This window comes from Salmo salar, chromosome ssa06, assembly GCF_905237065.1.
Source record: "Salmo salar chromosome ssa06, Ssal_v3.1, whole genome shotgun sequence".
NCBI lineage: Eukaryota > Metazoa > Chordata > Actinopteri > Salmoniformes > Salmonidae > Salmo > Salmo salar.
Window position 1 is genome coordinate 45,642,143 of NC_059447.1, and position 72,089 is coordinate 45,714,231.

The 72,089-nt window shown below is 41.9% G+C and overlaps 1 protein-coding gene and 1 non-coding gene across 3 annotated transcripts; both read right to left on the reverse strand.

Annotated features, from left to right (window-relative positions):
• Positions 1–3,173: 3,173 nt before the first annotated feature.
• On the reverse strand, positions 3,174–58,945 carry LOC106607460 (sodium channel protein type 4 subunit alpha B). Of its 2 annotated transcripts, none has more exons than XM_014204434.2 (27): positions 58,773–58,945; positions 42,626–42,766; positions 42,271–42,408; positions 41,871–41,989; positions 34,262–34,351; positions 33,862–33,990; positions 32,147–32,238; positions 31,468–31,764; positions 28,333–28,396; positions 28,008–28,149; positions 27,580–27,792; positions 27,062–27,283; positions 26,248–26,368; positions 25,550–25,788; positions 25,185–25,358; positions 21,308–21,664; positions 20,017–20,493; positions 13,328–13,454; positions 12,072–12,226; positions 11,801–11,974; positions 11,504–11,626; positions 9,971–10,252; positions 8,125–8,178; positions 7,884–8,021; positions 7,624–7,728; positions 6,998–7,268; positions 3,174–6,862 (listed from the first exon to the last, which is right to left on the reverse strand). In XM_014204434.2, the coding sequence occupies exons 2-27, from the start codon at positions 42,755–42,757 to the stop codon at positions 5,589–5,591; spliced, it is 5,709 nt and encodes a 1,902-aa protein (XP_014059909.1). In that variant the 5' UTR covers positions 42,758–42,766; positions 58,773–58,945; the 3' UTR covers positions 3,174–5,588. The 2 variants fall into 2 exon arrangements, with proteins under 2 accessions (XP_014059909.1, XP_014059908.1); XM_014204433.2 differs by having other exon boundaries at positions 42,626–42,847.
• LOC123743592 (U7 small nuclear RNA) lies at positions 18,609–18,663 on the reverse strand. Its single transcript, XR_006770448.1, has one exon. It is a non-coding gene; the product is annotated as a U7 small nuclear RNA (small nuclear RNA).
• Positions 58,946–72,089: the final 13,144 nt, after the last annotated feature.

Genomic DNA, 72,089 nt, shown 5'->3' on the forward strand with positions numbered 1-72,089 from the left:
CTGGGCACCAGCTGGTCCCAGAGGGGGCATACCCTCGTACCCTCTCCTCTGATCCTCTCACCCCTCCTCACTAACACCCCCCCCCCCTTCTCTCTCTCTCCCTCCCGACTATAACTCACATTAGAACGCTTGATCCCTTTCTCTTTCCCTCTCCACACCCTAACCTTCCTCCCACTGGTCTGCCCCCCTTCCTCACCTCCCTCCCTCGTTCCCTCCCCCTCAGTCTTACATCAAAACACCTGTCTCCTCTCATGTTGCGACTCCCGGGAAGCTGCTGGGACTCTGGTTTGGAGAAGATTCCACGTGTTGACAGGACAAGCCCTGCCAGTGCTTCACTAGTTTCACTACATTGGGCGAAATCCACGCCACCCCCCCAATCACATACACACAAGCATGTATGCACACTTACACACTTACACACACACGCATACACTTACACGTCAGCGTAACGCTATAAAAACGTAAAGTACATCAGTGGGGCCGTGTTCCCACCCATCCAGGAGATCTACTAAAACAGTGCCATAGGAAGTCCCGCAGCATCATCAAGGACCCCACACACCCCAACCACAAGCTGTTCACTCCCTCATCCTCGGGGAGACGGTATCAGAGCATGAGGTCTGATACCAACAGGCTTAGAGAAAGTTTCTATCCACAAGCCATCAGACTGTTGAACACTTGAACTGACCATCTGTACTCACTCTCCACACCCTTAGCACACATGCAATCACACACGCACACACATCATAATTGCTGTTACCAACCTCTTCTATTGCACAGACTCAGATTTAATACTGCACAATTTAAACATTTCCCCCCCCAATACCTTCTTTCTCTCATACATGTGTAAATATTGTACTTTAAATTGTGCCTTCCTGCATTATACTTACGCTAAAATATTTATTATAGTCTACTGAGCCATTTACTTTATGTTCGTATTCTTGTCTTTTGTTCTTTCTTATTCTTGTTACATTGTCGAGAAGGAACCTGACCGTAAGCGTTTCGTTGGATGGTGTATACCATGTTTATTCTGCACAAACCACTAATAAAACTTGAAACTAAACCTTGTCCTAAGTGAGTTTAAGGAAAAGTCTCACAGCTCAGTGACTGTGAAGTTAAAACATATAGACTACTCAAACAAAAGTTACACTGAATTGGCTTTCTCTAACCCTTTATAGAGCACTTATACATTACATATTTTGCAATAGATTCTTTAAATTAAATGATAACATGATAATGGCACCTTTTTTTGTATTTTGAAACACATTTATGACACTATCAGATAGTTAGACTAGTAAGTTATATAAGCTGGCAGTTGTGATGTGATAGAATTTGAGTGAGCCTCTATTTTGCTCATTATGGTCACCACACCCAAGCCCCTTCCCTCCAGTCATCACAAGCATGTAGATAACATCTGTAGCTAATCTCCTTGACCTCCTGGTCTGTCATAGGGCCAAGCTTGGCATGTGTAACAGGGATTGGTCAGTCAGTGTGAGGAGTGAATGGGTGTAACATTATAGTCGTGGTCCCACTCCTGGTCTTGCAAACTAAAGAGAGACATGCAGAACACACAGACCCTCGCTGTCTTAAGGTCGTTACGCACCGATGACCCCTGACTTGTGCTGTATGCTTGGAACTTGGTGAGGAATAGTCCGGCAGACACTTCCAGCCAGATGCCCCATTGCCCCCGCCAGTCTCCTAAAGGAAGGGCCTGGTTAGAGAGAGAGAGACCAAAAGAGAGAGTGTGTGTGTGTTTGTGTGTGTGTGCGCTCATGCGTGTGTCTGGGGAAGAGGGGAGGGGTTGTGCTTGGTTATTGGAGGGCAACTGCTCCAAACCCAACGGGTTCTGATTACAGTACTGCTGCTGCTGCAGTTATATGCCTGCTGGGTGAGACGTCCTGAAGGCACAGCTTTAATGTTTTTCATGTGAAGTGAACACAACCAAAGATCAGCACTTGGAACACAGCGTTCTGTTTTGTTTTTGAAACGTAATGCTGCATTGATAGTGTTGGCAGGAAACAAACTAAATGTTCTACCACTGTTTAATTATAAATCATGTTTCTCTTGAGTTGAGTTATACATTCATCATATGCATAAGGTATTTTTACAACATTTAGTGCATCTGTCACGTCCTGACCAGTGAAAAGGGTCATTTTGCCATAGTAGGGGGGTTGTTTTGTGTGTTTTGGGGTTGTTTTGTTTCTAGGGGAATTTGTTCTAGTTTTCTGTTTCTATGTTTCATTTTCCATGTGTGGCCGAGTATGGTTTCCAATCAGAGGCAGGTGTCTTTCGTTGTCTCTGATTGGAAGCCATACTTAGGCAGCCTGTTTTCCTTTGGGTTTTGTGGGTGGTTGTTTTCTGTTTAGTATGTTAGGATACCTGACAGAAATGTTTGGCTGTCTTTTGTTTTTTCTTTGTGAAGTGCTTTTTCATTAAAAAATAAAAGATGAGCACTCAACACGCTGCGCCTTGGTCTGTTCACTACGACGCATGTGACAGCATCTTGTATACTGTAAGTCTTTTACATGACAGATAAAGCTATGGTATGGCTGTGAGAACAATCTAATCAATGTCTTTGAGGCACGATAATAAGGTAAAAGAGTATTTATGGACTGTGAACTAAGTCCTAACACTATAGGTTTAAATAGATATCTGACTGCTGGTTAAGCACCACCCACAGGAAATAGAAAAATGAACAAAAGCTTGGCCTTCCCTGTAGCTCAGTTGGTAGAGCATGGTGTTTGCAACACCAGGGTTGTGGGTTTGATTCCCATGGGGGGCCAGCACAGGGAAAAAAAAAAGAAAAAAACATGTATGAAATGAAGTGTATGCATTCACTACTGTAAGTCGCTCTGGATAAGAGCGTCTACTAAATGACTAAAATGTAAATGTAAAATGTACATCTCAGAATTCACAAATGCTTAAGGGATTACATATATTCTTGTACTCCAGAGGAAAAATGTCACATCTGGGAATTGCTATTGATCATAACTGGGAACAAAGATGTCGTGACTGGTAAAAGTGAGATAACTGAAAGCTACTCATGTCTGGCAGTCAAGTTGTGATATGTATAGTTCTCCAGCAGATGGCATATACAGTATGCTTGTGAACAAAGACATCATAAAGATCCCTCCAAAATATTTTAGAAATACAATACAACTGGCAGAGCACCCAAACACATTTTTCTTTTTTATTTAAAATGTATTAGAATTGTTAGAAAGTAAAGCTTTAAAGCATAATATGTACCGCTGTATATTTGCATTTATAGTTTATCATTACATTAATTAAATGCTCTTTATATCGATAATACAATCTACAAAAACCTCCACAATTGAGCATTGAACATACAATATTTACAGGCCACGCTGACAGCACGCATTCAGCCTCAGAAAAAAATACAATATAACATCCTTCTCTATTTCTTTCACACAGTATTAGTTTTGTAAACAATGGTGCATGATATCTATATAATTTACATTTCACAATTCCAAGGTCCTCTGCTTGAATGTTCACACTGTGCATAGAACATGATTTAGAGGCAAACCCCTCTCCCTTTGGATGAACTGCTGTTGTAGGTAGCACTTACATATAGGCACACTTGGCTTAACAAACATGGAAGAGCTTGTACAAAAGTAAGCAGTTGCTAACTTAGTATTTGTCCTTAATTCAAACTCAAGACCCCTTGTAATGAAATACTAATTGGTTAGAATTATTGAATCACTGAAATAAATAGAAAATGTATATATCTTATCTAAATTGTCCTCCACACATTGTTTTCAAAACGCAAACGGACACACATTTGATGGTGCAGTTAGGAATTGTAGTAGTAACTCAAGCTGGTTCCATGCATGTGTAGTTAATCCATGCGTTTCTCATACAAGTTTCCAAAGAAATCGCAGTGTGGTCGATTGTGCTAATCGGAGTGTATTAGTATCAATAGTCAAATGTGCCTCTCCAAACAGAGATTGTGTAAGATACTGTACACACATTTAGGTGAGATTGATATTAAAGTATCATTAAAAAGTAGTTAACATTACACTTTTTAATGAATAAACTGCATTCCTAACAAGGCTTCATTATCCAGTACAAATTATGTTTCAAGGTGCTATCCTACTGCATTCCCATGATTAAGACATTTCTGTGTTAAGACTTGTATGGTAATTTTAGCTGAAGCTGTTATCCGAAGCGACTCAGTTAACACATATAGTATGTGCCCCTTGTGAAAATCAAAACAACAACTCTGGTGTTACAAGCCCCATGTTCCAATAAACGGACCAGTACATTTTCAGCATGTGCACCTATTGTGAAGATATGTAATTATGAATTTCTATCATCATACTGCTTAATACCATAAATAATTGCAGATTAAAAACCGAACACTGTTAGTAGTACTTGTGTTACTACAGTAGGTTACTTGTGTTACTACAATGAAAAAAAATAAAGTCAATTTCCTTAAAAATAAAATCAAAGGAAATATACAGAAAATTAAGAAATTCGACAATAAAAGAAAAACGACCTTATAAAAATTGGACAAATTAAGTGTTATTCAGCAGAATTAGTTGATTATTGCAAATGCAAATAATTTCTCCATCTGTTTTCTAAACCTGTTCCTTCATTAAAGTGTTTTCTCATTTCATATGTTAAAGGCACAGGTCATATTTATTATTAAATGTATTTTGGGTAAAAAAAATATATAAAATACTTTGTATATACTGTACATATACTGTACATGAGTATTTGCTTTAATACCTTAAAATGAACACACAAAAGTGTTGGCCAAATACGTCAAACCAAACAAATAATAACTTTTCAAAATACAATTGTATTCATTGAAAAATCTATTTAACATTTTTATTTGACATTCTTGTACCAGTTTTTGGAAAATGATAAGGCAGTAATAAAAGTTTAGATTAAAATGACAGATGTACCAAAAGTCATAATTCCATATGAAAAAACTATAATACTTTTTGAGAATCCTGTTTTTGGAGTCATATTTAAACTTTGAAGATACAGCTGAGAATATTGTTGGCCTTTTTTGTTGCAATTGAATACTGCAAGTGCAGATTTGATTTGAAGAATACATCTTGAATAAAAAAGGCATAAAAATACAAAAAGGAACATATTTATTAAATTACTTTCAGGGGACTGAAAGGTATATTTTTGTGAGATGGAGTTTTATTGAATTATTATTATCTTACACATTTCTACCTATCTCTTAGGTTATTTAATTCTTATTTAATTACAAGGGGTCTGTTACCACAACTGGGCTTACATCCATAAATGGGCCCAAAACTTTCAGCTCAGGCTTTGGTGATTGTCTTGCCAACAATAGCTATGATTTCTCAGTCAATACATTCCAGGTTAACATCATCAACATCAATTAAATTGACTGCTATATTCGTTATATCATCATCTCTTTGATTCAGTGGGCTGGGCTCAATGTGTCCCTCAGAGTCTTAGTTAGCGAGAACCCTGTCTCTGATCCAAGCCAAACATACCAAAGTTGGACTTTGGAGATGAACAAGCAGTCTCATCGTCAAAGACAGAAGACCATGATGATGCAGTGTTTATCCATTGGTTGCACTAGTTATTCAAACATTGGACTCTTTCAGCTGTGAGTTACGGATTGAGACAGGGATGACAAATGGGGCAGAGTGCAAGATGATCTCGTTCTGAAGCTCCACAGGTAGCGGCTCTTCAGTAGTCTCCACAGGAGGTTGTGTCTCTGTCAGTTCTTTGCTCTCCCGTTTTTCATGAGAATCCATATCTACAACGGTTTCATCCACTCCGAGTGATTGTTGGCTTCCATACAGTTTGTTCATCCTGATGGCAATCATTCCCTCCGTCTCTGGCGGCGCTTCGTCCTCCTTGGTTAACGCTTTCTTTTCGCGGTACTTGTAGGAGGCGAGTTTCATCGAACGTCTCAGCAGATGCTTACGATAGGCTCTCTGAATAACAACAGCTGCTACCTCCTCCTGCTTTCGCCTCAGGGTGGTGGTGATTGGCTCGTATGACACTTTAGAGGGGTTGTTGGCCATGAACTTCTCCTCCATGCTTTCTTTCATGGCATCCATCTCCGCTGACTCTCCCAGCACCTCTGTGGTCAGCGCCAGCAAGATGTCTAGACAGTGGATCTTATCCCCAGGGACAATGGGAAGGTCCATGGTGATCAGCTTGATTGCGTTGGGTTTGGGGATCCTGAGCGGGTCTTTAAGCGTATCACAGAACTCCGACAAAATGTCGTAGGCGATGAATTGTGACGCGTCAGGGTCGAACTTCTCCCAGGTCTCGTAGAACATCTCGAAGTCTTCCTCACACAGCGGGTCGCCACTCTCCTCTGTGGCCACATTGAAGTTCTCGAGGATAATGGCAATGTACATGTTGACCACAACAAGGAAACACATGATGATGTAGCTGCAGAAAAAACAAATTCCCAAACCAGGGCTGCCGCAGTTGCCTCTTACATCTGTGCCGGGATTTTCCACGTCCGGGTCACAGTCCGGAGGTCTACTATTCAGAATGGGTGAGAGGAGACCATCCCAACCGGCTGAGGTTGTGATCATGAACAGACAAATTATACTGTTGCCAAAAGTTTCAAAATTGAACATATCGTCTATTCCGGCCTCCTTCTTGACATACGCAAAGTTGGACATTCCGAAAATGGAGAAGATAAACATGATAAGGAAGAGCAGAAGCCCAATGTTAAAGAGAGCAGGAAGTGACATCATCAGGGCAAACAACAGTGTCCGGATGCCTTTAGCTCCTCGGATGAGTCTCAGAACTCGACCAATCCTGGCCAGTCTTATGACACGGAAAAGGGTAGGTGAGACAAAATACTTCTCTATGAGGTCCGCCAGCAGTAAACCTGGAATGGAAAGAAAATAACAACATTTTAGTTTTCATTGTAATTACTATGTTCTTCAATCATGTTTCATTTCAGAAAAAATAAAGAATTCTGTAGCTACATGACTAATGAATACAATAATTTCTTGATATTCACCAACGATGGAGAGAATGACGACGACAAAATCAAAAATATTCCATCCGACGGAAAAGAAATATTGTCGCAGTCCGATCAACTTGAGGATACACTCTGTGGTGAAGACGATGATAAACACCAGGTTGATGAGGAAGAGTATATCCTCCTTCTCCTTGCTCTGGCCGTCCGTCTCCACCATCATCGTTACCATGTTGAGGCAGATCAGCACCATGATGAAGATGTCGAAGAATTGTTGGGTGATCAGGTCGAAAATAAGGCCTGCGAATTTGTTCTTCAACCGCCAATCAATAGAGACCAAGAGAAGGAGAGGATAAAACAGACTGAATTAGAGGTATGTTAGATCAATGACATGCACATGAAAATAACAGTATGTCTCTATACTTTGGAAGGAAAGATATTGTCATGGGGGAGGAACAGAAGCGGACAAGAGCAGATAGTGATAAAGTCTGGGCAATACCTTCTCATTGAGTGGTACTGTATTTAGCTGAATGTTTTCCTCTTAAACATCGGTGATGATACACTTGTATTTGAACTAAGACTACTGTCAATGAAATGATGTGTAGGGGCGGGAATATACACTATTTTGTTCTTAAGGCAATTAGCCAGTAACCCAAGCAGGTGCTTACCTGGGGTCTAGGAATGGGTTTCTGTGGCTTCTTGGAACCAAGCTTTTTCATGGCATTGTAGTATTTCTTCTGTTCCTCTGTCATGAAAATGTCTTTCCCTCCAAAGTATAGAGACATACAGTTATTTTCATGTGCATGTCATTGACCTAAAATATTAGTAATTTATATGTGTATCGTATTGTGGTGATAATATGTTTTAGAAATGTATTTCATGCTGTGTTTGGTATTTAGTGATATTAGGCTGTAGGACGGCCACTTATCTTCTTTTTTTGTTGGTTGAAGTTGTCGATAATGACACCAATGAAGAGATTCAGGGTGAAGAAGGACCCAAAGATGATGAATATGACAAAGTAGATGTACATGTAAACATTATCCTCATATATGGGCTGGTCTTCCACCTTGTTGGAACAGAGAGTATAAAATCACAAGAAATTAGTTGGTTTTCATACTCATTTCAAAGTGTATAATTATTATTACAGTATTAAGAAGGAAGTGTCTTACAAAACGTGAATCCACAGCGCCATACATTATATCCATCCATCCTTTAAACGTTGCCTGGACATGAGAAAAAAATATATGCTGTAAGAAACAGCAGTGGTGTAAAGTACCTTAGTAAAAATACTTGAAAGTACTACTTAAGTAATTTTTGGGGGTATCTGTACTTTACTTAACTATTTATATTTCTGGCAACTTTTACTTTTACTTCACTACATTCCTAAAGAAAAGTATGTACTTTTTACTCCATACATTTTCCATGACACCCAAAAGTACTCGTTACATTTTGAATACTTAGCAGGACAGGACAAAGGCTCAATTCGCGCACTTTTCAAGAGAACATCCCGGGTCATCCCTACCGCCTCTGATCAGGCGGACTCACTAAACACAAATGCATCTTTTATAAATTATGTCTAAGTGTTAGAGTGTGCCCCTTGCTAGCCGTACATTTTAAAAACAAGAAAATGGTGCCGTCTGCTTTGCTTAATATAAGGAATTTGAAATTATTTATACTTTTACTTTTGATAGTTAAGTATATTTAGAAACAAATACTTTTAGACTTTTTCTCAAGTAGTATTTTACTGGGTGACATCAGCTTTTACTTGAGTAACTTTCTATTAACCTCTCTAGGGTAGGGGGCAGTATTTGCCAAAAACCTGAGAAGATTCCTTACAGGAAGTGCCCTCTCTGGCCATTTCTTGGCCTTCTACACTCTCTTTATTGAAAACTGAGGATCTCTGCTGTAACGTGACACTTCCTACGGCTCCCATAGGCTCTCAGAAGGCGGCAGAACATTGAATGATGACTTTGCAGGCCATGGCTGAAAAACAGTAGCACATTTGGTAAGTGGTCGATCAGAGAACAATGAGACTGGTGCGCGTGTGCACAAGAAGAGTCCATTTTAGATTTTTAGTCTATGAACGAAAACAGGGTTTCCAGGTCGGAATATTATCGCTTTTTTACGAGAAAAATCGCATAAAAATTGATTTTAACAGCGTTTGACATGCTTCGAAGTACGGTAATGGAATATTTGATTTTTTTTGTCACGATACGCGCCGACGCGTCACCCTTCGTTACCCTTCGGATAGTGTCTTGAACGCACGAACAAAACAGAGGATATAAGAACATAACTATGGATTATTTTGAACCAAACCAACATTTGTTATGTTATGTTTTTTGTGAACGTTTATCGTGAGTAATTTAGTAAATTCACCGGAAGTTTGCGGTGGGTATGCTAGTTCTGAACGTCACATGCTAATGTAAAAAGCTGGTTTTTGATATAAATATGAACTTGATTGAACAAAACATGCATGTATTGTATAACATAATGTCCTAGGAGTGTCATCTGATGAAGATCATCAAAGGTTAGTGCTGCATTTAGCTGTGGTTTGGGTTTATGTGACATTATATGCTAACTTGAAAAATGGGTGTCTGATTATTTCTGGCTGGGTACTCTGCTGACATAATCTAATGTTTTGCTTTCGTTGTAAAGCCTTTTTGAAATCGGACAGTGTGGTTAGACTAACGAGAGTCTTGTCTTTAAAATGGTGTAAAATAGTCATATGTTTGAGAAATTGAAGTAATAGCATTTCTAAGGTATTTGAATATCGCGCCACGGGATTCCACTGGCTGTTGAGTAGGTGGGACGATTTCGTCCTACATACCCCAGAGAGGTTTAAGGCATCTATACTTTTACTCAAGTATGAAAAATTGGGTACTTTTTCCACCACTGAGAAACAGTAGGCTATGTACATGTAACACAAGCCAACACCCGTATTACCACTTTAAACAACTTCAACTATAGAATAGTAGTAGGCTATATGATTAGTAAGCAATCTGTTTTGAAACTCACTATTTGCAGGAGGGAGAGGTAGCCCATGGCCACGTTGTCATAGTTGACCTTTGCATTCATCCAGCGCACGTCGTCATTACCCTCCATTAGTTGAAAGCATTCGGTCTTGTTATTCACAACGTCAGCAGAGAACCTCTCCTCAGACGTGGTGTTGAAGCAGTAGTAGTACTTCCCAGCAAACAGGTTGACTCCCATGATGCTGAAGATGAGCCAGAAGATGAGGCACACTAGAAGCACGTTGAAGATGGAAGGAATGGCCCCCACCAGAGCATTCACCACCACCTGTGGAAAGGGTTAGGGTTAATTTTAGAAAACCTACAAATCAAATCCCTAGTAAAGGAAGAGCTTGTACAGTATGTAAAAAAGGGATTCATGTTGAACTACTGAGACTCATTGGAGTGAAATACTCATTGGATTGTTGATCAATTCTCGAAAATGTATCAGCAAATGCATTTCATTTCTAGGGCCACAGATTTACATGTTTGGGACTCATCAAATACACCAGCTCTTTTAAATACAAATACAAACCCAAGGGCTCTTTTAAATGTAACCAGTGCAACCATTGCAGAAATATTGCACAGAAAAAGTATTTTGTTGATACAGCTTCCAAAATGGAGTGTTACGTCAAGCATTTCATTAACTGCAAAACCACTCATGTCATCTATAGATTGGAATGTCCACAGTGCAAGGTGTTCTACATTGGACGGACCAAGAGACGCCTTCAAGACCGCCTAGCGGAACACAAGTACGCCGTATGGGTAGGCAATGACGACTACCCCATGGCAAGGCACTACACGTCCTTACACCATGGCAACCCTGCCTCCCGACAAGCTATGGGTATTGATCATATCCCGGCCTCTATTAGAAATGGGTCAGTTAAACCAAAGGGAAGGTTTTTGGATTTACAAACTACAGGCCACTAAATACCCGGGTTTAAATGAAGATATGGATTTCTTACCCTTCCTGTAGGGTTGTGATGGGTCCATTTGCTGTCATCTAATGGACATTTTGCTCAATTGCCCTCAGCTATGTTTAGACTCTTGTTGTTCATGTTTTGCTGTGTTCTAGTGTACTATGGAATATATTGCTTTCTTATTCTTGATTCTTTATTCTTATTCTTATTTCTTATTCTCCCAGCCATATTTAAGGTTAGAACTACCTTTCTAAGTGTTCTGATACTTCTAGCTTGGAGTTGTATTTTTATGATAACATAGCTACAGTATTTCACTTTAAAGTGTGTATAGTATTGCTTCCTAGGTATGTCCAATCAATTTTGTAACCACTCCCTCTTCAAATTAGGGCTAATTGGAAAAATTGTTCAAAAGAGAACATTGTATTATTTCTTTGTACTCCCTGACGAAGGCCATGCAGCCGAAACGCGTCGGATTTTTAAAAACATTGTTTCTATCGAACATGCCATACTAATAAAGGCATTTTAATCAATTATATGAAGAGTGCCTTGGTCCTCCTTTCTTTTTGAACACCAGCTCTCTTGTTTCGGTTTTCTCGACTTATGAAAGACTACTCACTCACCCTCATTCCCTCAAATCTGGACAGGGCGCGGAGGGGCCGCAAAGCCCTTAAAGTTCGAAGAGATTTGATTGGTCCAAGTTCAGCATAGCCCAGGATGTTAGCCGTTAAGCTAATCAAAGACACCTTGGAGATTTGGGATGTGACAATAACATGTGAAGATTAGCTTTCTCAAATGAACTGAAATATTGCTCATTTATATTGATTAAATATGACTTATAAATGTTGATCAAATAAAATATAGCTTATTATGATGAGGATGCACTACACAGATGGGCTGGGGTTACTACTTTGACTTACATCCACAATGAGGAAGTCCAGCCAGCACCATGCGTTTGTGAAGTAGGCCTGGAATCCGTAAGCCACCCACTTCAGGAGCATCTCAATAATGAACACGTAGGTGAAGACTTGATCAGCATATTCCAGGATGATTTTTATGGTCCTGCGCTGTTCAATGTATATGTCTTCAAAAGCCTGTGAAGGATTGAACAAAAGATTATGGACAGCTGTTTCAAAATACCGTATGTTAGTTATTTGCATTGCACTGAAAGAAGGCATCACTCTATCTCACCAAAGCTCCACTACTCATTAGGATCATGAAGATGATAAAGGTCTCAAAGTAGTTGTGCTCCACAATGAGGAAGCATGTCTTCCTGAAGTTCCACCAAGTCTTTCCTTTGCCCGTGGTGATGTCAAAATCAAGGCAAGGGCATCGTCCAATGCATTCTACCAGAGATTTGAGGAAGGAGAACATATTAGTAAGATTAGGCAAAACAAACCTCGCACCCCATCTACCAGTACTATCCACATTTGTCAAGTCAGGGATTTCAGAATTACAATCAATGCATGGGGAAGAAAAAATAATTAATTAATGGAGATGAGTGGGGTGCTAATGAATTCATATTCACTTAAAGTGTATTCTACCATTTGAACCATACAGGGAACCTCAATTTAAATAGGCAGTATAGCCATTGTTATATCAACCAGGGAAATGCAACATGACTCAAACAAATCTACACTAAGTAAGCGAGCCCTGCTCTCTTTCCCTCTCTCCTCCTGAACAACTAAGTAAATCATTGGAGGCTGATGTAGGTTAACTACAGTATACTGAACAAAAATAGAAACGCAACATGCAACAATTTCTAAGATTTTACTGAGTTACAGTTCATAAAAGATTAACGGCACGGCAATGAGCCTCAGGATCTCATCACGGTATCTCTGTGCATTAAATTGCCATCGATAACATGCAATTGTGTTCATTGTCCATAGTTTATGCCTGCCCATACCATAACCCCACCACCACCATGGGGCACTCTGTTCACAACGTTGACATCAGAAAACCACTCGCCCACATGATGCCATACATGTGGTCTGAGGTTGTGAGGCCAGTTGGACAATTTCTCTAAAATGACATTGGAGGCAGTTTATGGTAGAGAAATTAACATTCAATTCTCTGGTAACAGCTCTGGTGGACAGTCCTGCAGCCAGTATGCCAATTGCACGCTCCCTCAAAACTTGAGACATCTGTGGCAAAACTGCACACTTTAGAGTGTCCTTTTATTGTCCCCAGCACAAGGAGCACCTGTGTAATGATCATGCTGTTTAATCAGCTTCTTTATATGCCACACCTGTCAGGTGGATGGATTATCCAAATCTGTGCACAACATTTTAGAGAAATACGTTTTTTGTGCATATGGAACATTTCTGGGATCTTTTATTTCAGCTTATGGAACATGGGAACAACACTATATGTTGCATTTATATTTTTGTTCAGTGTATATTGACTCCCATGGTAGCATCAAGCCTGTAAGTGGGAGATCCTCTTACTCTCGGTCCAGCAGTTCTCAGGGCTGGTGGGGTCTGCCTCTTCTTCCTCCTCTTCCTCCACTTCAGGGGGATTGTCCACTGTGCTGCATATTGAAGAGGCATTGTCTGGTGCAATAGGTTTCTTTAACTGTAGTGGGAGAGACATCTGTATTAGATAATATGGGATATCCCATTTGTAGCTAATCTTATAGCAAAAAATAAATAAAAAACATCAAATGTGAACTATCCCTTTAAATAAATTGTATCTTGAAATCAGAGGTTAATCATGCCCACTGGGTTGGATTGAGAGACATGAAATGTAATTCTATATCCTCAACTTACTATGACCTCTATTTACTCACTGTTTTGAGCAGATTGTATAAAGATCTGGATGCATTTGCTGGGACACAGCACAAAATGATTTGGTTTAGTAAGAGGAGGAATGATTTAAGTTACCTATGTGTCTATAACTCTTTGCCCAGTCACAGATTCATATGGTATCTCTCTTTCACATACAGTGCCGCTTGTCACATTAGACTAATGAGTAAACACACTGTGGGAAAAAAGTAGGACATAGCAACTGTTGCCCGACAGTCTCTTTTAAAGTTTGTAAACATGTCAGCTCCAAAGAATTATTCAACCCCTGCACTGAAGAACATAAACTGTAATTCAATAATGTTATATGTTAACTGCGAGTTAATCTGAACAAAGACTGGCTTTTTTTATTTATACCGTGCGTCAATATGCACTGTCTGATAATTTGACAAGATGTAGTGTCTTATTTCATGTTTTGTTTGTGTGATCAAACTATTTATTTACCCTTTTATAATGTATTTACACCATATTCTGAGAAATGGGTCTCAGCTGGGGTAGCTAAAGCAGAGGTCAGAGTTGAAATGCCATGGGTTTAGCCGTAAGCGGAGCTGTCATGTGAAACATGTAATTTGATCCATTTTAGAGGCACGCCAAAGGTATGCATTACTCAATCGTTCAGGCTTTAGCTCCTGAATGAAACAAATGTTATATGATTTGGCCTGCTGAGGAACTGACAAAGGCATGCCCTGTATTTACCAGACACTAAAACAAATATACGAGGTATATTATTATACGAGGTATATATATATATATATATATATATATATATATATATATATATATATATATATATATATACCTTGTATAATAATATACAGTACCAGTCAAAAGTTTGGACACACCTACTCATTCAAGGGTTTTTCTTTATTTTTACTATTTTCTACATTGTAGAATTATAGTGAAGAAATCAAAACTATGAAATAACACATATGGAATCAAATACATTTTACATTTGAGATTTTTCAAATTAGCCACCCTTTGCCTTGATGACAGCTTTGTACACTCTTGGCATTCTCTCAACCAACTTCATGAGGAATGCTTTTCCAACAGTCTTGAAGGAGTTCCCACATATGCTGAGCACTTGTTGGCTGCTTTTCCTTATCTCTGCGGTCCAACTCATCCCAAACCATCTCAATTGGATTGCGGTCGGGTGATTGAGGAGGCCAGGTCATCTGAAGCAGCACTCCATCACTCTCCTTCTTGGTCAAATAGCCCTTACACAGCCTGAGGGTGTGTTTTGGGTCATTGTCCTGTTGAAAAACAAATGGTAGTCCCACTAAGCGTAAACCAGATGGGATGGCTTATCACTGCACCAAGCTGTGGTAGACATGCTGGTTAAGTGTGCCTTGAATTCTAAATAAATCACAGACAGTGTCACCAGCAAAGCACCCCCACACCATCACACCTCCTCCTCCATGCTTTATGGTGGGAACCACACATGCGGAGATCATCCGTTCACCTACTCTGCGTCTCACAAAGATGCAGAAATCTCAGATTTGGACTCATCAGACCAAAGGACAGATTTTCCCCGGGCTACTGTGCATTGCTCGTGTTTCTTGACCCCAGGAAGTCTCTTCTACTTATTGGTGTCCTTTAGGTTTCTTTGCAGCAATTAGACCATGAAGGCCTGATTCACGCAGTCTCCTCTGAACAGTTGATGTTGAGATGTGTCTGTTACTTGAACTCTGCGAAGCATTTATTTGGGCTGCAATCTTAGGTACAGTAAACTCTAATGAACTTATCCTCTGCAGCAGAGGTAACTCTTGGTCTTCCATTCCTGTGGTGGTCCTCATGAGAGCCAGTTTCATAATAGCGCTTGATGGTTTTTGCGACTGCACTTGAAGAAACTTTCAAAGTTCTTGAAATGTTCCTTACTGGCTGACCCTCATGTCTTAAAGTAATGATGGACTGTCATTTCTCTTTGCTTAAATAATATCACCTCCACCTTACATCATATCACCTCCACCTTACCGGCCACCCTCGACCCACTTCAGTTTGCATACTGCCCAAACAGGTCCACAGACTATGCAATCGCCATCACACTGCCCTATCCTATCTGGACAAGAGGAATACCTATGTAAGAATGCTGTTCACTGACTATAGCTCAGCATTCAACACCATAGTACCCTCCAAGCTCATTATCAAGCTGGAGGCCCTGGGCCTCAACCCCACCCTGTGCAATTGGTTCCTGGACTTCCTGACGGGCCGCCCCCAGTTAGGAAACAACATCTCCACCTCGCTGACCCTCAACACTGGGGCCCCACAAGGGTGCGTGCTCAGCCCCCTCCTGTACTCCCTGTTCACTCACGACTGCGTGGCCTTGCACGCCTCCAACTCAATCATCAAGTTTGCAGACGACACAACAGTAGTGGGCTTGATTACCAACAACAAGACAGCCTACAGGGAGGAGGTGAGGGCACTCGGAGTGTTGTGTCCTCAAAACAACCTCTCACTCAACGTCAACAAAACAAAGGAGAATGATCGTGGACTTCAGGAAACACCAGAGAGAGCACACCCCTAACTACAACGAAGGGACAGCAGTGGAGAAAGTGGAAAGTTCTAAGTTCCTCGGCGTTAACATCAACGACAAACTGAAATGGTCCACCCATACAGACAGTGTGGTGAAGAAAGCGCAACAGCGCCTCTTCAATTTCAGGAGGCTAAAGAAATTTGGCTTGTCACCCAAAACCCTGACTAACTTTTACAGATCCACAATCGAGAGCATCCTGTTGGGCTGTATCACAGCCTGGTACGGCAACTGCTCCGCCCTCAACCGCAAGGCTCTCCAGAGGGCGGTGCGGTCTGCACAACGCATCACCGGGGGCAAACGTCTTGCCCTCCATGACACCTACAGCACCCGATGTCAGAAGAAGGCAAAAAAAGATCATCAAAGACAACAACCACCCGAGCCCCTGCCTGTTCACACCGCTACCATCCAGAAGGCGAGGTCAGTAGAGGTGCATCAAAGCTGGGACCGAGAGACTGAAGAACAGCTTCTATCTCAAGGCCAGCAGACTGCTAAACAGCAATCACTAACTCAGAGAGGATGCTGCCTACATGGAGACCCAATCACTGGACACCTGTTGGGGCTAGGGGGCAGTATTTTCACGGCCGGATGAAAAACGTACCCAATTTGAAAAGGTTACTACTCTGTAAAATGCTGTTTTTGGATATAAATATGAACTTGATAGAACAAAAAATGCATGTATTGTCTAACATAATGTCCTAGGAGTGTCATCTGATGAAGATCATCAAAGGTTAGTGCTGCATTTAGCTGTGGTTTTGGTTTTTGTGACATACATGCTTGCTTTGAAAATGGCTGTGTGTAATGTTTTGTCTATGTACTGTCCTAACATAATCTAACTTTATGCTTCCGCCGTAAAGCCTCTTTGAAATCAGACAACGTGGTTGGATTAAGGAGATGTTTATCTTTAAAATGGTGTAAAATAGTTGATTGTTTGAGAAATTGAAATTATTCGATTTTTGCTGTTTTGAATTTCGCGCCATGTATCTTGTCAAGCAATCCCGTCACAGGGATCAGAATGGGAAGGGGTGGCCCCAAGAGGTTTTAACGAATGGATCACTAGTCACTTTAAACAACACCACTTTAAATAATGCCACTTTAATAATGTTTACATATCTTATATTACTCATATCATATCATATATACATATATATATATATATATATATATATATATACCATATTTTATACCATCTATTGCACCTTGCCTATGCCGCTCAGCCATCGCTCATCCATATATTTATATGTACATATTCTCATTCTCCCCTTTTAGATGTGTGTGTATTAGGTGGTTCTTGGGGAATTGTTAGATTACTTGTTAGATATTACTGCACTGTCGGAACCAGAAGCACAAGCATTAAGCTACACTCGCATTAACATTTGCTAACCATGTGTATGTGACCAATAACATTTGATTTGATTTGAGCTGATCTTGCTATAATATGGACTTGGTATTTTACCAAATAGGGCTATCTTCTGTATACCACCGCTATCTTGTCACAACACAACTGATTGGTTTAAATGCATTAAGAAGGAAAGAAATTCCACAAATTAACTTTTAACAAGGCACACCTGTTAATTGAAATACATTCCAGGTGACTACCTCATGAAGCTGGTTGAGAGAATGCCAAAAGTGTGCAAAGCTGTCATCAAAGCTACTATGAAGAATCTCAAATCTCAAATATATTTTGATTTGTTTAACACTTTTTTGGTTACTACCATATGTGTTATTTCATAGTTTGGATGTCTTCACTACTATTCTACAATGTAGAAAAAAGTTAAAATAAAGAAAAACCCTGGAATGAGTAGGTGTGTCCAAACTTTTGACTGGTACTGTAAATAGAGCATAAATATATTTAGCTTTCATAGATTTTGATTTGTACCCCGACACAGTAAGCGTATGAGTGGTGTGAAGTGTTTCCTTTAGGAGTTTGTGTGAGTACGCAGGTAGCTGTGTGTGTCAGGTTTGCTAAACATGCTGCGCTGGTCTTCTTTCCCACGCTCCGTTTTACAGTCACATGGTCTCTCCTCTCTTTGCAACCAGACGATCAGAGATAGATAGATGTTCTCTCTGTAGCAGAGGCTGTATGTGATCTTTATGAGCTTCTATCTGGGTCTGATGGCGCTGATCCCAGTAAATTGTTTTGCAGTCTTTACTGCAGTATTCACTGTAGTGTTTTTGTGGACTAAAGTCTGCTGAAACAATACAGTGAATACTGTGGTGTATACGGTTAACTATAGTATAATTAATGTAGTTAAAGAAAACTGTAGTATATAGTATAGTAATTAATGTTGTGTTTTTGCGGATTGTAGTATACTGTAGTATTTACCGTAGTGTTTTTGATGACTGTAGTATACTGTAGTATTTACTGTAGTGTTTTACTTTTATCTTTAACATAGAAGTGAAGGCTTTCTCCTTGAGGAAACCTACTGGAGAAATACTAAAAGAGCAAATTTTCCATAACCTGTAGGTAAGTCGGCAGGACTGGTGTCTGAACGGATAGTTCAGAGCTTCTGCTCTTTTTTATAACTTATAGGGAACATAATATATGACCTATACTTGGCATGTAGGGGGAGGGGAATGGGCAGGGTAATTGCAAATTAAATACTGTAGTATTTACAATAGTCGTGTTTTTGCGGACTGTACTGTTTTTGCAACCTCTGGGGTAGCTAGCTTTAGCTTGGTACCTAGCTAGCACCAATACAACCAGCCTGAAAACAATGACCAGTAGAAACTGAAGTCATTTTGATTATTCTTAGCAATGATTTAGGAATCTTTGTGAGTAAGTATTAGCTAGGTTGCCACTTGTTGTTCGCCTATTGAAATTGAACTTCCGTTCATGAAAATAAATCGCTAGCCAGCTACTTAACCCTGTTGCCCGAAGCTAACATTATAAGCAGCCAGCTAGCTTCATCTGGCTAGTGAGGTTCGACCAGACCGGGTTATGTGTTGTGAAGCTAGACACAATAATGATTAATCACAGTAGTGGAATTTGCAGTTTGCCTTCAAAATAAAAGAATGTCATTGACAGTGATGCAAATGAATACAAATAGTAGAATTATGCCATACTTTTATTTTGAAGGCTAATCGCAAAGTCCACTATTGTGGCAAATCCTTATTGTGGATTTTTACTATAGTATTTGTTGGTGGATAATATTGTAGTATTTACTATAGTATTCTACAGTATACAATGCTACAACATTCTATAGTAAGTACTACACATGATCGGGGGATACTACAGTGTGTAGTACAGTATTCAACAGTATAATACATATTACTACATCATTCTTTGGTAAGTACTGTAGTATTATATAGTAAACTGTAGGATTTTTTATGTGGGTAGTCTACCCTGCATGTCAGCAGCAGACAGAATAATTTTTATTGTCACCGCAGAACAAAAATACTGTAGTTTTCTTAAGTGATTTGGCCATGACTATAAGAAACCAAAGACCTCATAAAATGTACCAAAAGGAAAATGTTCTTTATCTTATCAGTATTAAAATAATACTGATATTGAATAGAATAATACTAGTACTAGTACTGATAACAATATATGATGTGCATGTGCTTGTATATTGGTTATTTCTCTTGTCAGTATGAATCCTTAGTCTTGATAACTCTCTATGTTGCTTGTAATGAACGCTCAAAATATAACCCACTGGGCACAGACATCAATTCAACATCTATTCCACGTTGGATCAACGTAATTTCATTGAACTGACATGGAAACAATGTCGATTCAACCAGTGTGTGCCCAGTGGGAACAGATGTCTGTGTCATGTTTTACTCATCAATAATGCAAAGGTCTTACCTCAGTATCCTCTTTAGCATATCCATTTGCACCTTCTCCTTCTTCCTCTTCAGAGCTGTCATCCTCATCATCATCAGACTCCATTTTGGCAATAGGTACATCCAGGGTCAAATTGTCATTTGTAAGAAATCCACTTGGGTTAACATCGTCTATCCAAACGTCCAGCATTCTGAGCTCTAAATCAGCCTTTGGGTTGTCACTGGAGTTGATATTTTTCAAAGCCAAGCTGTCCTTTGGGAGGCCATCCACATCCCCATTACTGCCCTCATTACCGTCAGCCCCGTCTCCATCCTCCTCAGGCTGCTTCCCTATGATAATCCAGAACTGCTTGATGACGTAGGCCTTGGCCCAGTCGATGCCCCTGGTGATCCTGCCGGTGGCGATCTGCAGGTTGTTCATCTCCCCGTCCTCCTCTGGAGCCGCCAGGTTGTCACCGCTGAACGAGCTCAGCAGCAAGGCCAAGAAGAGGTTCAACACCTGGATGGATAGTTAGAACAACTGGATTTTAGCACATAGTATTTGTTATTATTGTCCCCTATGCTCTTGAACCAGGGGTAGTGAAATTATTATTTACCAAATTCTTTTCTGGTTAATATTGTCAAAAGTTTTCTAAAACTTTTTCCAGAGGTCAGTTAGACAGTAACCGTGTAACTTTACCTCTCAATACTATCTAACAGTGGTATTAGACTAACCTCAAACGCCTGTTACATCATCTGTAGACTTAAGGCTGCCCCCTCCATGATTCCTGTAAGCCCTCTGCTATTTTCTCTATGCCACCTGCCCCAGTGGATCCCCAAACACCCCAAGGTCAGAACTGCTGGCGCATATCATGGAGCTAATAATAGCCCCTCCATTGAGTGAATGGTGTGTATCCTATTCGATGCCCCTGTTAGTCTACGGGATTCTCCCGGGAGTTCAGACAGAAAGCCCTGTTTGTCTTTGGCACATCGTTTGTTGTCAGGCTTTCGCTACCTCAACTGACATAGCTATTTCCTCTCTTCGTCCTCTGAATAACCAAAGAGGAAACACAACCAGTTTCGTTTACAGTGAACCGCCTGGTATCCATCAAAAGAATGGAGCTGGCATAATCTACTCATTATTTAACAGCAACATAAGAGCTGCATCTGTGGTATGTGCACTGTATGCATGGAGCACTCCACCGAACACTCTCCCTGATCTTTCATTGTATGTGCATTACACCTTTTGAGAAATCCATTAATTAACTAAACACCAAAATACTTCAATGCCCACCCTCCAGTGCCCACATCCCATGGTTCAATGCATCACTCACCACTAGGTTACCGATGACCATGACCATCATGAAGACGACGAGACACATGCCCTGTCCGGCCACCTCCATGCATTCCCACATGGTCTCGATCCACTCTCCGCACAGCACCCGGAAGATGATGAGAAAAGCGTGAAAGAAGTCATGCATGTGCCAGCGGGGCAGCTCGCAGTCCAAGGAGATCTTGCAGACACACTCTTTGTAGCTCTTGCCGAAGAGCTGCATGCCCACCACGGCGAAGATGAACACGATGATGGCCAGGACCAGGGTGAGGTTACCCAGTGCGCCCACTGAATTACCGATGATCTTGATTAGCATGTTGAGTGTGGGCCAGGATTTGGCCAGCTTGAAAACACGCATCTGCCCCCAAAACAATCAGAGACATTATTAGGTTACATAGGGCTGGTTTCCTAGAAACTTGATTTTCCATTGAGAAAACTGGCCAATAATTAGGTTTGTAGAGTTAGTATCACTTTACTTGTGTCTAATGTGATGTTAATCTTGCATAGGGTTGCAAAGGGAAGGTATATTACTGGTAACTTTTAAAGTTTACCAGTAAACTACCAACATTTTTGTAACTTTCTTTTTTTTTAAAGTTTTTTTTAATCACATGACATCTAGTGATCTTTTTGGGTACTTCAGATTATCACAGGTGTCTGGAATTATTTATGGCCCTCTGTGTTGCTTTCACATGTAAACTATTTACTGAACAAAAATATAAACGCAACATATAGTGTTGGTCCGATGTTTCATGAGATGATATTAAAGATCCCAGAAATGTTCCATACGCACAAACAGCTTATTTCTCTCAGATTTTATGCACAAACTTGTTTACATTCCTTTTAGAGAGCGTTACTCCTTTGCCAAGATAATCCATCCACCTGGCAGGTGTGGCATATCAAGAAGCTGATTAAACAGCATGATCATTACACAGGTGCACCTTGTGCCGAGGACAATAAAAGGCCAATCTAAAATGTGCAGTTTTGTCACTGTCACGTCCTGACCAGTATGAGGGGTTATTTGTTATTGTAGTTTGGTCAGGACGTGGCAGGGGGTGTTTGTTTTGTGTTGTCGGGGTTTTTGGGTTGTGTTAGTTGTTTCGTGTATGCCTTACAGGACTGTTTGTCGTCGTTGTTTTTGTATAGGTGTGTTTTGTTTTGTTTTTCCTTCTTTCTGCCAATAAAAAAGAAGATGAGTGTACAGACTCCCGCTGCATTTTGGTCCACTTTATACGACGGCCGTGACAGAACTACCCACCACCAATGGACCAAGCAGCGGAGGAAGGAGCAGCAGCAGGAGTTTTGGACTTGGGAGCAGATACTAGCGGGAGAAGGACCATGGAGGAAGGCTGGAGAGGACAGAGAACGCTATGCTGGGACACGGTTGGCAAGGAAGCCTGAGAGGCACCCCCAATAAATGTTTTGGGGGGGGCACACGGGTAGTTTGGCTGGGCCAAGGGTGAGCCCTAAACCAACTCCCCGTGTTTATTATGGGGAGCGTGTGGAGTGGAGAGTGCCGGTGTGTGCGGAAGTGCGCACGATCTCGCCCATGCGCACGCACAGTCCAGTGCGAGTGATCCCAGCCCCTCGCAAGTGCCATGCTAGAGTGGGCATCCAGCCTGGAATGAGGATGCCTGCGCAGCACATCTGGCCACCAGTGCGCCTCCTAGGCCCAGGCTACCCTACGCCTGCTCTACGCATGGCAGCCATCAGGCCTCTTCACAGCCCAGTTCGCCCTGTGCCAGCACTCCGCTCGTGCAGGGCTACTATTACCATCCAGCCAGGACGGGTTGTGCAGGAGGTGCGCTCCAGACCTCCAGTGCCAACTCATGGCCCGGTGTATCCAGTTCCTGCTCCTCACACTAGCCTTGAGGTGCGTGTCTCTAGTCTGGCGCCTCCAAAGCCAGAACCACGTACCAGGCCTCCAGTGCATCAGCCCAGTCTAGTACGTCCTGTTCCCGCTCCTCGCACTAGCCTTGGGGTGCGTGTTTTTTCTATGGGATTTGTGGGTAGTTGTTTCCTGTTTAGTGTTTGTTGCACCTGACGAGACTGTTTTCGTCATTGTTTTTGTTCAGTGTTCATTTATTTTAATAAAGAAGATAATGAGCATTCACATTCCCGCTGCATTTTGGTCCAATTCATACGACGCCCGTGACAGTCACACAACACAACGTCACAGATGTCTCAAGTTTTGACGGAGCATGCGATTGGCATGTTGACTGCAGGAAAGTCCACCAGAGCTGTTGCCAGAGAATTTCTCTACCATAAACCACCTCCGATGTCGTTTTAGAGAATTTGGCAGTACGTCCAACCAGCCTCACAACTGCAGACTATGTATAACCATGCCACCTCCACATCCGGCTTCTTCATCTGCGATATGGTCTGAGACCAGCCACCTGAAGAACTGATGAAACTGAGGAGTAATTCTGTCTGTAATAAAGCCCTTTTGTGGGTAAAAATGTATTCTGATTGGCTGGGCCTGGCTTCCCAGCGGGTAGGTGTCACGACTTCCGCCGAAGTCGGTCCCTCTCCTTGTTCGGGCGGTGTTCGGCGGTCGACGTCACCGACCTTCTAGCCATCACTGATCCATTTTTCATTTTCCATTGGTTTTGTCTTGTCTTCCTTCACACCTGGTTCCAATCCCATCAATTACATGTTGTGTATTTAACCCTCTGTTTCCCCTCATGTCCTTGTCGGAGATTGTTTGATTGTATGTTTGTGTATTATGTGTTGGTGCGCGACGGGTTTTGTACCCACTTTTTATTATTTTGTATTTTGGTTTTGGAGTTTTGTGAAGCACTGATTAAACAACTCCGTTTATACCAAGTTCGATTCTCCTGCGCCTGACTTCCCTGCCACCAACACGCACCCATTACAGTAGGCCTATGCCCTTCCAGGCCCACCCATGGCTGCGCCCCTGCCCAGACAATGTGAAATCCATAGATTAGGGCCTAATTCATTTATTTAAATTAACTGATTTCCTTATATGAACTGTAATTCAGTAAAAGGGTTGAAATTGTTGCATTTATATATATATATTATTTTTCTAACTGAATATTTAAAACATGCAGTGAAGCCTCTCAACAACTACATCACATTAGTAATCTAGCAGACTCACATCCAGAGCGACACACAGAAGCATCCAGGGTCAACTCCCTGCTCAAGGGCACGTCGACAGAACTCCCAAAAGGTTAAAAACAGGGACCCGAACCAGCGAGCCATCAGCCACCAGCCCAAGCTCCCCAACCGCAAGGTCATCAGCCCGTTTATATATTTTTTGGTATATATAAAATAATAAATAAGATACTTTTGTTATAAAAAAGGTAATGACAAAGCTGCAAAACATTATCCTAAATATAAACCATCAACTTAGTGACATATGTTTACAAAAGATTTTCACACCTATTTATTTGACTATGTCAATACATAGTGTTTTACTACATCTTTATTGTAAATGTTGTAGCGTCAAACTGATGTGAAAAAAAGTCAATAGTTGGAAGAGTTGCAGAGTTGATAAAAAATAATGCCATTGTTTATTAGACGCTTCTTTCATTAATTAGGCTATTTTCTATTCAACCATATAGTCTATCCACTAGAAATTCATGGACAGTATGGACACAGATATACAAAATGAGTAATATGAATACATAATATATATAGTGTTCAAGTATAAATGACCAAAGTTACCACAGATTGCCATAGATGACCTGCTAATTACCCAAATTACAGAAGATTCCGGTAACTTTGGTAATTTACCCAGTAGTTTGCAACCCTACTCTTGCAACTATTTTATGAAAATGCTTTGATCTATCGGGATCCATTCTCACTGCACAGTTACACTGAGAGAGTGTGTTCTAAACTTTGGGTGGAGTTACTCTCACCAGACGGAAGGAACGGAGCACGGACAGACCCTCGACGTTGGCCAGCCCCAGCTCCACCAGGCTCATTGTCACAATGATGCTGTCGAAGATGTTCCACCCGACCTGGAAGTAGTAGTACGGATCCATGGCGATAAGCTTCAGCACCATCTCTGCTGTGAAGATTCCTGTGAAGACCTGTACAAGAGATGAGAGAGGGGGGGCCTAGTGAATTATATTGAAAACTGTGCCATGTGTAGATATGCAGATTCTGCACTGTAACCCTGCATTTTTAACATGATCAATTTGAGAGAGAGATTTCTAAGGTATCCTTATCATGGCTTCAGAAGAGGTGAAGTGGAAGAGCATCATTAAGGAAGGTAACTCACCAAGTTCCCCACACTCAGCACTTCTTCAAACTCTGGTGTCATGGGGTAGTGCTCCATGGCCATGAACATGGTGTTGAGTACAATGCAGATGGTGATACCCAAATCCACGAATGGGTCCATCACTATGAAGTACATCCACTTCTTGAAAGTCACCCAGGGCACACAGCAGTTCCATTTCAGGAATATGTCTGAACACTTGTACCAGCAAGGCGGACAAGGTCTCAGTTCCTCCTCCAAATCTGTTGGAATGAGGGTAAAGGAGGAGGCTGTTAGTTATTTTGTACACAACCCTTCACGATAAGGATTTTTTATGGGTTCATGATTTGTTTTCAACCTTTATTTATTGTTTGCAGCAACTAAAGTTCAAAAATATTATTAAGGTCTATGTAGGTCTTGAAAAGTATTACTTATCTTGAGCACCTAAAGTTAAAACGTGTAAGGCCTTGGGTTGTAGGTCTTATAGCTAAAGAAGCTGACACAATGCGCCATCAGTGCATTAGATGGGAAACTTTGATGATGAAACTCTGCATAACTCATAAAATAATATAAAAGAAGCCGTTGCTCTAATACAGTAGCCAATTGGAACACAGGTATTGGTGGATATCACAGTCCTATACATCACATTCCAGTCCCACACAAGGATTCCTTAGGACATTTCATTTCTCGTATACAGATCCATTGCGATTTGTGACAGTTACCGTCCATGGCATCTTGGCTGTAAACACTGGATGAACTGGGTGTCTTCTTCTGCAGGCCTACTACTTCCAGCTGGTCGTTACTCCCCTTCAGACCACTGGCGCTCTTCAACACAACAGCAGACTGTAGAACAAAGAGAAACAAGACACACTTAACCATCAGGCGCATAGCAACACACTTAAAAAATATATCTATATTTTACCCCTTTTTTTTCTCCCCAATTTCGATCTTGTCTCATCGCTGCAACTCCTCAACGGGCTTGGGAGGCGAAGGTCGCGTCATGCGTCCTCCGAAACATGACCCGCCAAACCACGCTTCTTAACACTCGCCCGCTTAACCCGGAAGCCAGCCGCACCAATGTGTCGGAGGAAACACCATTCACCTGACCACCGAGGTCAGCTTGCAGGCGCGCGGCCCACCCCAAGGAGTCGTTAGAGCGCAATGAGCCAAGAAAGTCCCCCCGGCCAAACCCTCCCCTAACCCGGATGACGCTGGGCCAATTGTGCGCCGACCTATGGGACTCCCGATCATGGCCGGTTGTGATACAGCCCGGGATCGAACACGATACAGTGCCTTAGACACTACTGCGCCACTCGGGAGGCCAGCAACCCACTTTTTCAGAGCCAAACCGAGCCTAACCAAACCAAGCTGTACTGAGTTGGTTATGCATTCATCATTGTTCCTAAAACCGTCCTGAAAAGGAAAATGTGAATAAACAATATCCGAGCCAGCACAGTTTGGTTCAGGTCGGCACATTAGTGTGAAAAAGGTAATAACATCAAGAGCACAGCAATCCATCTGAGCCATGCAGCTCACCTCCTGGTCTGCCAGGACCTTGTGGGCGTTGGCACTGATCATGAGGCCTCCATTGGAGTCCTTTATAGCCTCGCTATAAAGGCTGGAGGATGTACACGCCTCATCAGCAACCTCTTGATCTGCCTTTTCACCTTTCTCTTTCTTAGACGTTCTACTGGACAGTGACGTCTGACTGCCAGCAATTTCAGCGTGTTCATGGTGTTCATGATGCCTGTCATGTCTCTGTCAGTCAAATAATCAGTCAATCATTGACCAGAATCAAACAAACCAAGGACGAGAACGACCAACATGAGCAATAATCTGCAAATTAACACTTAGTATGATTACTAGGTATTTTTTGTATTCATCAAGTTCGTTAGACATTTGAATCTAGAGTTGAATCGACTAACGAAATCTTACTCTATCAACGATCATCTGATCAAAGAGTGCAATTTATTGTTTGTTGATTGGATTTATATATAGGGACTTTTCTTCCCAGATGCTCAAAGCACTTTACATACATAGTAAGTTGATCACACCTCTTTGACCTCTGCGTCTCTCCTTTCCTTCAGTTGCACCATGATCATGGCATACTCCTCCTCCTTCTCCTTGGCCTCGGCCATGGTGGCCTCATTCTGCTCAGCATACGCCATGGCCACCACAGCCAGGATCAGGTTAATCAGGTAGAACGAGCCCAGGAAGATCACCACCACAAAGAAAATCATATAGGTTTTCCCTGCTGAGCGAAGAGTCTATGGGTAAGGGGGGGGGGGAAACGGCCAGTTAACTCACCATGAAACCGAGTGAGTACTCTTTCCGTATCAATATCCCTGATGACACATAAGATTGCAATCTCTCAAATTCAATCCTGGTCTACCGGCTGATGTTACAGATGTAAATTTCAGGAAATGTCAGAAGCAAATACATCTCTATGTCGTTGTCATCGAAGCACATGATGTATACGCACCAGCTGGAATAGATTTTCCCAGAAGTCCTGTGTCATGAGCCGAAATAGGGCAAGGTAGGCCCATCCAAAACTGTCGTAGCTTGTGTATCCATAGTTGGGATTCCCTCCGGCCTTCATACACGTGTATCCTTCAGGGCAATTTCTGTCAAAATGCCAATGAAGTGGCACAACACATTGAATGGGACTTATGATCTTCAGCATTCAAAGATATGTTATATTTTAATTATGTTAAAATACTTTACACCATATATTGCTTTATCAACAGAGACAAGGCAAGATTATAAAGCTACCCATATGCTCAACTCTGATATCCCGAAAAACCTACCCAGCATCAGAAGCGTTTCCACAAAGAAGAGGGTCTAACATTCCAGGAAGGAAGTAATGGTTCACTGGAGGAAAACAGAGAAGGGACCTCCATTAGAGAGTGCATCAAGTTGATATACAGTGCATTCGGAAAGTATTCAGCCTCTTTAACTTTTTCCACATTTTGTTACCTTACAGCCTTATTCTATAATTGATTCAATTGTTTTTTTCCTCATCAATCTACACACAATATCCCATAACGACAAAGCAAAAACAGGTTTTTAGATTTTTTTGCTAATTTATTTAAAAAAATATATCACATTTACATACAGTGGGGGAAAAAAGTATTTGATCCCCTGCTGATTTTGTACGTTTGCCCACTTACAAAGAAATGATCAGTCTATAATTTTAATGGTAGGTTTATTTGAACAGTGAGAGACAGAATAACAACAAAAAAATCCAGAAAAACGCGTGTCAAAAATGTTATAAAATTATTTGCATTTTAATGAGGGAAATAAGTATTTGACCCCTCTGCAAAACATGACTTAGTACTTTGGTGGCAAAACCCTTGTTGGCAATCACAGAGGTCAGACGTTTCTTGTAGTTGGCCACCAGGTTTGCACACATCTCAGGAGGGATTTTGTCCCACTCCTCTTTGCAGATCTTCTCCAAGTCATTAAGGTTTCGAGGCTGACGTTTGGCAACTCGAACCTTCAGCTCCCTCCACAGATTTTCTATGGGATTAAGGTCTGGAGACTGGCTAAGCCACTCCAGGACCTTAATGTGCTTCTTCTTGAGCCACTCCTTTGTTGCCTTGGCCGTGTGTTTTGCGTCATTGTCATGCTGTAATACCCATCCATGTTATTCTGTCTCTCACTGTTCAAATAAACCTACCATTAACATTATAGACTGATCCTTTCTTTATCAGTGGGCAAACGTACAAAATCAGCAGGGGATCAAAAACTTTTTTCCCCCACTGTAAGTATTCAGACCCTTTACTTTGATGAAGCCCCTTTACCAGCCCCTTTACCAGCAATCACAGCCCTGAGTCTACTTGGGTATGACACTACAAGCCGGGCACACCTGTATTTGGGGAGTTTCTCCCATTCTTCTCTGCAGATCCTCTCAAGCTCTGTCAGGTTGGATGGGCAGCGTTAATGCACAGCTATTTTCCGATCTCTCCAGAGATGTTCGATCGGGTTCAAGTCTGGGCTCAGGCTGGGCCACTCAAGGACATTCAGAGACTAGTCCCGAAGTCACTCCTGCGTTGTCTTGGCTGTGTGCTTAGGGTCGTTGTCCTGTTGGAAGGTGAACATTCGCCCCAGTCTGAGGTTCTGAGCACTCTGGAGCAGGTTTTCATCAAGGATCTCTCTGTACTTTGCTCAGTTCATCTTTGCCTCGATTCTGACTAGTCTCCCAGTCCCTGCCGCTGAAAAACACCCCCACAGCATGATGCTGCCACCCCCATGCTTCACCGTAGGGATGGTGCCAGGTTTCCTCCAGACATGACACTTGGCATTCAGGCCAAAGAGTTTAATCTTGGTTTCATTAGACCAGAGAATCTTGTTTCTCATGGTCTGACAGTCTTTAGCTGCCCTTTGGCAAACTCCAAGCGGGCTGTCATGTGTTTTCTACTGAGGAGTGGCTTCCGTCTGGCTACTCTAGCATAAAGGCCTGATTGGTGGAGTGCTGCAGAGCTGGTTGTCCTTCTTGAAGGTTCTCCCATCTCCACATAGGAACTCTGGAGCTCTGTCAGAGTGATCATCGGGTTCTGGTCACCTCCCTGACCAAAGCTCTTCTCCCCCTATTGCTAAGTTTGGCCAGCTCTAGCAAGAGTCTTGGTGATTCCAAACTTCTTCCATTTAAGAATGATGGAGGCCACTGTGTTCTTGGGGACCTTCAATACTGCATAAAGGTTTTGGTGCCCTACCCCAGATCTGTGCCTCGACACAATCCTGTCTCGGAGCTCTACGGACAATGCCTTCGACCTCATGGCTTGTTTTTGCTCAAACATGCACTGTCAACTGTGGGACCTTATATAGACAGGTGTGTGCCTTTCCAAATCATGTAATCATGTAATCAAATCATCAGAGCAGCTCACAGATCACTGCACCTGTACATAGGCCATCTGTAAATAGCCCATCCAACTACCTCATCCCCATACTGTATTTATTTATTTATCTTGCTCCTTTGCACCCCAGTATCTCTACTTGCACATTCATCTTCTGCACATCTACCATTCCAGTGTTTAATTGCTATATTGTAATTACTTCGCCACCATGGCCTATTTATTGCCTTCCCTCCCTTACCCTACCTCATTTGCACACACTGTATATAGACTTTTTCTCCTGTATTATAGACTGTATGTTTGTTTATTTCATGTGTAACTCTGTGTTGTTGTATGTGTCGAACTGCTTTGCTTTATCTTGGCCAGGTCGCAGTTGTAAATGAGAACTTGTTCTCAACTAGCCTACCTGGTTAAATAAAGGTGAAATAAAAATGTAATAAAATGTCAAATCAATTGAATTTACCACAGGTGGACTCCAATCAAGTTGTATAAACATCTCAAGGATGATTAATGGAAACAGGATGAGCTCAATTTCGAGTCTCATAAGTAAATAAGGTATTTCATTAAAAAAAAAAAAAATTTAAACCTGTTTTCGCTTTGTCATTATGGGGTATTGTGTGTAGATTGCTGAATAAGGTTTTAAAGTAACATTACGAAATGTGGGAAAAGTCAAGGGGTCTGAATACTTTCCAAAGGCACTGTACTTAATATCATATAGTACTGTGACAAAATCCCAACTAATATATAGTTAACGGTTCAGTAAGTCATTATCAATTCCCTGAATCAATGTGCCATCAAAAGCCTGTCACTACCTTAATCATTGATGTATGCATTGTCCCACGTGCTGTTGCCAAGCTCTGTGTCATTATAGCCCATAGTTTTACTGAAGCATGCATTTTTTCTATTTCTTATTGAAATGTGTATACTACTTACAGAAATGTATATACTTATACAGATTTATATACTTATTTAAAACTATCATACAGTAAGTGCCATGATAAATTCCCAATTAATATAATATAATGGTTCATTAGGCCATTATCAACTCCCCTTCCACACATCAATGTGCCATCAAAAGCCTGTCAATACCTTTATCGTCGATGTATGCCTTGAAGTCCCACGTACTGTTGCCGCTGTTTGTGCCATTGTAGCCCATAACGTTATTAAAACCATCAGTGTCGTTGAAGGCCATTGTGATGTTGTCCATGTTGGTAGAGTTTAAACGCCATTCCACAGGGGGCCAGTAAACACACTTCTGCTTCAGGTTTCCCATGAACAGTTGAAGGCCGACCAGAGCGAACACAGCCAGGCAGAACACTGTTAGGATCATCACATCAGCCAGCTTCTTCACTGACTGGATCAAAGCGCCCACAATGGTTTTCAGACCTTAAAATAACAAAAAAAATCATTCAAATAATCTGTGACCTGAAAACTATTTGTCGAAGAATGAATAACATAACGTTGAGAATATTTGATTGTGCTTGATATCCTTGTTCTCTGTATGGTGTCATTAATAACCCATTTTTTTATTGTGTAGCTTGCAGAGCATTGTGCTTATAATATAATAACAGATGCCATTTAGCAGATGCCTTTTATCAAGGTGACTTACAATACAGTGCGGGAATATAACCCAAAACAACCCTAGGGTTGCTAGCACCACACACTTTCCAACTGAGGTACACAGGACCCAAAGCAGGTGCTCAAAAGCAGGTGGTGCAGTAAACAAACACACCCCAGTGGGATTTGGACCTTCTTATGTGACACGTACCGGGAATTACTGTGATTGTTTTAAGGGCTCGGAGCACACGGAACGTCCTGAGGGCAGACACGTTGCCCAGGTCAACGAACTCTGTGAGGTACCTGCCGAGCACAAAACATGACAACACAACCACACATTAGAATAGAGGAGTTGGCAGTTGATGTGTCAGCTGAACAAAAATCTGTTCAGTTTCATGGACTTTAAATGTACATTTAATACCATTGGCTCAGTTGTTATTCTAACATAGAGGATCAGAGGGTTGCTATGGTAAAAGATATGGTTTAGCGGAGGATATGTTTAGCTCAGGGTAACTGTCTACTTCTAGAGCCAAATGGCAGTGTTATCTGTAAACTGACTGCAGAAGGCAGGAGTGTGACTAGACTAGTAAGACACCATATGGAGATTTGGTTATGAAGTGGCATACGTCATGATGTGGCTGGGACTCACCAGCAAAAGTTTCAATGTTTGAAGAAGGATGACACTTACAAAAATACATTTGAAAGAAACTAGATCACACTGGGCTCCACAGAAACAAGCTCTGTTTCAGATTTTGATAGTAGGATCCTTAACCCACTTATAAGTACAGTAACTCAAATATTTGTAATCTTATATTTACATGATTGAAACTAGCTGGATGAACTGTATGGTGTTGCTTTTCATCGGGGCTCCAAGGCCATATACAGTACTGTCATAGTGCAGCACTTTGGACCGCCACAGACCTTCAGCCATTTGGTACTGGGACAAACAAAACCCGGGAAGGAGGTGAGCACCTATAAATAGACCCAGAGTGTGGTGTGTGACCGTCCTTTGCAAGTGGACAAATATTTTCATTCATTGGGGCTCCATGATGAAGCGAGGCAAGCGGTGTAGAAGGGCATTATGGAGAGAGAAAGAGTGAGATAAAGGGATGGAGAGATATATTTTATATTTATATTTGAGTCATTTTGCAGACGGTCTTATCCAGAGCGATTTACAATTAGAACTACTTAGCCAAACAAAATGAAAACTTTGCTGCTTTAAAGAAAAGGAAATACACGCAAGCTTTGTACTGTTTACAAAAGACTAGTCGATCTGAGTCACAGAGTTCACACTTTTAGCAAATTTCTGACCCTGGACGAGACACGGGGCAGGGAACATGTCCACAATAATGACAGGGAAGTGTCATGGTGGCAGAGAGTTCCATTTCAGTCCAGTCAATTCAGGAAATGGATTGACATTCCCGTTATGAATTAAACGTTTCCCAATATTTCAACTTTGGTGAGTACTGAATTTCACCTCACTTCCTGAATTGACTGAGTTGAAATAGGACTCGACCTAAGGTGAGTGCACAGGTGTGAGGATCGGAGGCAGGGGGGACTAGTCCTTTCTAGGTGGTTTTGAGCAAATAAAGTTGTATTCTAGGTGGTTTTGACCAGGTCGTGGACGTGGAAGTCATCGTCGTATTTGATGTAGTAGACAGAGGGTTTAGAGAGAGAGTGAATGGGGAGAGAAAGAGAGAGTACATGGGGTGCTGGGGCCTGGGGGGAGGAGAGATAAGGAAGCAGACAAGGCCAGGGTCAAACTCATTAAGCCATTGGAGATGTCCTTTGACCTTCCTGACCTTTGACCTTACTCATTCACTCATGCACACAAAGAAACACAAATACACACACACTCTAACACCTGCCCCCGTGTCTAATAGTACTGCGCTGACGACTGACGGCAATCACTCTCCCAATACTCACGCCATGCTGATCACCATAAAATCCAGCCAGTTCCATGGATCTCGAAGGAATGTGAAATCTCCAACACAGAAGCCTCTGGACAACACTTTAATTGTTGCCTCAAAGGTATAGATACCAGTGAAAACATATCTGTAATGTAAAAAGAGGGGAAGAGAGAGAAGCTTTATAAAATAGCTTTTGGTGAAACTTTGTAGTGGTCAAAATTACTCTCAATAATGTTATGACCAACCTTTTAAATAATGACAAAAAATCACTAATATTTATATGAACATTTACATATTTTTTTTAAGTGCCCCCACCCCAAAATGTAGGTACTGACTTGAAAATACATGGGATGCTGAAGCAGTCAATATAGTTTTCACAAAACATTAATAATCTCCTACGTAGGTTTGAAACTTACTCAACAGTTTTACTCCATGCCGGGGGGTCACTCATCGTCATGAACACACAGTTGGACATGATTGTTAACATGATGAACATGCTAAATAATGTACCCATATTAAGGAAATAACATGGCATTATAATGGCATTCAAATCTAATTCTATGGACCAATTTAATTAGTCCATTTTTTTATAACAATTATTTTATTATTATAATTATATTTTATTATATCTTTGATTCATATGAATATAGTAATCAGTAGTCGCTAATGGGTGACATACTGGATAGTAAAAATCTTTAATACTACTAAAATCCCATTATAAAATCACTACCATTTTCCATCGAACGGCAGCTTCTGATACGAGTAGGGGGAGAGGTATGTTTCCTCATCAACAATTCACGGTGTAGCGAAATTGAAAACATCTCGAGCTCCTGTTCACCCGACCTGTAGTTTCTGATGCTAAAACTCATTCTAATTAGATCAATTAGGTGTGTTGTAACTGTTGCCAAATAATGACATTAATGTATATTGCTAAGGATGTGTGAGTAGGGTGACTCGCCTAGCAGGTCTCAAACCCAAGCCACCAGCGCCAATGACGAACACCCTAACCACTGTCCCAATAAGGTATATCTCTAAGGCATGTGCTTATTGGGCCAGTATAGTTAGGCCCTGTCCAGAACAAACCCTAACCCCTCCTCCCTAGGCACATATGTAGATCTGAAATAACTTTATATGCATAAGTAATAGGCTGAATGCACTTTGAAGCAAATCTCAGCTCTGTTAAAAGTACACCCAAGACAAACTTTCATTGATCCTAGTGATTCAGGAGTATCCTTAAAAAAGGTTAATATGCCCCACCAACATCAGACAACTATGCAGAAAACCCTTACATTTTGAAATAAGTAAATCAAATCAATAATGAGAGAATAGTCAAATTAACTGAGAACTGACACAGACATGATGGTGTAGCAGGAAGATCTGAACGCCGTGAGCCATGAGGTTGTGAGTTCAAATTCCAGGTGTTGAATAATAATTACTGTATACACTGAGTGTACAAAACATTAAGGACACCTGCTCTTTCCATGACATAGTCTGTCCAGGTGAAAGCTAGGATCACTTATCGATGTCACTAGTTCAATCCCCTTCAATCAGTGTAGATTAAGCGGAGGAGACAGGTTAAAGAAGGAGTTTTAAGCCTTGACAATTGCGACATGGATTGTGTATGTGTGCCATTCAGAGGGTGAATGGGAAAGACAAAAGATTTAAGTGACTTTGAACAAGATAAGGTAGTAGGTGCCAGGCACACCAGTTGGTGTCAAGAACTGCAACGCTGCTGGGTTTTTCACACTCAACAGTTTCCTGTGTGTATCAAGAATGGTCCAGCACCCAACATACATCCAGCCAACTTGACACTGGGACAACTGTGGGAAGCATTGGAGTCAACATGGGCCAGCATCGATGTTGAACGCTTTGGACACCGTGTAGAGCCCATGCCCTGATGAATTGAGGCTGTTCTGAGGGCAAAAGGGCATTCCCATGAAACGTGTCTAGAACATTAATATTGTATATACCATGGCATTGTTCAATACTCCTTTCTGATTGGCTTGAAGGACATTCTAGAGCATTTATTATTTCCCTATAACGCACTGTATATTTGCACGGTAGAATTCAATGGATATAGTTCATTCTTACATGTTCTATGTTTGAGCTGCTTTTGAAAGCAAAAGTCGAATTGAAAACAGTATTGGTATTGTTGAATTCGATTTTCATAATAGCAAGCTAGGGCTGATTGTTTGGTTAGCTAAACTCGCAAGTCTGTTTGTTTGGTTACCACGCAACAATTGCAGCTGTCTAGTTGAATTGCTAGCTACTTCAGTGAATGTTGAACACATTTCTACCAGTAAATGAACACATTTCTAGTGGCAAATCTGTTCAAATATAGCCAGGGTATAAAAGGGATAATCAACTCGGGGCTCTATGCGTTGTCTAGAAAATAATGTAACTCCATGGAGTATGTTTTGTGGGACATTGATGGAAAATTCTCCTAACCCTCAGAAAACTGGACACATGAATGTTCTTGCAACGTTCCATAGAACACATCTAGAAAATTAACGTTAAATATTCTGTAACCACGTTATAGATATGTTCTGTTTGACATTAAGTTAATGTTCTCCTTACTCTACCATCAAAACATGCCAAAAAGATTCTCAGAAGGTTTTTGCTAATATAAATTGAATGTTCCCCTAACTAACAGAAAACTGGACACTCAAACATTATGGGAACATTACGGGTAACATTACAAAAACGTTCTTTCTCCCTAGAATTGTTAACTGGGATGTAAATAAAAATATCTTCGATAAGTACAAAGCCATCCCCCTTCCCCACTTCAGGCAATTAGATCACGTCTCTCTGTTCCTACTCCCTGACCTACAAGCAGCAACTCAAGAGGGGGACACCAACACAGAGAATAGTGGGGAGCTGGACAGAGGAGGCAGACTCAATGCTGCAGGACTGTTTTGAGAATACTGATTGGAATATATTCAAAGATTAATCCACTCAGGACTCATCCACTGACATTGAGGAATATAGACTACCTACTCATTTCTTTATTTTTACTATTTTCTACATTGTAGAATAATAGTGAAGACATCAAAACTACACTGCTCAAAAAAATAAAGGGAACACTTAAACAACACATCCTAGATCTGAATGAAAGAAATAATCTTATTAAATACTTTTTTCTTTACATAGTTGAATGTGCTGACAACAAAATCGCACAAAAATAATCAATGGAAATCCAATTTATCAACCCATGGAGGTCTGGATTTGGAGTCACACTCAAAATTAAAGTGGAAACCACACTACTGGCTGATCCAACTTTGATGTAATGTCCTTAAAACAAGTCAAAATGAGGCTCAGTAGTGTGTGTGGCCTCCACGTGCCTGAATGACCTCCCTACAACGCCTGGGCATGCTCCTGATGAGGTGGCGGATGGTCTCCTGAGGGATCTCCTCCCAGACCTGGACTAAAGCATCCACCAACTCCTGGACAGTCTGTGGTGCAACGTGGCATTGGTGGATGGAGCGAGACATGATGTCCCAGATGTGCTCAATTGGATTCAGGTCTGGGGAACGGGCGGGCCAGTCCATAGCATCAATGCCTTCCTCCTGCTGACACACTCCAGCCACATGAGGTCTAGCATTGTCTTGCATTAGGAGGAACCTAGGGCCAACCGCACCAGCAAATGGTCTCACAAGGGGTCTGAGGATCTCATCTCGTTACCTAATGGCAGTCAGGCTACCTCTGGCGAGCACATGGAGGGCTGTGCGGCCCCCCAAAGAAATGCCACCCCACACCATGACTGACCCACCGCCAAACCGGTCATGCTGGAGGATGTTGCAGGCAGCAGAACGTTCTCCACGGCGTCTCCAGACTCTGTCACGTCTGTCACGTGCTCAGTGTGAACCTGCTTCATCTGTGAAGAGCACATGGCGCCAGTGGCGAATTTGCCAATCTTGGTGTTCTCTGGCAAATGCCAAACGTCCTGCACGGTGTTGGGCTGTAAGCACAACCCCCAGCTGTGGACGTCGGGCCCTCATACCACCCTCATGGAGTCTGTTTCTGACCGTTTGAGCAGACACATGCACATTTGTGGCCTGCTGGAGGTCATTTTGCAGGGCTCTGGCAGTGCTCCTCCTGCTCCTCCTTGCACAAAGGCGGAGGTAGCGGTCCTGCTGCTGGGTTGTTGCCCTCCTACGGCCTCCTCCACGTCTCCTGATGTACTGGCCTGTCTCCTGGTAGCGCCTCCATGCTCTGGACGCTACGCTGACAGACACAGCAAACCTTCTTGCCACAGCTCGCATTGATATGCCATCCTGCACTACCTGAGCCACTTGTGTGGGTTGTAGACTCCGTCTCATGCTACCACTAGAGTGAAAGCACCGCCAGCATTCAAAAGTGACCAAAACATCAGCCAGGAAGCATAAGAATTGAGAAGTGGTCTGTGGTCTCCACCTGCCGAACCACTCCTTTATTGGGGGTGTCTTGCTAATTGCCTATAATTTCCAACTGTTGTCTATTCCATTTGCACAACACCATGTGAAATTTATTGTCAATCAGTGTTGCTTCCTAAGTGGACAGTTTGATTTCACAGAAGTGTGATTGACTTGGAGTTACATTGTGTTGTTTAAGTGTTCCCTTTATTTTTTTGAGCAGTATATTAAATAACACATATGGAATCATGTAGTAACCAAAAAAGTGTTAAACAAATCAAAATATATTTTATATTTGAGATTCTTCAAATAGCCACCCTTTGCCTTGATGACAACTTTGCACACTCTTGACATTCTCTCAACCAGCTTCATGAGATAGTCATTTCATGCATTTCAATGCATTTCAATTAACAGGTGTGCATTCTTAAAAGTTAATTTGAGGAACTTCTTTCCTTCTTAATGCGTTCGAGCAATCAGTTGTGTTGTGACCAAGTAGGGAGGCATACAGAAGATAGCCCTATTTGGTAAAAGCCCATATTATGGCAAGAAAAGCTCAAATAAGCAAAGAGAAATGACAGTCCATCATTACTTTAAGACATGAAGGTCACTCAATCCGGAAAATGTAAAGAACTTTGAACGTTTCTTCAAGTGCAGTCACAAAAACCATCAAGTGCTATGATGAAACTGGCTCTCATGAGGACCGACACAGGAATGGAAGAGCCAGAGTTACCTCTGGTGCAGAGGATAAGTTAAATAGAGTTACCAGCCTCAGAAATTGCAGCCCAAATAAATGCTTCACAGAGTTCAAGTAACAGACACATCTCAACATCAACTGTTCAGAGGAGACTGTGAATCTGTGAATCAGGCCTTCATGGTCAAATTGCTGTAAAGAAACCACTACTAAAGGACACCAATAATAAGAAGAGACTTGCTTGGGCCTAGAAACACGTGCAATGGACATTAGACCGGTGGAAATCTGTCCTTTGGTCTGGAGTCAAAATTTGAGATTTTTTGTTTCAATCGCTGTGTCTTTGTGAGATGTGGTATGGGTGAATGAATGATCTCCGCATATGTATTTCCCACCGTAAAGCATGGAGGATGAGGTGTGATGGTGTGGACGTGCTTTGCTCGTGACACCGTCTGTGATTTATTTAGAATTCAAGGCACACTTAACCAGCATGGCTAACACAGCATTCTGTAGCGATACGCCATCCCATCTGGTTTGCGCTTTGTGGGACTATCATTTGTTTTCAACAGGACAATCAACCAACACACCTCCAGGCTGTGTAAGGGCTATTTGACCCAGAAGGAGAGAGACAGAGTGCTGCATCAGATGACCTGGCCTACACAATCCCCCGACCTCAACCAAACTGAGATGGTTTGGGATGAGTCGGACCGCAGAGTGAAGGAAAAGCAGCCAACACGTGCTCAGCATATGTGGAAACTCCTTCAAGACTGTTGGAAAATCATTCCAGGTGAAGCTGGTTGAGAGAATGCCAAGAGTGTGCAAAGCTGTCATCAAGGCAAAGGGTGGCTATTTGAAGAATCTCAAATAGTTTTGATGTCTTCAGTATTATTCTACAATGTAGAAAATAGTAAAAATAAAGAAAAACCCTTGAATGAGTAGGTGTTCTAAAACTTTTCATCGGTAGTGTGCATCGTCAGTCACAGGTTTCATTTGGAAATGTTTTGATGATATTTGTACCCACAATAACAATAGGGACATACCGAACCCAAAAACCTTGGATGAACAGAGATATCTGTACCATGCTGAGTGCCCGTACTGCAGCATTCAATGTCAGCAGAACAAACCCAGATGACTCGGTGGCTTGCGACACGTACAAGGCAAGAAGATACGAGCTCCGCAAATCCATTAGGGAAGCAAATAGATAATACAGACTCAAAATGGAATTGATGCTTGACAACTCAGACTCGTGACGCATGTGACAAGGACTAGACTATCACGGACTACAAAGGCAAATCCAGCAGTGTGGTGCCCACCGAAGCCTTCCTCCCAGACGAGATTAACACCTTCTATGCTCGCTTCGAGACAGACAATACCGATCCATCCAGGAAGAGTCTAGCTGCTCCGGACGACCAGGTGCTTTTGCTCTCCGAGGCTGACGTGAGGAAAACTCTCAAAAGAGTGAATACTCTGGCCTGGATGGCATTCCTGGGAGTGTGTGCTGACCAGCTGGCAGGTGTCTTCTCTGACATCTTTAATCAGTCCCTGTCCCAGGCTGTAGTCCCTACCTGCTTCAAAGAGACTTCCATCGTCCCAGTGCCCAAGAAAAACAAGATGACATGCCCAAATGACTATCGCCCCATCACGCTCACCCCGGTCGTCATGAAGTGCTTCTAGAGGCTGGTCATGGACCACATCAAGGCCAGCATGCTAGGCACAGTGGACCCATTCCAATTTGCCTACCGCTCCAACAGATCCACAGAAGATGCTATTTCCATTGCTATTCACACGGCCGTAACACATCTGAACAAAAGGAACACCTATGGGAGGATGCTGTTCATTGACTACAGTTCAGCATTCAACACTATTGTTGACACCAAGCTCAGAACTCTGCGTCTGGACACCACTCTCTGCACTGGATGCTGGACTTCCTGACGGGCAGACCACAGACTGTGAGGATTGGCAACAACACCTCCTCCACACTGACTCTTAACACAGGGGCCCCCCAGGGGTGTGTCCTCAGCCTTCTGCTGTACTCCCTGTTCACAAAAGATTGTGTGGCTTTGCACGACACCAACTCCATCATCAAGGTTGTAAGCCTGAACCAACAATGACGAGTCAGCATATAGGGAGGAGGTAAGTGAACTGGCATTGTGGTGCCAGGACAACAACCTCTCCCTCAAAGTCAGCAAAACAAAAGAGTTGATTATTGACTTCAGGAAGCAGAGAAGGGAACATGTCCGATCCACATCAACAGGACTGCAGTAGAGAGACTCAGCAGTTTTCAGTTCCTCAGTGTTCACATCACCAAAGACATGACATGGACCAACAACCCCACCACTCTTGTCAAGAGGGCGCAACAGTGTCTCTACTTCCTAAGGTGGCTGAAGAAATTTGCAATGCCACCCGGGTCCTCTTCATATACTACTGCTACACCATCGAGAGCATCCTGACTGGTTGCATCACGGCCTGATACAGGAATTGCTCCATCCATGACTGCAAGGCCCTCCATCCAGGACATCTACTCGAAATGGTGATGAGGAAGGCCAGCAGCATCATCAAGGACCCCACACACCCCAGCCTTGAGCTGTTCACTCCCTTACGGTCGGGCACATGGTATCGGAGCATGAGGTCTGATAACAACAGGCTCAGAGACAGTTTCTATCTACAGGACATCAGACTGCTGAACACTGCTGAACTGGACTAACCTGCTCTGATTCTCAACACCTTTGCGCACGCACGCATGCACCATGCACGCACGCACACACACACACACACACACACACACACACACACACACACACACACACACACACACACACACACACACACACACACACACACACACACACACACACACACACTTCTTGGACTCTGAACATTCAGCAGGATCCTAAGTTATATTTATTTATAATGTAGATCAGTGAGATACTTGTATTGAAAGGATATGAATGTATGAGAATTTTGATGGATCCTCTCCTGAGAATACTGAAGGGTGTTAGAATATAGCAGGCAGGCTCAGCATTAAACCTGAAGATTGTATTCCCTTTGGTGATGACAATAAAGGTCTGAAAAACAAGAAGTAAAGATTAGTGAAGAAGTATTTGAAGTCCAATATTATCTTTACTTTAATTGAATGTATTGATATTAGCAAAATAGAGTTTGTTGTAATTGTTGTAAATCAGAGGGCATTTACCCTCTGAATAATAACAATATAATAATATTACTTGGAAAGTGTAAATACACATCTGATTTGAGCTTATTGTAAAGGAAATAACTTTGTGATGATGTCTGGTTATGTGGACACTCAGTCCTCAGGCCACTAAGGGACATGGGCTGCAGTGCTCACTTTGTGTGATTTGTAGAAAGGATCCAGTTCCTCCAGAGGCGTGTTGAACAGCTCAGGTGGCGGGTCTCCGTAGATGAATGGCAGGGCCTTGCCGGCCTCCAGGTCGACGGCTGGCTTTGGCAGGTCCTCCTCTGCCACCTCCGAAAAGGTAATAAAAAAAACACGATTACAAACACTTTACCATTTGTTACGAGCACTGATTTTGCGGATAGCAGCTATTTTGAAAGAAAGTTTTACTTGCAATGGCTTGACTGTGATATATGGTCATTTTAACTACCTTATTTAAATCCACTGATCGTAAAGTCACTCTGGAATCTGGATAAGTGTCTGCAAAATGACTAAATGTTAAATGTACCTCAATGTTCAGGGCCTTTTTTCTCTCCTGCTCCTCTGCTTCCTCGGCCATCCGCCTCTCGATCTCCGCCAGCGACTCAAGGGTGAAGCGGCGAAACACTTCGGTGCCTGTGGGAGGGAGCAGGGCGACCATCTTGGCATTCTGCTGGGCGAGAAATGCAACCACACCGGGGTCTCTCAGCAGGGTTTTTTTTTTTAATGTAACCTTTATTTAATTAGTGTGCTGTGAGTTGGAGGGATGGATCAGGAAGATGAAAAGATATTAGGCATGAAAATATACATCTTTAAAATGCATTATAACATGTTTTGGCATATTGTTTCATAGGGGTATTTCATGGAGAGGGACAGGTACAATGAGAAAAGACTGGGTGAGGACACTGTGCAGCAGCTTCAGCTGAAATGTGAACTCAGACATGTGGGTCCTTTTCTGTGTTTTTGAGCAGCCAAGCCTTCATCTGCACTTTTTACAACAATCCGTAGCCTTGAAACCACTTTACAGAATCCTCTTCCCTTTCGGCAACGGAAACTCATTTACAATGACAAGACGACCTCTAAATAATACTATTTTGACCATACCAAGCAGTGTGGCTGGTGGCTCCACAGGTGTGCACGTGTTCTGTCACTCATGGGGACACTACGTCACCGCCAAATCTAAGGGTAGACCTAGAAAATTAAAGCCACTTGGGTGCTGCCATAGAGTTACTTTAGAAGTGCCCATCCAAGAAGGCTCAAGGTCATTGGCCACAGATAAAATTACGTCAAATCAAGTTATATGTACAGTAGCTTTGATTGGACTGATCATGTCAACATCATACTTTCAAAATCTTAGCTATCAGTCATCATCATGAATCAAGTCAACAATCTACTGGCAAATGAAGAGAATTAATGAAGAGAAATTATAGATAAAACGTATCGGTGCTCATCGGCCATTGGACATAAAAACTGCACAAAAACTTGGAAATCACAAATTCAACAATGAGTGGTTTGGAAGGAATCAGTGACAGTGGCTAACTCTGCAAGTATTGCAAAGTAATCACTAGCCTGCAATTCAGTGGAGTGGCTGTGTGGTCCCAAATCTGGGATTAATGGTTTAAAATTATAAACATTTAACATTGTCCATTCTGTCAATGTAGCATGATGTGTGCCGCACTCAAAATAACTGTTAACTCGGAACTGCGAAAACTTGACTTCAGTGAGTTCAAGACAAATGAGAAGTCGGGAATAAACAAGCTCCGACTGGGAAAATACGTTTTGAACGGTCATCCAACACGAAAATGTAAATCTGGCATCTTTCTAGAGCTACGACCTGAAGTTCAAAGACGTCATCATGATTCAACCTTGTTTTTTTCCCGAGTTCCCAGTTGTTTTGAAAGCACCGTAAATCCAGACAATGCCAGACGTTGATGACAAAATTTGCCCACGAAGGACCGCCTAGTCACCTTCCTGTTCAAGTGAGCACAGCACAAGAAGGTGACTCCAAAAATATATTGTATGCTGCTGCATAAATTATGTAATATACCAGGGAGATATGTAAACTGTAGCCAGGATATGCACATGTAGCCTATAACCTGTTTTAGAGAAATGTAATCATTGAATATTGTAAGAGGTTTCATTGTCTGCTTATTTGCCCCCTTTATTTATTGTAAAGTGGTTGTTCCACTGGATATTATAAGGTGAATGCACCAATTTGTAAGTCGCTCTGGATAAGAGCGTCTGCTAAATGACTTAAATGTAAATGTAAATGTAAATGTAAAATTTATCCTACATTTCTGACTTGGTGTACAGGGAGAACACAGTAAGAACGGCCCATGTTCTGAATTCTGTCGCTGTACATTTCAAAAGTGCTAAACAAATAGTTATATTGACTACATCCGTCCTAGCTTGCTCATTAATGTCATAATCAAAATTACGGATTGCCTCTTATCTGCTTGTCGCCCCCTTATGCCATAGTTTGTACATCTCAATTGTCATTAGAAACCACAATCGTTTAAACAAGTCAGCCATATCAGCTATGTTTTTTTAAAAGGCAGTAAATGAGGCTGAATGAAGTGTTTCGCTGCCAGACAAGGCTCCGCTGATAGCCAGGTGTAGCAGTGGTAAGATGTTGGGACTGCTGTTGGGACAGCTTTATGTAGGCCCTAGCAGTTTGTAACTGTTATAGTGCAATTAATGTATTGATTAGTGTTGTGTTGTGGCTTTGCTGGCATGCATCCCACTTTTATTTGTATTATTTGCCCCACCAAGATTTACAGTTGAAGTCGGAAGTTTACATAGACCTTAGCCAAATACATTTAAACTCAGTTTTTCACAATTCCTGACATATAATCCTAGTAAAAATTCACTGTCTTAGATCAGTTAGGATCACCACTTTATTTTAAGAATGTGAAAAGTCAGAATAATAGTAGAGAGAATTATTTATTTCAGCTTTTATTTATTTCATCACATTCCAAGTGGGTCAGAAGTTTACATACACTCAATTAGTATTTGGTAGCATTGCCTTTAAATTGTTAACCTTCGGTCAAACGTTTTGGGCAGCCTTCCACAAGCTTCCCACAATAAGTTGGGTAAATTTTGGCCCATTCCTCCTGACAGAGCTGGTGTAACTGAATCAGGTTTGTAGGCCTCCTTGCTTACACACACTTTTTCAGTTCTGCCCACAAATTTTCTATAGGATTGAGGTCAGGACTTTGTGATGGCCACTCCAATACCTTGACTTTGTTGTCCTTAAGCCATTTTTCCACAACTTTGGAAGTATGCTTGGAGTCATTGTCCATTTGGAAGACTCATTTGCGACCAAGCTTTAACTTCCGACTGATATCTTGAGATGTTGCTTCAATAAATCCACATAATTTTCCTTTCTCATGTTGCTATCTATTTTGTGAAGTGCACCAGTCCCTCCTGCAGCAAAGCAACCCCACAACATGATGCTGCCACCCCCGTGCTTCACGGTTGGGATGGTGTTCTTCGGCTTGCAAGCATCCCCCTTTTTCCTCCAAACAAAGATGGCCATTATGGCCAAACAGTTCTATTTTTGTTTCATCAGACCAGAGGACATTTCTCCAAAAAGTACGATCTTTGTCCCCATGTGCAGTTGCAAACCACAGTCTGGCTTTTTTATGCGGTTTTGGAGCAGTGGCTTCTTCCTTGCTGAGCGGCGTTTCAGGTTATGTCGATATAGGACTCATTTTACTGTCGATATAGATACTTTTGTACCTGTTTCCTCCAGCATCTTCACAAGGTCCTTTGCTGTTGTTCTGGGATTGATTTGCACTTTTTGCACCAAAGTACATTCACCTCTAGGAGACAGAACGCATCTCCTTCCTGAGCGGTATGACAGCTGCGTGGTCCCATGGTGTTTATACTTGCGTAGTATTGTTTGTACAGATGAACGTGGTACCTTCAGGCGTTTGGAAATTGCTCCCAAGGATGAACCAGACTCGTGGAGATCTACAATAATTTTTCTGAGGTCTTGGCTGATTTCTTTTGATTTTCCCATGATGTCAAGCAAAGAGGCACTGAGTTTGAAGGTAGGCCTTGAAATACATCCACAGGTACACCTCCAATTGACTCAAATTATGTCAATTAGCCTATCAGAAGCTTCTAAAGCCATGACATCATTTTCTGGAATTTTCCAAGCTGTTTAAAGGCACAGTCAACTTAGTATATGTAAACTTCTGACCCACTGGAATTGTGACACAGTGAATTATAAGTGAAATAATCTGTCTGTAAACTGTTGGAAAAATGACTTGTGCCATGCACAAAGTAGATGTCCTAACTGACTTGCCAAAACTATAGATTGTTAACAAGAAAATTGTGGAGTGGTTGAAAAACTAGTTTTAATGACTCCAACCTAAGTGTATGTAAACTTCCGACTTCAACTGTACATGCTAAAATCGCCACTGATGCACGCACACACAGACGTCACGCTGGGTTACTGAACAACTAATAAAAAAAATATAAAAAGTTATGTTCCAGTTGATAAATCAAGGAAATACAAATTTGTATCATATCATTTCTCAAAACTTCCAGTTGCAATAATTGTAAAATAATGCTTTGAATATCTGCTTTGCTGTACTCTTCACAAAATATTGACAAAATCCAGGATAAAATCATCACAATTGAATATATGTAGATAAAATGTTACTTAGCACAACAAAACCTGTCGACTCTGGCTGAAACAATCAAACCCATTCCCTCTTGCATACAACCACCCATGTGGTCCATTCAATTTAGGACATTATTAGCAATTGAATTATGTTTAATTTTATTAAAGTTATTTTCTGAGTGTACTGACTACCATCACATCTTTAAGGACAAACAGAGAACGTTTAACTCACAACCTAACATTGAGACCGTGAACCCCAATCAACACCCTCCTTCTTAAATGTGAATAACCACGAGGACATATTTTCAGGTCTTTAGCTTTCTTCCTCAGAAAGGTCCTGTGCCTCTCCCAGGCTTCCAGTAGTGTTATCTTTCGGGTATACCCTCCGCTATACTTTCACACTATGGTTGTGCCTTTCTTTACACATAGACCATTTCTGAACTAACCTCTTTGCTGGTAGTCCTTTTTAGACTGCTGGACGTTTTGCTGGATTAAGATGAAAGTTCAGCCTCACGCAGGTCGAATAAAAGTTCACATTCTAGTTGCACACCCGTCCCCATAGTCTAACTTCTCTACCCATGTGGATGTGTCCTAGCAGGGGCACAAGGACATTGTTCTACTGAATGGAGCCACTTCATGATGGATAGTTCTTAGAGAAATGAATGCCAGTGGATCACTGGGTTACATTCAAGTCACTGAACAGACACAGTCTAGAATGTAAATAGTGAATTGTTGCAGAAAGCTTCCTATATTATGGCTAGTTAAGTTGTCTTTAATGTTTATTACTACAATTACTATTTCTGTTAATTGCAGCTGCAAGACTTATTGGACATGACAACAAAATGTGTATAAAATCTCAGTAGTATCTAGTTCAAAGGAAACTACATGTTCACGACCGCAGCACTTCGAGGTGACTGTATGAGAACTAATTACAGAGCTGTCAGACTGTCCCATATTGTCCACAACTCGAGGACAGTGATTTTGTCCTTACTTGGACTGTCCCTAATACTTCCTATCGACTTCACAAGTACGTGATTCTATCCACACAAGGACTGTGCTCAGTGTAAAAGCCTGCCCTGCGCCAAGCTCAGCTTTGGATCACAGGAGGATCAGAGATCAGAATTGCAACACTATTGGACATGAGGGATTGCCTCGATGAGTTAAATCAGTCAGCTAATTATTTTATGCAGTTTGCATAGCTATGATGACAGATGATGAGCTTGTTCTACATCATTATTCTAATATTTGTTTTATGTATAATCTTTAGACTACAGACTGATCATTTGATTAGCTCCCCAAATCTATTTACCAGTAAGCATGTTAGGAAGATAACAATTGTGTGAGGTTAAATCCAAAGCCCCAAGTCTATGCAGAAAACCTCAATAATAACATTCTGTCCCTCTGCAACAGGGAGGCTCATGGTTCTCACCCCCTTCCATCGATTTACACAGTAATTATTAAAACTTCCCGGAGGACGTCCAGCAACCTATCAGAGCTTTTACAGGATGAACTGACATGTTATCCACCCAATCAAAGGATCAGAGAATGTCTAGTACTGAAAGCATAAGATACAGCTAGCTAGCACTGCAGTGCATAAAATGTGGTGAGTAGTTGACTCAAACAGAGAGAAAGACAATAGTTTTCAACAAATTAATTTCTTCCAAAATTAAGGTGAAGAGCGAGAGAGAGAGAGAGAGAGAGCTAACTATATTTCATAGTATATATACACTACCGGTCAAAAGTTTTAGAACACCTACTCATTCAAAGGTTTTTCTTTATTTTTACTATTTTCTACATTGTAGAATAACAGTGAAGACATCAAAACTATGAAATAACACACATGGAATCATGTAGTAACCAAAAAAGTGCTAAACAAATCAAAATATATTTTACATTTGAGGTTCTTCAAAAAGCCAGCCTTTGCCTTGATGACAACTTTGCTTACACTTGGCATTCTCAAAACCAGCTTCACCTGGAATGCATTTCAGTTAACAGGTTTGCCTTCTTAAAAGTTAATTTGTGGATTTTATTTCCTTCTTAATGCGTTTCAGCCAACAAGTTGTGTTGTGACAAGGTGGGGGGGGGGTTATACAGAAGATAGTCCTATTTGGTAAAAGACCAAGTCCATATTATGGCAACAAAAGCTCAAATAAGCAAAGAGAAGCGACAGTCCATCATTACTTTAAGACATGAAGGTCAGTCAATATGGAACATTTCAAGAACTTTGAAAGTTTCTTCAAGTGCAGTCACAAAAACCATCAAGCGCTATGATGAAACTGGCTCTCATGAGGATCGCCACAGGAATGGAAAACCCAGAGTTACCTCTGGTGCAGAGGATAAGTTCATTAGAGTTACCAGCCTCAGAAATTGCAGCCCAAATAAATGCTTCACAAAGTTCAAGTAACAGACACATCTCAACATCAACTGTTCAGAGGAGACTGTGTGAATCAGGCCTTCATGGTCGAATTGCTGCAAAGAAACCACTACTAAAGGACACCAATAAGTAGAAGAGACTTGCTTGGGCCAAGAAACACAAGCAATGGACATTAAAACAGTGGAAATCTGTCCTTTGGTCTGGAGTCCAAATTGGAGATTTTTGGTTCCAACCGCTGTGTCTTTGTGAGACGCGGTATGGGTGAACGGATGATCTCCGCATGTGTATTTCCCACCGTAAAGCATGGAGGAGGAGGTGTTATGGTGTGGGGGTGCTTTGCTGGTGACACTGTCTGTGATTTATTTAGAATTCAAAGTACACTTAACCAGCATGGCTACCACAGCATTCTGCAGCGATACGCCATCCCATCTGGTTTGTGCTTAGTGGTACTATCATTTGTTTTTCAACAGGACAATGACCCAACACACCTCCAGGCTGTATAAGGGCTATTTGACCAAGAAGGAGAGTGATGGAGTGCTGCATCAGATGACCTGGCCTCCTCAATCCCCCGACCTCAACCAAATTGTGATGGTTTGGGATGAGTCGGACCGCAGAGTGAAGGAAAAGCAGCCAACAAGTGCTCAGCATATGTGGGAACTCCTTCAAGACTGTTGGAAAAGCATTCCAGGTGAAGCTGGTTGAGAGAATGCCAAGAGTGTGCAAAGCTGTCATTAAGGCAAAGGGTTGTTTTTGAAGAATCTTAAATATATTTTGATTTGTTTAACACTTTGTGTTATTTTTATATGTGTTATTTCATAGTTTTGATGTTTTCACTATTATTCTACAATGTTAAAATAGTACAAATAAAGAAAAACCATTGAATGAGTAGGTGTTCTAACATTTCTGACCGGTAGTGTATGTTGTAAACTTTCATTCGTGGGCTAGGTTGTAGCAACCTCATGATGGGTATAGGGAAAATTCAAGCATCATGTAGTAGCCTAAACCTATACATTGAGCTGGGTGAATGGAATATGAATGACAGTCATCCAATATGCTGTAACAGAAATAAGGCCATGCACATAAAAACATAATTTTGTCCTCCCTCATCTTAAACGGCACCGACCACCACTGGTTGGGATGTTGTGATGATGAGGGTGAGTGACTGTGCAGATTTGCATGATTTTTTACCCCTGAGGTCAATGTAGGGACCTCACGTTAGAGGATGGAGTGGGCCTGCCTGGATCATATCATGGCTGGCCTAGGAAAGTAAATGGTTCTAGGGGGAGCGTGGTTCTTCCACCAGTACCCCTCTCTACATGGTGGCTGCCCAGCTGCTACAGACAATCATGGTAAGGCGTCGGGTTACAGTACCGGCGATGACTCTGCTCATTCCTCACTCACTAGCCCTCCGCTCCCTCCCTGCCTTACATCGTGCCGATAAACAGGCCGTTGGCATTCCGGCTCAGAGCTTTCTGACAGCTCAGAACTCTGCCACATTCTATTTCGCATGGGGTTAAAATCCTATCCACTCTGTTTACACGTTCTAGCCCCCTCCACCCCCCCTTTCACCCCTGCTCCTCTCCTAGCACTTGACTGCTTCCTTCAACACACACACATACCAACCCCTCCCTCCTTAATGTATGTGCCTGGCCTGTGACAACCCCTCTATCCTCCCCTCCTCTCCTCCTTCCAACATGTCGCTCCCAGTTTGTCTTGCATTTTTCCTGGCAGAGAGAGCTGCCTCTGGTTTCCCACCACTATTAGGCTACACTGCTCCATTCTGGTCCTGGTCTGCTGCTATGAAACAGGTCACTTCCAGATCCTTCACTCCTGTGAAGTCTGCAGCACGCACACAGCACATCAACAAGACGTTTAACATAATCAAATCAAACATGCTTTCTAAAAGAGTCCTATCGGTCTGTGGTTCTGTCTGTCTGCTTGCCACCCTGTCTGCTTGCCACCCTGTCTGCTTGCCACCTTGTCTGTCTGTCTGTCTGTCTGTCTGTCTGTCTGTCTGTCGTTCTTCCTTTCTGTCTGTCATTCTGTGGAGCCTACAGCACACACTCTGCACCCAACCACACCTTTAAATAATTCAAATCCCGTTTTCTTAAAGAGGTCTGTCTGTCCACCTGCCTGTCTGTCTGTCCATCTGTGCGTCCGTTCATCTGAGAACGAGCAGTGCTGATGTAAATATTGTGCTGATGTAAATAATATATTATTTTTTCCCAGTTCCACGAAAACTGCAACGATGCACCTATGCAAAGCCCTCACTCTGTCACTCAGATCCGTATTCCAGTGTCTGCCTGCCAGCTGAAAATCTTTTCCAGCATGTGTGATTGTGTAGGCTACCTGCACCTCCAACCTCTCTCGCTCTCTTCCCACCCACCAAAGTTCAGTCGCATCTGCTCCCTACACTTGTCTTTCCAAAGCATGTAAACATCTATAGCTTGCAAGCTCCATAGCAAGCTGCTCGAAGTAATTCAATGTCAAGCTAAATGTTTAAAAAAAAAAAAAGGTTTAAAAAGGAACAGAGAAGAACGATATAAACTTTCATTTCAGAACTTTAATTTACGGGTCGGAACAGTGAAGAAAAAACTCTACTACACAGTGCACTACTTTTGACCAGAGCCCTATGGGCCCTTTCTGTGTCAGGAGGTCTCCTTCGCGGAGTTGTTAACATGTGTAACTACCCTTATGTTGTAAACCCCTGGGCCCCAATGTGTGACCTGCAGCCCAGAGTGCCGGGGGGGGCTGTAGACGAAACTGAAGTCATCCAAACTGGGCACTATTTGATACCACAACATTTGATACTGTATGTAACAGCCGAGCAACAGGCAATAAGACAAACAGTGCAAAAACGTCTCTGCCAGTCAGCATCAGTTATATGGGGCCGTCAGCATATGCTATAAGAGGAAGAACAGGCACCTTGCAGAAAGCTTAGACTTTGTGTTCTACAGGGTGGTATTTATGCTTGAGCCAGCCCAGTACTCTAGAGATGCGCTTGTATGAAGTGTTGTGTCTCGTTGTGATGTGTGTTTTGTCCTATATTTGTATTGTATTTTTATTTATTTTTAATCCCAGGCCCCCATCCCCGCAGGAGGCATTTTGACTTCTGGTAGGTCGTCATTGTAAATAAGAATTTGTTCTTAAGTGACTTGCCTAGTTAAATAAAGGTTAAATAAATGAAATAAAATAAATGAAGGGAGATGTTTACACCGTTAGCCAAACGCTTGCAAGCTCTCCATATAGTCCCTCAAATAGACTAAAGATGACAGAAACCAATTTTCCATCCAACTATTTCATGCGGATGAATTACCTGACGCATGAAAAAAGTCATGACGGGGCTGAAGAAACAATTTTATAAATGCTGACAGCCAATTTGTTCCATCGACATGGTGGGATCTTTTTGTGTCGGTAAAATGTATTATGCGAGAAATGGCGTGGAAACACCTTTATGCGCAAATATTGATATAATAACCATCATATCGAAGTAAACTAGGAGTCACGCGATGATATGGTGTGTGGTCCTCCCACTACGGCTCGGGAAACCATGCAGTTTATTAGGATACAGATGGAAAAAGTTATGACGAGCTTCATAGGGTGGTGAATGTGCAAAGTGATGAGCTTAATACTCCTTTCCAATAAATATCGAGGGTCTTATTCTGCTGACATGACGATCGATGCTTGGCTGCCATTTGACAAATAAAAATAACATTGCTTTTATCCATAATAATCTCATAATGTACATAGCCTACCCGCACTGTATCTGCGAGCTGTTGGCTAGAGCACATGTGGCAAGACCAGAGTGGGCACGTTTACTATCAAACGCAATAGTGTTGGTAGTTTACTGGTAAACGTCAAAGGTTTCCAGTAATATACCCTCGCTTTGCAACCCTAGCTGCATACAATGTGGCCTATATACTACTTTCAAGCTAAGAAAATGTACGTAAATGTGTAATTTGAATACAAACCCTTTAAGATATTCTATACCCTAAACGTCATCTCAAGCATGGGCTAAGCACGGAAGTTTGCCTAAGCTATTATATAAACTTCATCTCAAGCATGGAGCTAAGCAGTAAGCACGGAAGTGCACTATACGTTGTGCATGTCAACATGCCGCGGTCTACAGGACTATTCTGACAAGAGACATACCGGAGGGATAGAAGCGGGTGGAAGAGAGGATACAGAGGCCCAATGTGTGTCACACTATCCAGCCAGGGAATGCAGAGTGATGGTATTCCTATCCGGAAACTAAGTTACACAGCTTTAGGCTTCTGGCTCCTGCGCAAAGATAATTTGGTAGACATTAAAGGCTGCCGGCGCTTACACGCAAGAGCGACAGGGAAGGGGGACTGGGGACAGGGGTGGGGGAGAACGGGGGAGGCGCTCTGGAAGGACTGGGTATGTATCCATGTTTCTGAGGCACGAGAATCAGGGTCAACTTCAACCACGTCCAGAAATATCATCCACCAGCCGAAAAAGTTTGATGTTTTCCTCAAGAGCAGCGCCAGCGACTGACCCCTTTACCCCTTTAATACCAAGAAAACTTTCTTTGTTAAAATTTGATTGGACCAAATGCAGAAGTCACTCTCCTAGCTTTTGTCTGTCCTTCCTAACTGTCAAGCGCCAAGTCATCTCATGGCACCCACTCCAGACCCACAAGCCCTCGCCACGCCAGATAACGCATGTGAACTCCATGAGATCATGTCGTCCCCGTTGTTCCACCGCGTGATATGAAATACAGCAGGACCGTCATCTCACAGGGAGCCACCCGTCACCAACATGTCAGAAATCCACTTATCGCTGCGATAAGGGACGCCACACACCATGCCGGGGAGCGTGTCGTGTCGGCCCAGGCTGTAAAGGACACAAACACTGGGAACTATGTTCCTTCTCTCTGTCCCCATGGCTGGCTGGCAGTACTCCCCCCAGGGGGTACACAGCACAGGGGTGGCCTTTCCTGATTTTTTCCCCTCTCCCCTCCCCCCCCGCCTGTGAGTTTCTCTTTCTTTTCTCCTGCTCTCATGGGGAGCCATATCTCATACCTCTCGTCCCTCTCTTCAACACCCTGTCACCCACTAGTCAACCCCACTCAGCCTCCTCACCCAGCAGAATGTGTTCATCTAGACCAGATGTAGCTGAACAACGAGCTCCAGCACACTCAGGCCAGAGGACACTAAGGCAGCTGCGTACTGCTCTCGAAACCCTTGCCCACCAGGGATTTTAAGTCCCTTCTAGCCTCTTTAATAATGCTGTACTGTACTGTATAGTAATACCTGAACTGTTCTGTGCCGGTTCAGACATGATCTTTTCACATTTGCCTTTCCAGCCTGGTTCCAGCAAATCTAAAGCCTGTAAAAATGTGTAATAACATAAACCTCAAACAGGTGTCACAGTCATAAACAGAACATACACATATCAAAAGGAATAATGAGAATAGCCCGTGGTTGAGTTTGCAAAGTAGCGCCATGATGTGTGTGTAGTGCAGATTATACTGAAGGAGGAGCCATTCATAAATAGGTACAGTAGGTGTGAGGTTTAGACCTCATCTTCAGTTGGTAAACCAATTCTCAGATTCCCCTTTTTCTATGGGGAGCTGACCAGAAGAGAAAACTGATTCCCTAACAAACTCTCACACCCTCTGGGTCCAAGTGTATATGAGGCGTCTGCCACTCTGCATGGCGCCTGCCTGCCTCTCCCGTTACCCCCTCTGACCCTCATCCTCCACCCAGGGGACACACCCTATTCCCACTACTGAGCTGAGCCAAACCAAGCTGTACTGCACCAGCCTGGTTACGCATCTACCATAGTTGCCGGAACCATGCTGGAAAGGACAATGTGAAAGAAAATATTATCAAGCCAGCACAATATTGGTTTGGATTGCCATGAAACCATGAATTGCGTAAGTATCTTTTCTACTCTATCCCACAACAGAGACCAACAGCTACAGGAACCTTAGAAACCGATTCAGGTTATCCCCAAAACCCAAGTACCCCTTCCCAGCACAAGTCAGATGGCCTTCTTTAACTGTCACACACAGCCCACAGTCACCAGAAAACACAAAGTCCCCCTTGGCCCTCCTCGACTCCACAAGCGCCAAATAGTTTTCCCTTACAAACTGACCAAAAACTTGTCTCCGCCAGTGACCTCCACAGAGAAGCCGCCAAATGACAGAACGACGTGTTTTTGCCAACATCGTCCCCTCGAGGGAAGGCGAACAGGCAGACGGCGCAACACAAGAGTCAAGGCCCTAGGACAACTCCCGAGGCCTCTCCACCAGCAATGTAACTTCAACGGAGGGGACAGTGCTGACAGTTAATAATACAAAAAAAGAGTTACAACCTGATCTACTGTACATGTCTAATGAGGGCAATCGGGGAGTGGCGCAAGGCCCCCGGAGACGTGCCTCCGTCAGTCTTGGACGCCAGAGGCTCCGATTTGCATGGTTTGGCATAGAGGGCTGGAGGAGCAGCGGTCAAAGCTTAGACACACGTATGCAGCATCTCTTCACCCCCCTCCCCTTGTGGCTGGAAATGAAGCCATCATCTCTATAAATAAGACAACTGGGCCTAGAGGGGCAGGTGAGACAGGAGCCAAGCTGGGGGAGACAGGTGCAGGTGTCCTCTAGGCCCCCCCAACCCCCTCAACACCTCCTCCTCTCCATCACATGTACCTGTTTGTGGGGGCATCCCGCCAAGCACCAGATACTTCTGAGAAGATCTTACTCACCCATACCAACTTCTGACACTGTCATACTCACTCATACCGCACGCAGACATTTTGTGCGTTTTCATCTTTGAATAACTCTGTCAGACAGACACACACGCCCGAGCACGCACACGCGCACACACACCACACACACACACACACACACACACACACACACACACACACACACACACACACACACACACACACACACACACACACACACACACACACACACACACACACACACACACACACACACACACACAGAGAGACTCTAGCCCCATACACTTAACTTTCACATCTAACTCTTCTAACCTGTTGCACTGGCAAAGAATCACTCTCAATTTCACTTGCTGTTATCACTCTAAGCCATTGCTGTCAAAATCAGTCAAACCCCCACACATATCTTCTGCCTGTAACAGAAGTACTGCAAAGCACTAACACACAAACACAGTCTAATATGTGCCTCCCTCTGACAACGATGCGATGCGATGCACCAGCACAGCAGCACGGTGGGCCGCAACACAAAACCAAACCACAGAATGCCCGGCAGACAAAGCCAGCTGAGAGGCATTTCCCCTGATGCAAATAGCACCACTGAGATGGACAGAGATTCGATACAGGGTTGTCAGGATATAATGGTATCATCATCAAAGGGAATTCCCCTCCAACCACACACACACACACACACAGTGAGCTCCTCCAGCGAGATGAGATACAGTGTCCTGTGCTTTTAGTGAGCTCCTCTCCCTTCTGATCTGAGAACACACACACACACACACACACACACAGACAGACAGACAGACAGACAGACAGACAGACAGACAGACAGACAGACAGACAGACAGACAGACAGACAGACAGACAGACAGACAGACAGACAGACAGACAGACAGACAGACAGACAGACAGACAGACAGACAGACAGACAGACAGACAGACAGACAGACAGACAGACAGACAGATAGAGGCGGCCATGTCTCCTTCTCCTCCGGTCTGAGATAAAAAAAAAAAAAAAAAAATCTGATGGAGCGCCTACGCAAATATAGCCCAGCTAGCTGCCGAATGCAATAGGATGAGGCGTTAAAGACTTCAAACGACGGACACTGTGTTCTAATGTTCAGCTTCTGCTTCCATCTTTCACATTGCAGAAAGAAACGCGCATGTGACAAATTGGGATTATGCTGTGACCTTTGACTCCTGACCTGTGAATTTGATAAGACCTTGATTGTTTTGATAGAGGCTTCCGGCCTGGGATTTGTCATTGAAATAAAGTAAAGGAGTTTGAAGAGGAAGTAGACATTTTAAATACATTTTCATGATCTATACCAGGGGTATTAAACTTTTACCCTATGAGGCCCGGAGCCTGCTAGTTTTCTATTCTACCTGATAATTAATTGCACCCACCTGGCGTCCCAAGTCTAAATCTGTCCCTGATTAGAGGGGAACAATGAAAACAATGCGGTGGAACTGGCTTCGAGGTCCAGAGTTGAGTTTGAGGGATCTATACTATACTGGAAGTTCCGAATCACAAAGTGGCATGCACTCATCCATCATCTATGACGTACTCTGTAAAACAAAAAGTTAAAACCTAATAAAGGGTACACGCTCACCATATGCAAGTTAAGATGTACTCTAAATTGAGCACGGCCGGCCAGACAACGTTTCCACCATTGCCTGCTCTACATCACGTTAAAGGGAACGTTCTGGTTATTCACTGACTCCAATCTTGATGCTTTTCACACACGCACCGGTAGTAAACTGCTAATTCATTTTCTGTAATGGACATACACAGTTGTCTCCTGTGTCACGGCATAAACGCCGTGCTATGTCCATGGCATGTTAACCTGCTGAGCATGCTATTTCTCCAAATCACAAGTTAAGACGTCCCCACGAGTGTGTGTGTTGTTGTATGTTTACATCCAAAATGAGATTTGTCCTACTGGTAATGAGAGAAACTGCAACAGAATTTTAAATAACGGATTACTTACGGAACTGACAGAGAAATATGGTTCATTCATGCAATTACCAGCAATTATAGGCTATTGCTGGAAATTCTTGGCTAAATCCAAACCTCTGAACTTTGTGCCATTTGGCTTATAGAGGACCTTATTTTGTTATTGATAACACAGTCAACTATAACACATGTTGAAAGAAAAAACATGATCAAGGATATATCACACTCTAAATATTTGTTGATATCCATGCAAGTGGGGTCAGACCAAAAATGTCCATATATTCGGTGTACAAAACTGTGTTGAGAGGACCTACTGACCACAGGTGAAATACTATGAAATACATCACAAGACTATGAAATACATCACAGAGCAAACTTATACTCAGCAAAGTCCAATATGGTTTCACCCCATGCTTATAAAATTGTGTTCAGTATATCCCATAATTAACCAGCAACTGAAGCAACATGGTTAGGCTATGAAGCACTGGGAAAGTAATGACCCATGGATGACTCCTTATGTCTTTAGGAAGCTTAATAATATACATTTTCAATATAAATGACCAATGTGTCAGTAATTTAAATCATGATATCATAGAACTGGATCACATGACTAGTAAACTAATCGACTGTAGCCTACTTGGGTGAGACAGGTGTAGGCTTGGCTATGTAGGAAACCGGCAATAGCCAAGGCACTACACTTGTTTCTATAGATAGGCTATAAAAATTACTTCAAGATGTCAGTGATTCAATTATTTACTTGGCAGGAATAAATTCAATCTTGTAAAGCCACCGGCCATGTTGTCATGATCGCACCACACTGTAAACATAGCAAGAAGATTATGTGAAGTTCAAAGCCCCAACTGACAGACTGACTTCAAAAAGTTCAACGGCACTTTTCCTCCCACGCAAACGAACCGCTCAGTGCCCCCTCAGCAAAAGACCACCGCGGCGCTAAAAGATGACCGACAACTCGGTGTTTCTGTTTACCCAACCTGGTTTACCTTGTCCTGTAACAAAAAATATATGTATTTCCACAAAAGCCAAGTAACCCGGTGGTAAGTCTTCTTTCAAGCCTTCGCTGATAACCTTTCCTCCTTCTCAGAGACCGTCCACGCTGCAGGACAGCTGTTGCTGACGCATGGGTGTCTTGAATGAAACCTGAGAGTTCTCTCAGGTAGGATCATCACTTAAATCCAAACTTTTCACACTTTGACAGCGGCTCGTTTCTCGTGCTTTAGTAAAGATAGGCTAATGCACTACGAAAGTTTTTTTTTTTTTTTTTTTTTTTTAAATCTATGACAATTGAGGACACGACAGCAACATTTACTACAGGAATAATAACATTGTAATGCAGTCTTGACTTGAGGAGTATTTTAACGCGCTGTTCCCAAACTTTGTGGGATGCAAGAGAACATTCAAGACTATCCATTCCTATGGCTATCCTGAGGTCGTCATTTAAAAATACTTAAAAAAAAAAAAACAATACAGGCGAGGAATATTCTGCTGCCTACCACTCTGACTGGCCTGTTCTGCTTTTTCTCTAGAGTGGCCTAGATAGATTGTCTATGCCACTTTTCAAGTGGTAGTCTTTCTAAAGCTATTTTTTAAAGTATTTAAAATGGTGTTATACAATTTAAGGGAAATTTGAGTGACCGGCACTTGAGTTAATGTAATGTTATAACCTACACATGCATGCATATAGGCTACCTGCACTCTAACCTATATAAAATAGCACATGCAGTCAATCACTGCATCCTACATTACACAAATATTATAGAGATTTCTTCAAATGTTATTCATTTTAAGAAGGCATATTTAACTCTGAAAGGCCTAAAACTCTTCAAACAAGGGAGCACTGCACAAGAACGACTGTCTTGTGAAGTGTGTCTGCCTGGCTGGGTGCACAGTGGGAGACATAGCCAGCCGTAAATGAATAAACATTTACACTCTGAACTTGCTTCAGATGGATGTCATTAAATCTGAAGGATAGCTTTATTTCCCAGGTGTTGTATATCACACATTTTGAATAATCATCTTAAATTGTAGTTAATTATATCAATTATGCCATGTCACATTGTGCATAAACACATGTTTGATTGTATGAATTTACATAAAGTTGCTCTATAAATGTACTCAGAATGTCATCAAAGTCTTGATTAATTAAATAGTTTTTTTTTTTTTGTCTATTGCACAAGCGTGTTTTTTCATATAGCTAGCATGGCAAATGAGTAGTTTGAAGATGCAGTCTTTTTCTGTGCAAACAGATAGTATTTAATCTCACGACAAGACAAAGTCACATTGTAACATAGCAATTATCACCAAGCGATCCAAAAATGATGACATAATAATCTTAAACCAGAAATCTAAACACAATATTTATTTGGATCGAGTTGATTTATAAGGAGTCTATTTGTGGATCTGTTATTTGGCTTACATAAATCCTTCTGGTTTGTCAATAACCAACAGCTATTCCCTTGGTCAGTACAACTCCAGTAATATGATCTACCAACATTCGGGTGAGAACATACCCAGTTTCTCACCCAAGAGCAAGACAAAACAAAACTCCATCAAAGGACCTTATGAAAGAAAGCAGTCCAGATATATAAACGGCAATGACACATTTTTATTCCATTTAGTAATGGGTCATGACTGTGCATATTTACCCTTAATCTGTACTGTGTCAGTACTGTGCCAGTATTCATCCCATTATCATTCTCCTTGTGGATAAAAACAGGAATGAGATAATTAGTATGAGAGAATAGATTGCATTGTAAATGGACTGGATGAATTCCTTCACATGGATAACATGTATAACCCATGTATCATGCATATAATCACAGAATGCCTCATCTTGTTTTCTCTTCCAACTGAAAAGTCTTTGAAGGTCAAATGTTTTCTGCATCTCACTATCTTTTAATGTAATTCTCTCTCTCTCTCTCTCTCTCTCTCTCTCTCTCTCTCTCTCTCTCTCTCTCTCTCTCTCTCTCTCTCTCTCTCTCTCTCTCCCACTCTCCCACTCTCCCTCAGAATCTTTGAGAGTGCCAGAATCTTCCCCCGGCTCCTGCCACAGATAAAGCAGCTGAGCAGAAATGTAATCCTGCCCACCATCTCTCCACATCTGATAATGTTGCCATATCGTAACATAATGAGCACACATATTCTCAGAAGGCCTGCGGCGTTCCTGCATTGACACTTGCTCCTGAAAAGACAGACTCTCTCTCTGTGTGTGTGTGTGTGTGTGTGTGTGTGTGTGTGTGTGTGTGTGTGTGTGTGTGTGTGTGTGTGTGTGTGTGTGTGTGTGTGTGTGTGTGTGTGTGTGTGTGTGTGTGTGTGTGTGTGTGTGTCTGCTGACTCTCTGCCTCTCTCTGGTTGCACAAAGCTGCTGCAGGCATCATGTTCCGAAGAGTAACCGTCTGGCGTCGTGTTGGATACAGACCCATGTATTAGATACAGGCAGACATGTCCACAGGAATTGTGAAGCTGTCACACTACTAGCTGAGGGGTGCTGATTGCAGAGATTTATAGAAAACAATTTTAAATATATTATGCCTATTGCTCGAAGTTAGGAACATGACTAACAAGTCAATCTGGTTATGCTACATGTGTGTTAATCTCATTCAAAGTTGCATCACTGCAAAATGGAAACTTGTTAGAGCAGCTTACAGCATAGACAGAACATACTCAAAATAGCACAACTCACTGGTGACATTGTAAAGTGCCCTCAGAAAATATTCTAATCAAAGCAGAGAGAAGCTTTTTCTCCCTATAAATTTCAAAGTCTCGAACTTTCAGTTACATCAGATCCAATAGCTTAATCATACAGATATTTCTGATTATTTCTGACTCACTATTACAGGTAATAGATTTAAACCTTTACATTTAAACCTGATTTCCTACCTCCTGTTCATAGCATTTATTTATTTCTTCTTTAGAAAGTAATTTAAGTCATATAAAAGTCATTGTATACATCCCTTTCCTCCAGTTGATTGCCCACTAGTGGCCTCATGGGTGGAATGTTATTCATATTTTTCATAATTAATAAACTATGTCGAACTGTTTTGTTATATTTCAGTCTTCTGGGATGTATAGAAAGTGTAATATTGGGATGCAAACTCAAAATTGAATACATTTCAACTCTATATCTGACATGGTACAGGTGTCCTCTTGTTTTCAACCCATAACCATGTGTGTGAGGTGTATACTTTTGTTTCAAAGTAGATTTGTTTAAGACTACGAAGAAACACTCTGTATGACCCTGATTTAGCCCACTGCAGTAAAAGGTTTAACCAACTTTAATCCATTAACTCTGATGGAACAAACATGTCGCCCGGATAAACGCTGGCCCATGGTGGGTTGAAGCATGGGACTGGGCCCGGTGGGAGGTTTATGGAAATTTATGGTGAATCACATTGCTTGGTGTCTCCTGGGATGGCCCGACACGTCCGCCCCGTTACTGGCCTGTTACCTGGAGCTGATCCCAGAACCAGCTGGAGGGCCAGATCTGACACAGAGCCCACATGCCAGGACCCCAGGAGCCAAACAGAGGCTGAGTCTCAAATAGCACACTATTCCCTACATAGTGAACTAAAAGTAGTGCACTATATAGGGAATAGTGTGCCATTTAGAACTCACAGAGAGAGCAGCAACTGGTGCACCCCGACCCTGCAAGCCGGATAAACAGATGGCTGGATCTCTCACACCTTCCATCCCAGCGGGTCAAGCAGACACGCACACAACCTTTAAAGAGAGCAGAGAGCGGAGATAGGCTCTGTCCCAAACATCATGCATGGAGAGGAAACCATTTAAGAGTATTGGCAGGATGGTAGTCATAGTTTGTAATGATCATGTGAGATATTTAGGAGCCACGAATGGAACAAATTCCATATTGAGTGTAGTATCCCTTAGGGAAAAACCACATGAATTTCACGTGATCACGTGACAACATGTAAAAGCACATGTGAAAGTGCAAATTCGATTTTCACGTGAATGTTTTTCACATAGGAAAATGCAATTCCACAGGAGAGTTAGGTTTTCACGTGAAAGTTCAATATTCAAATTCAATATTCATGTGAAAATTGTTCACGTGACACTACAAATTCCATGTGAGTCTCCAATTCATGTGAGGTGAAAACATGTTATTCTTCTCACATGAAAATTGTGGTGTTAACATGTGAAGTCTAGATTGAATACATGTGAACACGGTTTAACATGTGTAAAGATATAATGGCGCCAGAGGGGATGGCTGCCGATTTATGGGCTCTTAAACAACGGTGCTATTTTCTTTGTTTTTTCGCATTGTTTGTGACTTATTTTGTAGATAATGTTGCTGCTACCGTCTCTTATGACTGAAATGAGCTTCTGGACATCAGAACAGCGATTACTCACCTTGAATTGGATGAAGAATTTTTACTTAATGAGTTGGAAGAGAGGGATGTACTCCAGACACCCGACGAGGCCCTCATCACTGGCATTCGCAGGAGAAAAATACGGAGATATCGCAGAAGGAGATAAGGATCCAGCAACGAGTGGCTAATCTGCCTTCGCCATCAGTACTATTGGCCAACATACAATCGCTGGTTAATAAAGTGGACGAACTACAAGCACGTATATCCTACCAATGGGACATTAAAACTGTAATATCTTATGTTTCACCGAGTCGTGGCTAAACGACGACATGAATAACATACAGCTGGTGGGTTACACACTGTATCGGCAGGATAGAACAGAAGCCTTTGGTAACAAGAGGTGGCGGTCTATGTATATTTGTAAACAACAGCTGGTGCACGATATATCTAAGGAAGTCTCAAGGTTTTGCTCGCCTGAGGTAGAGTATCTCATGTTAAGTTGTAGACCACACTAATCTACCGAGAGAGTTTTCATCTACAGTTGAAGTCGGAAGTTTACATACACTTAGGTTGGAGTCATTAAAATTTGTTTTTCAACCACTCGACAAATGTCTTGTTTACAAACTATAGTTTTGGCAAGTCTGTTAGGACATCTACTTTGTGTATGACACAAGTAATCTTTCCAACAATTGTTTACAGACAAAAATCAGCCAAGACCTCAGAAAAAATATTGTAGACCTCCACAAGTCTGGTTCATCCTTGGGAGCAATTTCAAAACACTTGAAGGTACCACGTTCATCTGTACAAACAATAGTACGCAAGTATAAACACCATGGGACCACGCAGCCGTCAATCAATCCCAGAACAACAGCAAAGGACCTTGTGAAGATGCTGGAGGAAACAGCTACAAAAGTATCAATATCCACAGTAAAACGAGTCCTATATCGACATAACCTGAAAGGCCGCTCAGCAAGGAGGAAGCCACTGCTCCAAAACTGCCATAACAAAAGCCAGACTACGGTCTGCAACTGCACATGGGGACAAATATCATACTTTTTGGAGAAATGACCTCTGGTGTGATGAAACAAAAATAGAACTGTTTGGCCATAATGACCATCGTTATGTTTGGAGGAAAAAGGGGGAGACTTGCAAGCCGAAGAACACCATCCCAACCGTGAAGCACAGGGGTGGCAGCATCATGTTGTGGGGTTGCTTTGCTGCAGGAGGGACTAGTGCACTTCACAAAATAGAGGGCATCATGAGGCAGGACAATTATGTGGATTTATTGAAGCAACATCTCAAGACATCTGTCAGGAAGTTAAAGCTTGGTCGCAAATGGGTCTTCCAAATGGACAATGACCCCAAGCATACTTCCAAAGTTGTGGCAAAATGGCTTAAGGACAACAAAGTCAGGGTATTGAATTGGCCATCACAAAGCCCTGACCTCAATCCTATAGAAAATCTGTGGGCAGAACTGAAAAAGTGTGTGTAAGCAAGGAGGCCTAAAAACCTGACTCAGTTACACCAGCTCTGTCAGGAGGAATGGGCCAAAATGTACCCAACTTATTGTGGGAAGCTTGTGGAAGGCTACCCAAAACATTTCACCCAAGTTAAACAATTTAGAGGCAATGCTACCAAATACTAATTGAGTGTATGTAAACTTCTGACCCAATGGGAATGTGATGAAAGAAATAAAAGCTGAAATAAATCATTCTCTCTACTATTATTCTGACTTTTCACCTTCTTAAAATAAAGTGGTGATCCTAACTGATGTAAGACAGGGATTTTTTATGAGGATTAAATGTCAGGAATTGTGAAAAACTGAGTTTAAATGTATTTGGCTAAGGTGTATGTAAACTCAACTGTATTCTTCATAGCTATCTATTTACCACAACAAACTGATGCTGACACTAAGACCACACTCAATGAGCTGTATACGGCCATATGCAAACAGGAAAACGCTCATCCAGAGGCGGCACTCCTAGTGACCGGGGACTTTAATGCAGGGAAACTTAAATCCATTCTACCTCATTTCTACAAGCATGTTAAATGTGCGACATTAGGGGAATAAAGCTCTCCCTCGCCCTCCATTTGGCAAATCTTACCATAATTCTATCCTCCTGATTCCTGCTGACAAGCAAAAACTAAAGCAGGAAGCACCAGTGACTCGATCGATAAAAAAGTGGTCAGATGAAGCAGATGCTAAGCTACAGGACTGCTAGCACAGACTGGAATATGTTCCAGGATTCTTCCGATGGCATTGAGGAGTCCACCACATCAGTCACTGGCTTCATCAATAAGTGCATCGATGACTTCGTCCCCACAGTGACTGTACGTACATACCCCAACCAGAAGCCATGGATTACAGGCAACATCCGCACTGAGTTAAAGGGTATAAGGAGCGGGACTCTAACCCGGAAGCTGATAAGAAATGTTTTTATGCCCTCTGACGAACCATCAAACAGGCAAAGCATCAATACAGGACTAAGATCAAATCGTACTACACCGGCTCCGATGCTCGTCGGCTGTGGCAGGGCTTGCAAACTATTACAGACTACAAAGGGAAGCACAGCTGTGAGCTTCCCAGTGACACGAGCCTACCAGACGAGCTAAATTACTTCTAAGCTCGCGTCGAGGCAAGTAACACTGAAACATGCATGAGAGTGTCAGCTGTTCCGGACGACTGTGTGATCACGCTCTCCATAGCCAATGTGAGTAAGACCTTTAACCTCTTACATCTAGACGTTCCGCTAGCGGAACACCTGCTCCAATATCCAATGATAGGCGTGGCGCGAATTACAAATTCCTCAAAAATCCCAAAACTTCCATTTTTCAAACATATGACTATTTTACACCATTTTAAAGACAAGACTCTCCTTTATCTAACCACACTGTACGATTTCAAAAAGGCTTTACAGCGAAAGCAAAACATTAGATTATGTCAGCAGAGTACCCAGCCAGAAATAATCAGACACCCATTTTTCAAGCTAGCATATAATGTCACAAAAACCAAAACCACAGCTAAATGCAGCACTAACCTTTGATGATCTTCATCAGATGACACTCCTAGGACATTATGTTATACAATACATGCATGTTTTGTTCAATCAAGTTCATATTTATATCAAAAAACAGCTTTTTACATTAGCATGTGACGTTCAGAACTAGCATTCCCACCGAACACTTCCGGTGAATTTACTAAATTACTCACGATAAAAGTTCACAAAAAACATAACAATTATTTTAAGAATTATAGATACAGAACTCCTTTATGCAATCGCGGTGTCCGATTTTAAAATAGCTTTTCGGGGAAAGCACATTTTGCAATATTCTGAGTAGATAGCCCGGCCATCATGGCTAGCTATTTTGACACCCACCAAGTTTGGTACTAACCAAACTCAGATTTACTATAAGAAAAATTGGATTACCTTTGCTGTTCTTCGTCAGAATGCACTCCCAGGACTTCTACTTCAATAACAAATGTTGGTTTGGTTCCAAATAATCCATAGTTATATCCAAATAGCGGCGTTTTTATTTGTGCGTTCAAGACACTATCCGAAGGGTAAAGAAGGGTGACGCGCCCGGCGTGTTTCGTGACAAAAAAATTCAAAATATTCCATTACCGTACTCCGAAGCATGTCAACCGCTGTTTAAAATCAATTTTTATGCGATTTTTCTCGTAAAAAAGCGATAATATTCCGACCGGGAAACCCTGTTTTCGTTCAAAGACAAAAAAATAAAAACATGGTGTCGGCTCGTGCACGCGCCCCCAGTCTCATTGTTCTCAGATCGACCACTATCCAAATGCGCTACTGTTTTTCAGCCATGGCCTGCAAAGTCATCATTCACCGTTCTGCCGCCTTCTGAGAGCCTATGGGAGCGTTAGAAAATGTCACGTTATGCCAGAGATCCCCTGTTTTGGATAGAGATGATCAAGAAGGCCAAGAAATAGTCAGAGGGCGCTTCCTGTTTGGAATCTTCTCAGGTTTTGGCCTGCCAAATGAGTTCTGTTATACTCACAGACACCATTCAAACAGTTTTAGAAACTTTGGAGAGTTTTCTATCCAAAGCTAATAATTATATGCATATTCTAGTTTCTAGGCAGGAGTAATAATCAGATTAAATCGGGTACGTTTTTTATCCGGCCGTGAAAATACTGCCCCCTATCCATAACAAGTTAAACAGGTCAACATTCACAAGGCCACAAGGCTAGACGGATTATCAGGACGTGTACTCTGAGCATGCACTGACCAACTGTCAAGTGTCTTCACTGACATTTTCAACCTTTCCCTGTCTGAGTCTGTAATACAAACATGTTGTTGTATTTTTCGTAAAACTGCATTGTTGGTTAAGGGCTTGTAAGTAAGCATTTCACAATAACCTGTTGTATTCGGCGCATGTGACAAATACAATTTGATTTGTGAATCTGCAAATTTCACATATTTTTTTGTAAGGGAAGTAATGTAATGGTATGGCCGTTTAAGGTAAGTGGTACGCTGTTCAGCTAAAATGTGTAAAAAAAAGTGTGGAAATCTTTAATCAATATGATCCCTTAGTACTGACAATATGGCTGCATCTGAAATTTGAACTCACAACCTCTGGACTTTGATTACAGTGATATTACTGCTGCACTACCTGGCATGATGACTCTTTGCTGTCCCCAGTCCACCTGGCTGTGCTGCTGCTCCAGTTGCAACTGTTCTGCCTGGGGCTATGGAACCCTGACCTGTTCACCGGACGTGCTACCTGTCCCAGACCTGCTGTTTTCAACTCTCTAGAGACAGCATAGGTAGAGATACTCTCAATGATTGGCTATGAAAAGCCAAATGACTTTTACTCTTGAGGTGCTGACTTGTTGCACCCTCAACAACTACTATGATTATTATTATTTGACCATGCTAGTCATTTATGAACATTTGAACATCTTGGCCATGTTCTGTTATAATCTCCACCTGGCACAGCCAGAAGAGGACTGGCCACCCCTCATAGCCTGGTTCCTCTCTAGGTTTCTTCCTAGGTTTTGGCCTTTCTAGGGAGTTTTTCCTAGCCACCGTGCTTCTACACCTGCATTACTTGCTGTTTGGGGTTTTAGGCTGGGTTTCTGTACAGCACTTTGAGATATCAGCTGATGTAAGAAGGGCTATATAAATACATTTGATTTGATTTGATTTATTTTAGTCATCCGTTTAATGAACTATTCTCTCATTATTGGTTAGATTTAGTTATCTCAGCAAATTGAGGGTTTTCTGTATACTTGTCTAATGTTGGTGGGGCATATTATTCTATTTTAATGTTACTCCTGAATCACTATGATACATATAATAGTTTTTCTTGAGCGTATTTTACAAACCTGATATTTACTTTGAAGTCCAAAGTGTAGGAATAGAGGTGAAATCAGTTATTGACTGTCACGTCCTGACCAGTATAAGGGATTACTTGTTATTGTAGTTTGGTCAGGACGTAGCAGGGGTGTGTTTGTTTAGAGTGTTTCGGGGTTTGTTGGGCTATGTTCTTTGTTAGTCTATTTCTATGTTAGTTCTAGTATGTCTATTTCTATGTGATGTTTATTGGGTGGACCTTCAATTGGAAGCAGCTGCTCCTCGTTGCTTCTAATTGAAGGTCCTATTTAAGAGGGGTGTTTTTCTGTGGGATTTTGTGGGTAGTTGTTCCTTGTTTAGTGTTTGTTGCACCTGACAGGACTGTTTTGTTTTGTTCTTTTTTGTATACGTATTTAGTTGTTTCTCCTTCTTCAAAATAAAAAGAAGATGAGTATACATATTCCCGCTGCCTTTTGGTCCAATCCATACGACAACCGTGACATTGACACAGACATGGTGGTGTAGCAGGAAGATCTGAATGTCCTGAACCAAGAGGTTATGAGTTCAAATCCCATTTGAGAACATATTAAATAATTAGCCTTCCCTGTAGCTTAGTTGGTAGAGCATGGTGTTTGCAACGCCAGGATGGGTTCGATTCCCACGGGGGGCCAGCACAGGAAAAAAAAAAAATGAAATGTATGCATTCACTACTGTAAGTCGCTCTGGATAAGAGCGTCTGCTAAATGACTGAAATGTAAATGAAATGTACTGTATAAATAAATGTGCGTAATGTCAAATATGTAATTGGACAGCACTGTGGCTATTTTGTGACATTACGGGGACATCGTAACGACTTCTTGATTGCAGGGCATCATGTGACAATTTGTATCCACATGTGAAATGTTATGTGTTCACGTGAAGTGTTCCAAAACCAAATTTCACGTGACAAGTTGTGATCATGTGAAAATCCAAATGGTTTTGGAACACTTCACATGTGATGATATTTCACGTGTACAAAACATATAGACATTTCACATGTGAAATCATGTGTTTTTCCACATGTGAAATCATGTGTTTTTCTGTAAGAGAGGGAATAATTCCATAGGTGACAGGCCTTGCAAAATGAGACACTGTCGTATTTCAACAAATACAACTGGTTTCAGTGATGCCCTGATAACAATGCAATAAAACTAGATTCAGTGATATTCAGGTTTATGCATGAATATTTGTTTCCCCGATTTATTTTGTATTATTAAAATAATTAAGTCACTTCAAGGGATCTAGTTAGTAAGCAGTCTAACATAAGACCAAGGTTACTCCAGATAGCTTTGCTATGTAACTGGGTGACACTGTTCCTCACAGATGCAGTGCTCTCCAAGGTGCTGGAAAATGCTTCTTCCAGGCATAACTTTCCTTGAACCTTTACCCCAATTAACATCTCATAGAAAATTTATGTCAGAATGTTGAGTTTCTTATAGATCCTCACACAGCAGCCTTCCACCTAGAGGGCAGAAACAAAACATTAATCAATGTGAAATATTGGTCTACAGCACCCCCTTGTGATGAAAGATATTCAGTCCAAAAACAAAAGCGGTAGAACTGCAGGTAACTGCCAAAATAAAGGAAGCACCAACATAAAGTGCCTTAATAGGGTGTTGGACCACCACGAGCCTCCAGAACAGCTTCAATGTGCCTTGGCATATATTCTACTTAGTGTCTGTAACTATTGGAGGGATGCGATACCATTCTTCTATGAGAAATTCCATAAGTGTTCAAATGGATTGAAATCTGGTGACAGACAGACAGACAGACACATTTTTATACATGGCCCTAAGCATGATGGGATGTTAATTGTTTGTTTAATTAACTCATGAACCACACCTGTGTGGAAGAACCTGCTTGCAATATATACTTTGTATCCCTCATTTACTCAAGTGTTTCCTTTATTTTGCCAGAACCTGTATGTTGTAATACAGTGAGCTCCAAAAGTATTGGGACAATGACCATTTGTTTTGTTTGTTTTGGCTCTGTACTCCAGCACTTTGGATGAAAAGGATGGGGCGGCTGGGTAGCCTAGTGGTTAGAGCATTAGACTAATAAACGAAAGGTTGCAAGTTCAGATCCCTGAGCTGACAAGGTACAAATCTGTTGTTCTGCCCCTGAATAAGGCAGTCATTGAAAATAATAATTTGTTCTTAACTGACTTGCCTAGTTAAATTATGATGACTATGGAGGTTAAACTGCAGACAAAAAGCTTTCATATGAGGGTATTTTCATCTATATCGTGTGAACCATTTAGAAATTACAGCACTTTTTGTATGAAGTCCCCCCATTTTAGGGGACCAAAAGTATTGGAGAAATTCAGTTATATATGTATTAAAGTAGTCAAAAGTTTAGTATTTGGTCCTATATTCCTAGCACGCAATGATTACGTCAAGCTTGTGAATCTATAAACCTGTTGGATGCATTTGCTGTTTGTTTTGGTTGTGTTTCAGGTTATTTTGTGCCCAATAGAAATGAATGTTAAATAATGTAATGTCATTTTGGAGTCAATTTTATTGTAAATAAGAATAAAATATGTTTCTAAACACTTCTACGTAAATGTGGATGCTACCATGATTAAGGGTTATGGTTAAGGTTAGGGTAAGGGTAGGTGTTAACGTTAGGGTTTAGGGTAGGGACGTCCCAAGGACACGTATAACATGACCCTAACACATGGGCTGACAGGAGTTTATAGTTACTATGAACACTACCAGTAGCATACTTTCTAGTTTCTAAGCACTTGGTGGACTTAAGTGACTCAATTTAGAATCAGCGGTGAACAGCAAGACCACATAACCTTTCTCAATCCTCTAACATGAGCATACCATAGAGAAAACAGTGGGTATAAAAGTCAACTGTCCTCTCTCACCGCAAGGTTAGAGGTCAGATATTAGAGTGATGCAGTCCCCCTGTCCATCAAAGCAGCCACAAGAACACTGTATTGAGACATTTCATTCTAGATGACAGACTAGTTATAATCTACAAACCTGATTGCTTGGACAGTGAATGGGGATTCCAAGACCTTCACGTTCTCTCCAAAGGGGGATTTCAAAGCCTGTTGGATTTTCACCCAGATGGCAAGAACACAGCTCTTTGGGCCGGGGGGCGGGGCCTTCGCACACACACTGACCAGAGCACCCACTAATGGGAGCGGAAATTCGTATTGTCTTTGTATTGTATTGTTTTAATAAAATAATAATGTTAATAATAAAAACAACGCAGGCCTGAAAATTGCATGGGTTTAGAGGTGAGAGTCTAGGGAGCGTTTGTAAATTCACTCTGCCAATCTAATCCGATTTCTGGGCACTCTCTTCTGAGTGTGCCAGAGCGCAGAATAACTGATGAATTTACTAACGCTCAACACCGGTTTAAGGCCGGTGTCAGTAAATGTCAGCAAAAAAAACGTAATTAAATTGTTGCCAGCAGCACAGTTACAGTCACCAACGCTCTAGATAACATGATAACAAAGTTTGTTTTGATATTTCAATCTGCGTGTCCTGATGGTGTATGGTTTGGGCAAACAAAATCAACATGCGCGCAAGCGGTCTGGTCAGCATGTGTGAGGATCAACTGTCATAACAGGCTGCCTCTTTCTGCCAAGTCTCGACCGCTA

Coding starts and splice junctions, on each gene's coding strand:
- LOC106607460 (XM_014204434.2), bottom strand. CDS start 42,757: ATGGTCGCCCTGCTCCCTCCCACAGGCACCGAAGTGTTTCGCCGCTTC. Junction 33,991..34,261: donor GCATGGAGTAAAACTGTTGA/GTAAGTTTCAAA, acceptor TTTACATTACAG/ATATGTTTTCACTGGTATCT. Junction 32,239..33,861: donor TTTATGGTGATCAGCATGGC/GTGAGTATTGGG, acceptor TGTGCTCGGCAG/GTACCTCACAGAGTTCGTTG.